The sequence below is a fragment of the Choloepus didactylus genome, chromosome 21, assembly GCF_015220235.1.
Source record: "Choloepus didactylus isolate mChoDid1 chromosome 21, mChoDid1.pri, whole genome shotgun sequence".
NCBI lineage: Eukaryota > Metazoa > Chordata > Mammalia > Pilosa > Megalonychidae > Choloepus > Choloepus didactylus.
Window position 1 is genome coordinate 53,012,069 of NC_051327.1, and position 72,089 is coordinate 53,084,157.

The 72,089-nt window shown below is 35.6% G+C and overlaps 1 protein-coding gene and 1 pseudogene across 1 annotated transcript; both read right to left on the reverse strand.

The window, feature by feature from the left end:
• Positions 1 to 7,540: 7,540 nt before the first annotated feature.
• On the reverse strand, positions 7,541 to 47,134 carry LOC119517335 (annotated as a pseudogene).
• Positions 47,135 to 69,101: 21,967 nt separating this feature from the next.
• LOC119517336 (olfactory receptor 8H1-like) lies at positions 69,102 to 70,046 on the reverse strand. The gene has a single exon (XM_037813839.1). It carries the CDS (start codon positions 70,044 to 70,046, stop codon positions 69,102 to 69,104), a length of 945 nt encoding a protein of 314 aa, XP_037669767.1.
• Between the last annotated feature and the right edge of the window lie 2,043 nt (positions 70,047 to 72,089).

A 72,089-nucleotide genomic window follows, 5' to 3' on the forward strand; every position in this document is an offset into this window, starting at 1 on the left:
ATCCAACATCCGTTTTTGATAAAAACACTTCAAATGGTAGGAATTTGAAAGGAAACCTCCTCAAAATGGTAAAGAGCATATATGAAAAACCCACAGCCAGCATAGTATTCAATGGTGAAAGACTGAAAGCCTTCCCTCTAAGATCAGGAATGAGACAAGGATGCCCGCATCTCACCACTGTTATTCAACATTGTGCTCGAAGTGCTAGCCAGGGCAATCTGGCAGACAAAGAAATAAAAGGCATCCAAATTGGAAGGAAGGGAGTAAAACTGTCATTGTTTGCAGATGATATGATCTATATCTGGAAAACCCTGAGAAATCGATGATACAAGCTACTAGAGCTAACAAAAAAATTTAGCAAAGTAGCGGGATACAAGATTAATGCACTTAAGTCAGTAATGTTTCTATATGCTAGAAAATGAACAAACTGAAGAGACACTCAAGAAAAAGATACCATTTTCAATAGCAACTAAGAAAATCAAGTACCTAGGAATAAACTTAACCAAAGATGTAAAACACCTATACAAAGAAAACTACATAACTCTACTAAAAGAAATAGAAGGGGACCTTAAAAGATGTCAAAATATTCCATGTTCATGGATAGGAAGGCTAAATGTCATTAAGATGTCAATTCTACCCAAACTCATCTACAGATTCAATGTAATCCCAATGAAAATTCCAACAACCTACTTTGCAGACTTGGAAAAGCTAGTAATCAAATTTTTTTTGCAAAGGGAAGATGCCTTGAATTGCTAGAGACACTCTGAAAAAGAAAAACAAAGTGGGAGGATTTACACTCCCTGACTTGGAAGCTTATTATTAAGCCACAGTTGTCAAAACAGCATGGTACTGGCACAAAGATAGACATATTGATCAATGGAATCGAATTGAGAATTTGGAGATAGACCCCCAGATCTATGGCCAACTGATCTTTGATAAGACCCAAAGTCACTGAACTGGGTTATAATGGTCTTTGCAACAAAAGGGGCTGGGAGATTTGATATCTATATCCAAAAGAATGAAAAAGGACCCCTACCTCATACCCTACACAAAAATTAACTCAAAATGGATCAAGTATCTCAAGGGAAAAGAAAGTACCATAAAACTAGAAGATAATGTAGGGAAACATCTTCAAGACCTTGTATTAGGCAGCCACTTCCCAGACTTTACACTTAAAGCACAAGCAACAGCAACAACAACAAAGAGATAAATGGGGGACACGTCAAGCTTAGAAGTTTCTGCACCTCAAAGGAATTTGTCAAAAAGGTAAAGAGGCAGCCAACTCAATGGGAAAAAATTTTTGGAAATCATGTATCTGACAAAAGACTGATATCTTGCATATATAAAGAAATCCTACAACTCAATGACAATACTACAGACAGGCGAATTATAAAATGGGCAAAAGATATGAAAAGACAGTTTCTCTGAAGAGGAAATACAAATGGTCAAAACACACATGAAAAAATGTTCAGCTTCACTAGCTATTAGAGAGATGCAAATTAAGACCACAATGAGATACCATCTCACACCGATTAGAACGGCTGCCATTAAACACACAGGAAACTACAAATGCTGGAGGGGATGTGGAGAAATTGGAACTCTTATTCATTGTTGGTGGGACTGTATAATGGTTCAGCCACTCTGGAAGTCAGTCTGGCAGTTCCTTAGAAAACTAGATATAGAGTACCATTCGATCCAGCGATTGCACTTCTCGGTATATACCCAGAAGATCGGAAAGCAGTGACAGGAACAGATATCTGCATGCCAATGTTCATAGCAGCATTATTCACAATTGCCAAGAGATGGAAATAACCCAAATGTCCCTCAACAGATGAGTGGATAAATAAAGTGTGGTATGTACACATGTTGGAATACTACACAGCAGTAAGAAGGAATGATGTCAGGAAACATATGACAACGTGGATGAACCTTGAAGACATAATGCTGAGTGAAATAAGCCAGGCACAAAAAGAGAAATAGTATATGCTACCACTAATGTGAACTTTGGTAAAAGGTAAAACAAATGGTTTATAATGTAGAATGTAGGGGAACTAGCAATACAGAGCAATTAAGGAAGGGGGAATGATAATCCAGTAAGAACAGATAAGCTATTGTGAGTAAATTTAACATTCTGAAAATGCCCAGGAATGACTATGGTCTGTTAATTTCTGGTGGGTATAGTAGAAGTTCATAGAAATGTTGCTATATTAGGTTACTTTCTTGGGGTAGAGTAGGAACATGTTGGAAGCAAATTAGTTATCATAGGTTAGTTGTCTTTTTCTTTCTCCCTTGTTATGATCTCTTTGAAATGTTCTTTTATTGTATGTTTTTTTAAATTATTTTTATTTTTTTATTTTCTATACAGTTGATTTAAAAAAAGTTTAAAAAAAAGCAAGGAAAAAAATATGCAGAGCCCCCTTGAGAAGCTGGTGGAGAATGCAGGGGTATTGGCCTGCCCCACCTCAATGGTTGCTAATGTGCTCACAGACATAGGGGACTGGTAGTTTGATCGGGTGAGCCCTCTACTAAAGGACTTGCCCTTGGGAAGACTGTTGCTGCAAAGGAGAGGCTAGGCCTGCCTATAATTGTGCCTAAGAGTCTCCTCCCAAATGCCTCTTTGTTGCTCAGATGTGGCCCTCTCTCTCTCTAGCTAAGCCAACTTGAAAGATGAAATCACTGCCTTCCCCCCTAAGTGGAATCAGACACCTGGGGGAGCGAATCTCCCTGGCAACGTGGAATATGACTCCTGAGGAGGAGTGTACCCCAGCATTGTGGGAGGGAGAACATCTTCTTGACCAAAAGGGGGAAATGAAAGGAAATGAAATAAGCTTCAGTGGCAGAGAGATTCCAAAACAAGCCAAGAGGTCACTCTGGTGGGCACTCTCATGCACAATATAGACAACCCTTTTTAGGTTCTAATGAATTGGGGTAGCTGGCAGGAGATACCTGAAACTATCAAACTACAACCCAGAACCCATGAATCTTGAAGACAATTGTATAAAAATGTAACTTATGAGGAGTGACAATGGGATTGGGAAAGCCATAAAGACAACACACCCCTTTGTCTAGTTTATGGATGGATGAATAGAAAAATGGGGGAAGAAAACAAACAGACAAAGGCAACCAGTGTTCTTTTTTACTTTAATTTTTCTTTTTCACTTTAATTATTATTCTTGTAATTTTTGTGTGTGTGGTAATGAAGGTGTCAGGGATTGATTTTTGTGATGAATGTACAACTATGTAATGGTACTGTGAACAATCGAATGTACGATTTGTTTTGTATGATTGCATGGTATGTGAATATATCTCAATAAAATGAATATAAAAGAAGATAAGAGATACAGATAGTATTAATACAGGAATGGACATGGGCATGTATTTCTGGCATGAAGTAGCAATGGTCAAAATTAAAATGATACAATTCTGATTACTAGTAATAGGCTCTGAGAAATGTCTACTCAGCTATGCAGAGCATTAAGCAAAGGTTAATCAGAGCTTTGTCCACCTCAATAACTCAACTTACTCCATAATCCTGGAATGAGAACAGGATTCAAGAGGTAGGTTAAGAACTTAATGTTTTATGTTATTAAGGATCACAACTCATTTTGAAATGATTCCTTTGAGAAGTCTTCTAGTTTTTGCATTCAAAAATTTCCATGTTTCCTTTAGAAAAGCTAAACTGTTTTTCATAATTCTTTGAAAAGTGCATTTTATGTCTTAACAAAATCAAATTATATGGACTATAGTTAATAGCATAATTATAATATTGTCTCATCAACTGTAAGAAAAGGTACCATTCTAATGCAAAGTGTTAATAAAAGCTGTGAGTGTGGGGGAGTATATGAAGAAACTTGTATTTTCTACATGATTTTCTGTAAACCTATAACTTCTCTAAAAAAGAAAAATAAAAGTAAGTAAAATTAAAAAAATATTGCAGGGAAACAATAAACAGATGGAAACAAATGCTGAAGAAAATGTGGAGAGCAGGATATACCTATTCACTTTTGGTGGGAAGTAGAATGTTTTTGCCTCTCTGGAGGACAGTGTAGCTGTTCCACAAGAAGCTAAGTATGTGTCTGCCATGAGGTCCTGCAAACTCACTATTGGGTATATACTTGAAAGATCTGAGAGCAGGGACAGGAATGGACATTAGCATACTGGTGTTTATGGCAGCACTGTTTGCATTTCACAATGGATGGAGGACACTTGGGGGTACATTGACTAATGAACAGACTGGTAAACTGTGGTGTATGCATACAATAGAAAATTGAGCAACTGAAATAAGGCATGAAGTTGTGAGACATGCAATTAGGTGAATGTATTTTGAGGACAGCATTTTGAGGGAATTATGCCAGAAATGAATTTAGAGATAACTATTACAACACAGGAATAGATGTGACTGCTGTGAGAATTTGCAATCCAGAGACCTTTACAATAGGTGTTCCCTTGATTACCTGTTCTCTAAGATTCAATTCTAAGAGTTTACAAATTATAGTTAGTCTGTTCATTGCCTCTAGCTATATTGCCTGGGGGGTGGGGTGGCAAATTCTGGGAAGAGGATCACCTCAGAAAGGATTTTCCAGAGTCAGTATTTCCCTGCTAAAACAGGGCCAAGGAACCATGAAGGGTGTGCAGACTGCCTCCACAGAGCCCTGGGAAGAGGGTCAGGAAAGATGTGAAAAGACTTTGTGATGACTACCCAAATGTTCACTTTCATGGCTTGCCCAGCAGATGACCACATTCAGAAAACTGTTCCTCACACCCTGAAAAAGGAACCCTGATTTATTTTTTTTTTAAAGAATGAATAGTTTTTATTAAGGGCTACATGAAGATGATTAAATGAAATCAAATTGTTCCAGAAGGTTTACAATGATAACAACAGTCTCCTGTTCTGTCTCCTTTGCCTCACTTTTCCTATTCATTCTCTTAGTTTTTCCTTCTGAGAGTTACCTTCATGTTTCCCCTACATTATTTTGTTAGTTTTTCAAATGAATACATTTATTAATAAATGAATGTTATGAATCTCTTAAGCTTATTAAAAAGCCATCAGATCCCTGTCCATCCCTTCCCACTCTCCAAAAATAGTTAATTCTCTTACAAATTCTTTAACAAAGCCTTAATTCTTTCAGCAGTTTCTTCTTCTTTTTTCCCTCAAAACAATTACTTACATTATTTATTGATTCATTATTTTATACATTATCTAGTGATTTCCTGATATACATGAGGATTTTGATCATACACCACCACTATCCAGTTTTCCTCCCCATATTGTCCCCCAATAGTTACCATATTTTGGGGCTAACCAGACATCATATCATTATGATTATGAACATATTACTTACTGTTGAAAAAAAATTATACTTTATTTTCTTTCCATAGAACTTTTTCTTTTTCCTAGAATTAATGATTGCCTCTTTCCTTTTTTTTTCTTCACTTGCTTTGTCTTCAATTAATTTACCTCTTTCCAAATGCCAGAGATCTATGACTTATTATTTTTTTTAAAAAAAGCAAGTAATCCACTGATTCATTTTTACATTTTGTTTTCTAAGTCAGCTGGAATATTACCTGCTGTTCACTCTCATTTTCTGGATCCCATGTCATACTCTTTTCTTCTACCCTTTGATTTTGTTGGAGCATTTCCTTTAGTAGCTTTCCAAGAAATTATGTATGGAGAAAACACCTTGAATCTTTGCTTGTTTAAAAATGTCTTTATTTTACCCTTATCCTTGATTGATCATATCTGGCTAATTATAGATTTCTCCATTGAAAAAAGTTTTCTCATAATTTTGAAGGCATGGTTCTTCTGCATTCAGTTTCTTTTATTCCTTCTCTCCTTCCTTCTTTCTTTTCTTAAGAGCATCTCAAATTCAGTGGGTAAGAACTGAAATCAATCTCCATCAGAAAATCCTACTACACCTACCTTTAAAATATGTCTTGATTAATAAAATTTTTCACTATAACCAGTCCCTCCCTTTGGTCCAATTTACCATTATCCTTCACCCGTACTTCTACTAGGTCTTTCTGTTTTACTTTAAAATTTTTCAAACAAACCAAGTGTGGTTTTATGCTTTTTTACTACAGCTTTGTTATAATAAATAATATATGGGATTTATTCCTTTGTCTGACTTTTTTTTTCCCCTTTATAGAAGATTTAATGAAATTCCTTTATACTCTGGATGTTGTGTATCCTTATTTTACTGATGAACATAAGGAGTGCAATTTCTTATCTTCAACAGTTTTTTTCATGAAAATATACATAATAAAGTTACACAAAATCTAATCATGATGGAAATAACCTAAAGAAAAAATAATACCACTACTCTTGATACACTCAACAGTCTGCAAAATACTTTTTTCATATACATATCAATATTTATTAAAATTTTTGGATAATATATACAATTTGCTTCTTTCACTTAGCAATCTTTGACATTTTTCAAATGTCAGTACCTCAATCCTTTTCAACATTGTAAAATGTTGCATTCTATAGATATATTGTTGGATATCTCTTTTTTGATCAATATTTGGCTGTTTCCAAGCTGTTATAAAAAAAGTCTTCAACAAATTCTCTTGGTTCTTTTTTAGTACAGAATTAATTTCTAGAAATGCAAGTTGTGGGTTGCAAGGATATGAAAATTTTGAATTTTAATTGATATTGCTAATTTACATTTAAAATAGCTGTGCCTATTAATAATGCAGAATTTTTTTTCCCCTGGATATCATATAACCTAAATCTTTGCTAACATGATAGATAAAAAAATATTGTATGCTTCATTTTTTAATGTTGTGAAGCTTATTTTCTAAAAAATTAATTTTTGTCTCTAGAAATATCCTTTCTTAATTCATTATCATTGAGTTTATTTTTACTCATTATGCTTATTATCAGATTGAGCTTTTTCCTGTATAGAGCAGCCTATTCTTTTCCACCATCTAATAACTTTCTAAATCTCACTGATGATGGAAAATAGAAATTTTAAAGATGTCAGAACTTTTCTCCTCTTTTAACTCTCAGAAAGTTAGTCTGTTACCTACCTCTACCTTCCATATTGAGTATAATGGAGCCCCCAATTCACTGATTTCGTATTTGAGTGAAAAGAATTTTTTTTTTCAGAAGGGTGAAATAATCAGAAAAATGTATGGTCCCTATTCTTATCCAATTTTCTTTTAAAATATGAGTCATAGTTCTCCTGTTTGTAATTCCTTTCTGCCCTTGGACTAATCTGTCTAGCTTCTTGGTTTCACCTCATGATACCAGGGACTCTCCAACTTTGGGCTGTCTTGAGACATATGTTACACTAGGCAGGTATTGGGGACCTAAACCTGACTGTTGATGGATAGACTTCAAAGCAGTTATAACAAGAAATATTTCACAAATATCTGATACAAACTATTTAAGATTAATGGAGAGCAAGTACACCATGCTGAGAAACAATTATCTATAGATTTAAAGTTATCAAAGGTCTTTTTTTATAATATGAAAAAATACTTTATTTTGGGAGGGGAAGGGAAACAAATTGATTTGTCAGAAGACATCTTCACATTAATTATCCTTTTCACACACTTCAAATTGTACTTAATGCCTTTCTCCTCCTGGATATGAGAAAGAACATCTGGACATTCTGGGAGAAGTTTATAGTTCTGTATATCAATTTCTGGAAAAACTGTAACATTTTCAAATTCCTGCATGATCCTTGTCATGAACATCTGGGGATGGCCTGGGTGATTCATGGTTTCCCTATAAGCAGAACTGCTTCCCACTATCCAAACCTTGTCTACTTTATTTGCTAATTTTGTTTCTTCAATAAGTTTTAAGGCATCATCTAGAATTTTGGCAAAAAAAAATGTGCTCCTTGTGGGGGTTCCTTGAGTTCTCTACTGAGAACTAAATTAATTCTGCCTTTTAAAGTCTGATTCCTCTCAGGGATGGAGAACCAGTACTCACCAAATTCTATTTACCTTCTACTGAAGAGGTTGTGGTCTTTATTTGGAAATATTTGAATTCATTCCTGAGTAGGGGTCAGGGCAGGTCTCTGTTCTTGCTGATGCCCATAATCTGAGACCAGCACCCTGTATTTAAACTTCTGCTGTGTCTACCTCTGTCAGGTGTGGGGTTGAAGGGTGGTTTCAGCTCACTTTGTCCAGTGTGGGTTGAAACAGTATCTCAGAGCCAAGACCCAGTGATCCAAATTCAATAATCAAAAGCTATAACCAGTGCTCAGCCAACTCACCCCAGTTTTTCGGGCAGAGGATTTTTATGTACCTTTCATTCTGCAGCTGGTTTTCAGGGGCTGGACCCCAAGAAACCTGCCTTAAGGAAGGGGGATGGGTACCAGAAGCTAAAGCAGAACAAGCTGCTCACAATTCTTTTCCATAGTTTCCCAAGCTCTTCCTCCAGGCCTTCCCTGAATGCTGCACAGTATTCTTCTGGCCTTCAGAGCCACATAACAGTTGTTTCAGACTGTTTTTTCCTGTTTTGTAGCTGTTCTGGAGGAAGGAGTGAGTTCTGCAGCCCCCTACTCTGTTGTCTTCCCCAGAAGCTTTTCCCCCTTCTCCTTTTAAGGTCTTCAACTAATTGGATGATCCTTCTTTCACTGTTGAAGACCATCTCCACAGTTGACTGTAGAAGTAATTAGTCAAAGATGCAATAAATTTACTGATAATTTAAATTCATGAAATATTCTTAGAGTAATATTCAGGCCAGTGCTTTCTTGACCAAGCAACTGGAAACCATAACCTGATCAAGGTGACAAATGAACTTAACCACCAGAGTCCATCCCTTGACAAGTTGGTACTCATACTCATATCCATAAGCCATACTTAACTTCTAAGTAAAAATAATAAGAAATATTTTTGCCTAACAATACTCAACTGTCATCCTAAAAACCTGAAATGCACTAACTTTCCAGAATAAGGTAGAAGTCTTTGGGTAATATTCACTCTTAAACTTGATATCCTTTAAGTTAAGTACTTTGACATGAAATTAATACTTGTGTCATATGGTATGTTGATATGATTGGGAAGAAAACAAAGATGTTTGCTTTATGTGTAATTATAAACATACTTATAACAAAACAAGGAAGAAATATAATACACATTAGAATTCTTATTTCTATAACTGGTCACATGATCATACCTCATTTTATAACTACCTTCCTCCACTACTGATTACATGTTCCCTTTATCCTCAGCAAGCACCTCTGCTGGCCATGTTCTTTTACTAGGTGTCTGACCCAAAACTTCATTCCTGAACTATCTGGGCCATTAGTAGTCTGGTCTCGATTGGATTGATGCAATTTTCTGTTGACTTTAGCTAGAGGGCATAGCATTACTTAGAGATGCCCTAAGTGATCTTCTGTATTCCAGGCAAACTCTTATTTACCTTTATTATATATTAGCAGCCCTATTTCCCTTGTTAACCAGTGTCAATCCCCCCAGGCATTGCATTAGTTCCTTCTTTACCTGTTGATTCAGAAGCATAAGAAGCCCAAAGTGACTGGATAGCAGTTGTAATTTCCAGTTCAATGGAATCATTGATGTGTCTCCTGGTAAACACTCCTCCTTTTGAAACTAAGATGTGTAGACCAGCAGAGCATAAGGTTGCAGAGAGAGGAAACAAATATTTTACTAGTGGAACATTAGGGGTAATAGTAAGTGCTGCCAGTCCCATTTCAACTACTTGATTCATGGACACTTGAATCCTGACTATCAGAGAAAGAGCACCATAGAGTGGACATGGATTTATAGCACATATAGCTTCCTGCGGAACATTGATTCATCACTTCAAGGCATTATTACCCAGTTGGTGCGATTATTGAGACTTCAAAGGCCGTTCTACTGTTCTATTAATCCAGCTGCTTCATGGTCAGTCCAGTAAATTTCAAGAGCATTTGCCAGTCCCACAATTCATTTCTCATGGTGTAGGTACATTGTTCAGAAGCAAATGTTGTGTGATATGCCATGACAGTGTATAAGGCATCCTGTAAGCCCACAGGATGCAGTTTTTGCAGAAGTATTCTAACTTTTCCAGTTAGAACAAAATGTTGCCCCATCCATGATGGAAGTGGTCTGATGTAATCATCTTCTCCAGTTAGCAGACTGATCACCTGGGGAAATAATGCTATATTGGGGACTAATTGTTGGTCTCTAATTTTGGCAGATTGGGCAATCAGCTGTGGCTGTAGCAAGGTCTGCTTTAGTGAATGGAAGTCCATGTTGCTGAACACATGCAAAATCTCCATTCCTACTTTATTCATGAGTTCATTGGACATTGACTGGAGTAGCTGGGGAAAAATGCAGATTGGTAGCCATAGAATGGGACATCCTAATCACTTGATTATTAAAATCTTTCTCTGCTGACTTCATCCTTTGTTGAGCATTCACATGAGACACAAATATCCCCATGTTTATTTCCTACTTAGAAAGATCTGTATACATACCTCTCCCCAGACCTCTTTTTCACCACGTCCCTGACAATACAGCCAAAATATTGGCAATTGACCATGAATTGGCATACAAATGCACCTTTGGCAATTATTTCTTCTGAGAAAAATGAACAAGCAGGTATTCTCCTTTAAGTTCTGCCCACTGGGAGGATATCACTTCACCATTTTCCTTATGGGATATCCCAGAAATGGCCATAGTGCTGCACCAGTATACCATGCAGAACTGTATGCAAACTAGGCTTGAGTTTTCTCTTCTTCAGTCAACTGATCATAAGCAATTCCCCAAGAGTCCATAGCTGTGGGCTAGTAAAAAGAAGGTAATATGGTGGGACTGAGGGTCATGGATATCTGAGCCACTTATTCATATAACTTACTTTTGCCTTCAGGGCCTGCTGGAAACTTATCTGGTATTACCACTTCTGTTTTATGTTGGAGTGCTGTTGTGCATACCCAATTTTATGGGTTGTTGGGTCAGACAACACCTAATTCATGATGAGCAACTCAGGTCTCATGGTAACTTGGTCCATTGTTAGGCATTTGGACTCTACTAAGGCCCAGTAAAAGGCTAAAACTGTTCCTCAAAAGAAGAGTCATCTGCCCAGGACTGCAGGGCTTTTTTCCAAAATCCTTAGGGTCTGCGCTGTGACTTTCCTCTAGGGACTGCAAAAAGCTCCAGACAGCACCCCTGTTTGCCACTGACACTTCCAACATCATTGGATATGGTGGATCATTTGGCACAAGTGACAGATCAGATTGCACAGCAGCCTGGACCTGTTGCAGAGCCTCCTATTTTTCTGGTCTCCATTCAGATCATTCAGTAAATGGACTGGATTAGCATACCCAACTGAGGACTATGTTATCTTCAAATGCAAATATGCCAAATATGGTTTGTGTTCCTTTTTTTTTCTTTTTATTGGTTTTCAGTGGGAACAAATGAAATAGCTTTTCTGTCACCTTAAAAAGGATACTCTGATATAACTCTACACCACTGGACACCTAGTAGATTTCACTGAGGTGGAATGACCATGAATTTTTGTTGGATTTATCCCCCACCCACTGGCATGCAAATGTCTTACCAGTAAGTCCATCATAGTTACTACTTCTTCCTCACTAGGTCCATTAAACATGATGCCATCAATAAAATGGACCAGTAGGATACCTTGTGGGAGGGAAAGTCGATCAAATCCCTGCAGATTAGATTATGACACATGTTTGAAGAGGGTATATACCAGAAGTAGGGCACTGAAGTTGTATTGCTTGCCTTGCCAGCTGAAAGCAAGCTCTTCCTGGTGGATTTTACGAATAGAAGTTGAGATAAAAATATTTTGAAGATCAATAGCTACATACTAGATAAACAAGGGGATGTGTTGATTTTCTCAAGCAATGATACGGAACTCATCTGGAACAGCAATGTAATTGGATCAGCACCTGGTGAAGTTTATGGTAATCAACTGTCACCTCCAAGATCCATTTTGTTTCCTGTAATGGTCAAGTAAGAATGTTGAATCAGGATGTGGTGGAGATCATGACCCTGCAGCTTTCAAGTACTTGACGGTGGCACTAACCTCTGCAATATCTCCAGAAAATGAGGTATTGCTTTTGATTTACTATTTTGCTAGGTAGAGGCAGTTATACTGATTTTTACACTACCTTTCCTATCATATTAGCCCTCACTCCACTAGTCAGGGAGCAATATGGGGATTCTGCCAGTTGTTGAGTATGTCTATTTTGCATTTTGGAACTGGGGATATAACCACAGAATATTACATCTGTCAGAAAGACCTGGGCAAAACTCCATTGATCACTTGATCTCCACTAGCCCCTACTATGACCAGTGGAACTCAGTGATATTTAGGGTCCCCTGGAATTAATTTCTCTTCTGAGCCATCATCTAATAATCCTCCAAATGTCAGACCATTTCTTTTTCCCCAAAGCACAGTTACTCTGTTAAAAAGCTGTAGGTTTGTGGGAAGGCTGGAAGGGACTTTAACATTATAAATTTTCAAACATCTAGTAGGGTCCTTCCAAAAGGGGCTCAGCCTTTCCTTTATTCAAGAGGTTCTGGGTCCATAAACTCGCTCAAGTCTGGAAATTGATTAAAGGACCATGAACCTCTGTTCTTATAGTTCAAGTTAGACATTTGTTCACTTGATCTGGAACTTTTCTGCTTACAGAGATTAACTAAGAATTTAATAGGCTGCCAATCAATTTTACTTCTATGTAGTCCATGACCCTGCAGCCAACACCCTAGGTCTGTGTGAAGCAGACTATTTTAATTACTGCTTTGAGCCTGTTGTCCAATATGGTAACCACATACACCTTGTCTTTGTCAATTAAGTGCTGCCACATGGCTTCCACAAAACCTGGTATTCAATCATCCCCATAGATATTAAGCACTCATATTCAGTAACAGTAGTTCTTACAGTGTTGTCTGACCTACAGAGAAGAGCAACCAGAGAGTTCTTGAGTGATGATGTAGTTATTCTCACAAATTTGTTCCTCACAGTCCTCGTGAAATGTGTTTTCTCTGGATATTCCTGGTGTGGGTGAGCAGTTATTATATAATAAATCCAGTCTAACACTCCAATCCCTCTAAGTCTTTTGATCCCCTCATCTACATTATACTTGGACAATTTTGCACCTCAGCCTCAGGCAATGCAGGCCACCTTTTTGTCCACTCATTCTTCGGGTAACCATAAGAATAATATGTTACAGCCCATTCTAACCTCTTGAGCTTCAACATTGAGACCAGATTCTCAGCTTAGTGGACCCATATCAATAAATTCAGCCAGATTCACCTTTATGTTCCACCCACCATTATCTCACACTGTCAATATCCATTTCCAATTTCCCCTGATTTCTGTCCATGCAAATTGAAAAAAATCATGCAGTTCTTTTGGAGTCATATCTACTTTTTTGTCACACTTTGTGTTTCACTTTTGGGCTCTGTTGGGACTTTAGTCTAATTATAGGTCTGGTAGAAAAAAAGGTTGGTGAGGTTGGGTCATAAGAACAAATTATAAGTGTGTTGCAAGCCCACTACCTCAGGGCATACCATTGCAGTTTTATCTGTGAAACAGAATAAATCTCTTCAGATAGAGGTGTGAGACCCATAGCCCCAAGAGAGGTGATTATAGTTTTTTTTTGTTTGTTTTTTTTTTTTTTTTTAGGCAGAGGTTTATAAGGGCAGATTGGAGATTGGGTTTGATTCCATAGGGAAGACCATTATAGTTTTATCTAGAAGAGATTCATCAGGATCTAGAGTTTCAATGTCCTCACCACTATTATTATCAACTCAGAGGTCCCTATTTCAACTTTCAGGATCCCATTCAATTCCAATCTATGCCTTCACTGTAATGGTAGATATCTTTCAAAGTTGAGAATTCAATTTATATTGCAATTCAGCCACTTGCACCATGAATCTCTGGGTCTGATTTTTCAGAAATCTCAAGTATGCAGCTATGCAAAATTAGATTTTCTTTCAAGGCATGCATAGCAACTTTCATTTCTTTCACCTGGCACTTTAGTTCAAAATTTGAAACTTTCAGCTCATCCCTTTGTTTTAAAATATCAAGTGTATCTAGGAACAACTATCCAACATTGTACATTTTACTCCACAAATCTCTGCTGAGGTGTCAAAAACACTCTCAGCCAGAGCCTTGCCCCTTACAAACATTTGATTATCCCTACTCATTGGTGTTAAACTTTGTATCTTCTCTTCCCAAACACACATCATGGCTATCAGTATCACTTTGATTCTTGGGAATAGAGTCATTAATGCCCTTGAATCTAATCAGGTTAAAGATCCAAATCCAAAAGTCCCAGGATAAATTCAGAAATCTCATCCTTATGATAATCTTTCTCAAGATTCACTCCCAGTATTTATCAGGGTTTCTGGGGAAACAGAACAAGCATTGTGTGTGTGTGTGTGTGTGTGTGTGTGTGTGTGTGTGTATATATATATATATATATATATATATATGTATGTATATAGCAGATATGCATATTCATATATTGTAGATATTGAGATTTGTTTTATAGGAATGGGCTCATGCAACTGTGGAGATATACAAGTCCAAATTCCATAGCACAGACTGCGTGCTGGGAAATGTGATGAAGGCTTTTTGATAATGTCCCTAGGAGAAGCTGGCTGGCTGAAGTAGAGATGGTCATTCTGTCTTCTAACTGCTAAAATCATGACTTCTATTAAGCCCTTCAAGTAATTGGATGAAACATTTCCCATTGTAGAAGACAATCTCTCAGGTGATCGTAGCTGTAATCAGCCATAGATGCAATGAATATATCAATGATTTAATTCCATGAAATATTCTTACAGTAAAAATCAGGTCAGTGCTTTCTTAACCAAAAAAACCTGCATATCCATAACTTGGCCAAATTGGCACATGCATTTAACCATCACAACCATCCAGGCTCAATGGCCACAAATTCGGCACATATCATCCAGTTTGATGATTTCACAAATCCAGTGGAAACCAATTTTCCAGTACTTTTTTACTTTCCTTTTTCTGTCTTGCTTCTACCGTTGATCAAACATAGACCTTTTCTGCTTCTTATGGCATTTTCTGGAGACCGGCAGGTAGTGAAATAGAAAGATCAGTTTGTTGTTTTGTTTTATGTACTAAAATGCTTAAAAACAGGTTTGCAGTAAAGTTGTTTAGATTTAAATCGTGGTGTCACTCTGAAGATCTCTGTGTACTTGTACACAATTCTTAGAATTTATGTGCTTCAAATTCCTTAACTGTGATTATAAGTAACAATAGAATCATGCCTTAGAGTTTTTATGAGGATAAATGATAGTATATTTAATACACGTATAATATGCAGTGAATACAATGCTAACAATTGCTACTATTACTTATTCCTCAACTAAGCCTTCATTCTGAAGACTTTTTTGAGTAAATGTATGTTTCTGTCATTATGCTATGCCCTGGGGATGCAATTGTGTGGACAATCAGATGTGATTCTTGTCTTCATGCAATTTACAGTGTCAGTGTGATGTTAGAACTAGATAGTAATCAAACATTCACAACAATAAATATTAAATGATGACAGTGCTATATGATATGAAATATAAATTCCATGGACACAGAGAAATATATTAATTCATACATGAGGGAAAATAATTGAGTTGAGATATAAACAATGAAAAGTTATTAATTTGAGAGTTAATAAGCCATTATACCATATTGACCTTTATGACAGAAAATCATGGGAGACTGGTAGTCTAATCATTTGGATTATAGTTTTGGAGAAAAGTGGGAATTTTCAGGCATGTTAACCTGACATTTAATTTTGTAATTTTGCTGAATGAATTATTGGTCAGACAATTTGAGGCATAAGGGACTGCATCTTTGTTTCTAATATTCATCAGTTTCTTTCCCACAGAAACATTATTGTGGTTAATTTAAAAGATACTGATAAACCAGGGGAGGAACTTGATTGAAACTTTACCTAAATTTGAAACTCAATAGAATGGTAGAAGCCTTAGAAATGATCCCAGAATCCTGCAAATTTTAATTATGATAAGCAAAGTATATTTAGAAATACTTTTAAAGTCGTTTTTTCCTTACAGAAAAATATCTCAAAATATCATAATCAGGAAGTTAAAATATGTTTTAACTTCAAGTAGCTTAATTTCTTTGCAAGACACATGCTATCCCTTTTATAGTCAGTGCTATGTCTCTGAAAATTTGTTTGTGGTTGTTTTTAGAGGAATTTTGAGTATATATTCAAACCACACTCTGTTATCAAAACATTTGTTTGTTCCAATAGAGATGTATGTATTCTCTATGCATAATTTATTAGAGAGTGAGGTTCTGAAAATTATTGCATTGTATCTCAGCTTCATATATGGGAATTAACCTGTTGATTACTTTGTTATGATGGGATTGATCTGTTGGACACATGGAAAAAGCATCCCTCCTGGAAATATAGTGAATTTTATATATTTTATATATTTCCACTCTTAGTTATTTCTTCATTCAACAAATCTTAGAACAAAAATAAACAAAGCAGAGTAAATAAGGCTTAAATAAATATATTTTCATTTGTTTAGACAGAGCCCTAATTATACACTCAATAAATATTACCACATCATTGCAATATATTTTGGGGGTGAGTCAGAATGTATCTAATCAATTTCTGTTACTGCACAGTGGGAAGGAAAGAACAGAATAAAATCTATGTTGTTGATCCAAACATTGCAAAAGGCAACTCCAGAGGATTGATCTTAAAGTCTAAGTACAAATAGAGTAAGAAAATAACATTTGTGAGGTCCTTCACAAGATTCAGGAAGAATGATTCACTTTATAATGAAAGCTGAGGACTTAATATAAACAATGTGGGGTTTTCTCAAGCAATCAAATCCTGAGGACAGAACCTCTAAATATAGACATCAAAAATCAAATTACACAAAGATGAACGAAAGCAATATGGTTTTATCAAAGAATATTTAATGTGAATCAGTTTGAACATAGTCATAGCATATGGCAGGCTGAATTTATCTAAATTTGTAAAATGCTGCATGGGAAGGCTGATTAATGCTTTATTTGGAAATATTCTAGGATATATAAACAGAATTATCTAAAAACAATATATTTTCTCCCCCAATTTCTGACCACACTTTTTTTAAGTTTTAAACAATGCTAAAAAAGCACTTGTCTTATGAACCAATACCTCTCAAACAATTTTTTCATTGCCTCTTTAGCATCTTTCTCCTGAAAGTGGAGATGATAGAATTCAGCATGGAAAACACAATAGTGTAAAATAGAGTTACTGTCTTAACATGGTCCAAAGTGTAGCTGGAATTTAGCCTCACAAACATGAAGAGGATTGTTTCATGGTAAATTGATACTCAAGTTAGATGAGAATTACAGGTAAAAAAGACTTTTCACCTCTCTTCAGTATAATACATATTCAGAATGGCCAACAGAATGAAAGCAAAGGAGACCTTGACTATCATTCCAGTAGTTATTTCAATATAGCCTACAAAATAGAAAAGTAGAAGCTGGTGTGATTTGAATGTCAGAAAAAGAAATAGAGAAGAGTAGAGGAATATCATAAAAGTCATATCTAATTGCATTAGATGTACAGAAGATAGGCAAAAATTGGTCACTGTTTGTAAAGTAGAGTGCAAAATTACCAACAAAGTAATGATGAGTGGCACACAGACACTGGGTGACATGTTAACTGAATGCACCAGTGGGTTGTAGATTTTTACATATCAACCATAAGACATTGTAGCCTAAAGAAAACATTCTGTGGTCCCCAAAGTGGCATAAAGATATATCTGCGTGACATAGCCAAGTAATTAAATGACTTTATTCACTGTCAGGAAGTTGACCAACATTTTGTGGTGACAACTGAAGAATAACAGTTATCCAAGAATGACAACACATTTAGTATATAGTACATGGGTTTTTGAAGCCAAGAATTCCCAGTGACCATTACAACCAGCCCCAATCCTACTGTCAGAATAAAATGACAGATTGCTAGAATAAGACAGCAGGTAGACTTTCAGTTCATTATTATCTGTGAAGCCCATCAATATAAACATGTTCACTTCAGTCACATTCTTCAATGGAATACTTTATGGCTCCAAATTGATGGCAATCCAGACATTTCATTATACATTTATAGGTGATCCAGACCATAATTCATAATACAAAGTTTACCCAATTATCACCATGTTTGTTTCTTAGAAAGGCATGATGATATGCTATACAGTGATGATATAGAAAATGATAATGACATTGGTCCCAAGCAGATGCAAATTTTTGTTTAAAATAAATGAAGAAATATTCATTCAATTTTGGCTAAGTAGGCCATGTAAAACAAGCAACAGAAAAAAAACACTGCCATTTATACAGTTAATTTTCCAGTTAATTTAATATTAAATTTTCTGTCATCTCTTTTTATTTTAAACCATATTAAAATTCAAAACAATGAATGAATTCTGTCATTTTTACGTTAAAAATGAGGTAATGGAAAACACATACTTCAGTACTAGTCCTAAATTTTCTATAATGTCCATGAAATGCTTTTCTTTAATATTCATATTTATGAAACAGGAACATTTCATTCACAAGATTATATTAAATGTAAATGAGAATTAATGCAAAAATATTTAATTTAAAATGTTTCCAGGTGACTTAATTATGGTTAAAGTTAGATTTGCATTTAACTTTTCTCATAGGGTTTTCTTTTCACACCAATCTATATTTTGCTCTTTCCTGGCAATGATCCCATTCCTATAATACATTGAGAACAGTGATGAACAGAGCAGCAGAAGGTATGCTGGAGGTAGACGCTGTTGTGTGTCATCAAAAGCAGTGCTGATGTGCAAAGGCTTGGAAAATGTGGGGCTGCTGCTCCATCAGGCTCTGAGGAAAAAACAGCAATTTGTAGATAACTCTCTGGCCTTGAAATCTAATGGAGTCTGTCTTGCCAGGTTTCAAAGTTGTATGGGAACCTTGACCCCTGTTTTCCTTCCAATTGCTCCCTATTGAAATGGGAATGTTCTTTCTATGTCTGTATCTCCATTGTATTTTTGAAGTAGATATCTTGAATGTCCTTTTGTGGTCCAAAGAGTAGGGTATGTTGTTTTGGAGCTGAATGTACACCAGAAGAACATCTTCTTAAACTTAATCCATTCCTGTGGATGTGAACCCATTTTAAGTAGAACTTTTTGATGAGGTTACTTCAGTTAAGGTCTGGCCCACCTCAATCAGGATGGGTCTTAATCCTATTACTGGAGTCCTTTAAAAGTGGAATGAAATTCAGACCAAGACAAAGCCACTGGAAACAAGAAACTGAAAGTCAACGGAACACAGAAGAGAAAGTAGAGGCCATCTATATCTATCTGCTATCTATATTGCCATGTGGCAGAATAGGCCAGGAACAAGGGTCACCAGCAGCCAATCCCAGAATGTCACAGGGAAGAAAGCATCACATTGATGACACCATGATTTTGACTTTTAACCAGCCTCAAAATGTGAGCTAATAAATTCCTATTGTTTAAGCTGGCCCATTATATGGTATTTCCTTGAATAGTAAGGGAAATTAAATATGCATATTCACAACCTAAAGTTTTCCATTTTAACCACATTCAAGGATTAAAAAATCAGTGGTTTTATATTCATAATATTGTGCAGCCGTCACCACCATCCATTGCCACAACTTTTACATCATCCCAAACAGAAATTCTGTACCAATTAAGCATTAACTCCCCATTTCTACCCCCCAACCAGTCCATGGTTACCTGTATTAAATTTTATGACTCCATGATAATTTGAATATTCTAATTATTTCACAGCAATGAGGTCATACATTTGTCTTTTTGGTTTTTGTTTAGATCACTTAGCATGGTGTCTTCATGGTTGATACTTGCAGAATTTATCAATAATTCATATTTCATTGTTTGAATATTATACAGCATATAAATATATATGTGTGTATATATATATCATATTTTGTTTATCCACTCATCTGATGATGGATATTTTGGTTGCTTCCATCTTTTGACTCTTGTGTATAAATATCTGTTTGAGTCCTCACTTTGAATTCTTTGTGTGTGTGTGTGTGTGTGTGTGTGTGTGTGTGTAGCAGTGAGATTGCCAGGTCATATGGTCAACATATACTTCACTTTCTGTGGAACGACAAAATTATTTTTCCACAACAGTTTAACCAGCCCCATTTTACATTTCCACCAATAATGAATAAGTGCTCCTGTAGTCCAAATAATCTCCAAAATTAGTTATTTTCTGTTTTATAATAGTAGGCCTTCTAGTGTGTGTGAAGTAGTTTCTCACTGTAGTTCCGAATTGAAATTCTATAATGGTTAATGATTTGTGGATGTTTTCATGTACTTATTGGCTATTTGTACTTCTATGGAGAAATATCTATTCAAGTCTTTGCTTATTTTTAATATTTTATTCTGTCTCTTTTGATTGAGTTGTAGGATTCCTTTCCATATCTGGGTAATAAAACCTTGTCTTATATGAGATTTTCACATATTTTATCCTATTGTGTAGGTTTTTTTTTTACTTTCATAATAAAGTTCTTTGATGCATAGAAGTTATGAATTTTGATGAAGTCCTATTTATCAATTTTTGTTTTCTTTTATTGCTTATGCTTTGGGTGTAAAGGTTAAGAAACCATTGCCTAACACAAAATACTGATGCCATTTCCCTATGTTTCCTATGTTTGTAGTAGTTTGTCTTAGTTTCCTGATTGCTAAAACAAATATCAAAATGTGGATTAGGTTACATAATGGGAATTTAATGGCTCAGAATTTTGAGACTGGGAAATGCCCAAAACTGAATCATCAGCAAGGTGATTCTTTCTCCCCTAAGACTGGCATTCTGCCAGTGGTCTTTGATCCCTGGCTTTTCTGTTACATGGGCAATGCACATGGCTATGCCTTCTACTTTCTCCTCCAGGTTCCACTGACTTTTAGCTTCTTCTGTCATTGTCTTTCTATAGCTGAATTTCATTCCATTTATAAAGAACTTCAGAAATAAGATTGCAACCCAAACTGATTCAGACAGCTACAATGCAACTAAAAATAACTTTTACAAAATCTTTTCTTAAAATGGGTTCACAGTCATAGAAATGCATTTATATGAAGCACATGATTTCTTTCAAACATAATGCACTCTCCAAAAGGGTTATATTGTTTTGATTATACTTTGCTATTTAATACTTTTTCAGTTAATTGTAGTATATAACGGGAGGCTGGGGTCCACATTCATTCCATTGCATGTAGATATCCAGACTACCCAATGCCATTTGTTAAATAAACTATTTTTTCTCAATTGAATGGTTTTGGCACCCTTTTCAAAATCAGTTGTCCATTGATATGAGATTTGATTTTTGAACTCCTATATCAATTCCATTGGTTTATATGACTGTCCTTGTGCCATATTTTGATGTTTTTGTTACTGTAGCTTTGTAATAAGTTTTAAAATTGGAAATTGTTAATCCTCCAACATCTGTCTTTTTCTCAAGAAAGTTTGGATAGTTGGGGCCCCTTATATAACTTCCTTATAAGTTTGATGATTGCTTTTCCATTTCCACATAGAAAGCTGTTGGAATTTTGATTGAGATTTCATTGAATCTGCAAATTGCTTTGGTAGAATTGACATCTCAACAATATTTGGTCTTCCAATCCATGAATATGGAATGCCCTTCCATGTATTTAAGTCTTCATTAATTAGTTTCAGCAATGTTTTGTAGTTTTCTATGTATAAGTCCTTTATACCTTTAGTTAAATTTAAACCTAGCATGCCAGTTTGAATGTATTATGTTCCCCCAAACACCATTATCTTTGATGTAATCTTGTGTGGGCAGACTATCAGTGTTAATTAGATTGTAATTCTTTGTGCCCTACCCAACTCCCACCCAACTGTGGGTGATGACTCTTATTGGATAATTTCCATGGATGCACTGGCCTGCCCATTCAGGGTGGGTCTAAATTAAATCACTGGAGCCATATAAATGAGCTGTAAACAGAAGGAACTCAGTGTAGTTGTGAGTGACATTTTGGAGAGCAACTGAGAGTGACATTTTGAAGAGCTACAGCCAAGAGGGATACTTTTAAGAATGCACAGAGGCTGAGAGAGTAGCTGCAGATGAGAGATAGTTTGAAGACTGCCTTTGAAAGCAGTCTCTTGCTCTGGAGAAGCTAAGAGAGGACAAATACCACAAAAGCAACCAAGAGTGACATTTTTGGGAACTGCAGCCTAGAGAGGAATGTCCTGGGAGAAAGCCATTTTGAAATGAGAACTCTGGAGCAGACACTGGCCATGTGCCTTCCCAGCTAACAGAGGTTTTCTGGACACCATTGGCCATCCTCCAGTGAAGGTACCTGATTGTTGATGCATTACCTTGGACACTTTATTGCCTTAAGACTGTAACTATGTAACCAAATAAACCCCCTTTTATAAAAGCCAATCCATTTCTGGTGTTTTGCACTCTGGCAGCATTAGCAAACTAGAACAACCATCCTCTGACTGCTTTCATAATTTACTACTTGTCTTTGTTGTTCAGCTCTGAGACAAAAGAGTCTAGATGTGTTTTATTGGTAAATATTTGCTATTTGTATTTAACCTTCCTGGTATCCTTAACATTCATGGACATTAAGTTTGATGTCTTTCCTTATTTTCAGAAAATTTTGGCCATTATCACCTTATGCAATTATTTTTAAGTGCTCCTTTTGTATTCTTGGTGTAGTACTCCAGCCATATGTATAATATACTGTTTGCTATTGAACCACAGCTCTTGGATACTTTTTTCCACACTATTTTTTTTTCTTTTGCATATTTTCCCTGTTTCGTTAATTCCCATTGGCTTATCATCACATTCACTGATTGTTTCCTCATCTTTATTGACCCTACAAATTGTACTACTGATGGAAATTTGTTGGTTATGCTGTGTATGTGCTTTGAAAAAGTTCTGTTTCTGACATTTCATTGGGCACTACCATATAGATTCCATCCCTATGATACAATTCCTCATGTGTGCATGCATTTGTCTATTCTTGCCACTACATAGTTTAACCTAGTAATAGTCAATGCTCTTTTGTCATAGAACACCAGAAATACCTGTGGTTGAACAATGTGATTTTATTTCTTTTTGTAGTGAGGAAGAACAAGTGCCAAGAGAAAATGTAAAGTTTCTAGTTAAGAGGGTTTTTTTTAATTCAGTTTGATTGAGATATATTCATATACCCTACAGTCATCCACAGTGTACAATCAGTTGTTCACAGTATCATCATATAGCTTTGCATTCATTATCACTATCAATTTTGAACATTTTCATTACTCCAAAATAAATAAAAATAAGGATTAAAATACAAGTAAAAAAAGAACACCCAAAACATCCCATCCCCCCAATTATTAATTTAATTTCTTGTTCACATTTTTATACTCATCTGTCCAGACACTGTATAGAGGGAGTGCAAGCCACAAGGTTTTCGCAATCACCCAGTCACACCATGTAAGCTATGTGGTTATACAATCCTCTTTAAGAATCAAGGATATTGGATTACAGTTCAATAGTTTCAGGTATTTCCTTCTAGCTATTCCAATACACTCACACTACAATGGGATAGCTACATAATGCATAAGAATAACCTCCAAAAAGACCTCTCAAATTCATTTGAAATCTTTAAGCCACTGAAACATTTTGTTTCATTTCTCTTCCCCCTTTTGGTCAAGAAAGTTTTCTCAATCCCACAATGCTGGGTTCAGGCTCATCCCTAGGAGTTATATCTCACATTGTCAGGGAGATTTATACCCCTGGGAGTCATGTCCCATGTAGGGGGAAAGGAAGTGAGTTTGTCTGCTGAGATGGCTTAGAGAGACAGGCCACACCTAAGCAACAAAAGAGGTTCTCTGGGGGAGACTCAGTTACAATTATAAGCAAGCTTAGCCTCTCCTTTGCTGTGTAACAAGCCTCATAAGGGAATGTGCAGATTCTAAGGAACAGGATTTTAAAAAGAGCCTATTACAGGATTTAGGCTCTGGTTGCATAATTAGGAAGTGGGCATAAGGAAGCCAAAGTTTGTTATTCAATTGGACGCTGTCATAAATCAGGAGCAATTCCATAATTAGGTATCTTAATAAATTTTATCTATCATTTGGCAGATTAAAGAATAAAGCTATAATTGATAAAGCAATAGAATTTCCTAACTTATTAAGAAAGAAGGAAGAGGAAACTTGGTGTTTTGTGGATTGCATAGTGACCTTGTCTGAAGTTCTTGCACCCTGTCCTGGTTTTTTTCTTGAGTATTTGGTGGAGACCTGCAGAGAAGATATTGAGAGTGAATGCAAAAACCTTGATTTTAGAGCTCAGTGTTTTTCCCAGTTGTCACTGTGACCACACTTGGCTTTAGCAATTCTATAAAATTTTCTGTATTCTCCCAATCTGCTTATTCAATAGCCACATATTTCTCCCATTTTCTGTCAAAAGAGAAACAGTTTGTCCCATCACCTCTTCTTTGAGGGGCTTGCCCCTCCTTGATATTTTATTTCTTAGATGTTTCCTACTTTATCTGTCTGGTGTGGGCTCATGAAAACATAAGGTTTTTAAGATTTTTGGTTTCTAGAATTGTCAGGTTTGAAGAAAACTCTTGGCAGATTTCTACATCCTAAGTCATAACATTAAAAAAAATCATATTTCTTTTTAATTTTATATTTGTCGTTTTGGCTTCAAATGTCTCCTTCCTAGATAATGCCACACTTGCCTGTAAAATATATTTCAGGGGTTGTGCTAAAGGGTCCTTGAAAATTTAATGGAACCTCAGAATCTTTGAGGAATAATCTCATCCACTTACATTTACAATCATCTTTTCCTCTCCTTCTTCCTCTGTATTAGTTTGCTAAAGCAGATGAAATGCAATATACCAGAAATGGGTTGGCCTTTACAATGAAGACTTAGCAGCTTACAAGTTTACAGTTTTGAGCCGATGAAAATGTTCAAATCAAGGCATCAACAAGATGAAACTTCTCTTCAAACACTAGCTTCTGGTGATCCTCAATTCCTCTGTCCTATGACCAGGTGCACGGCAACATCTCAGTCTCTCTCCTCTCTCCTGGGTTTTGTTGCTTCCAGATTCTGGCTTCAGTGGCTCCCTCATGAGCTGCTGTGTATGTCCTTTTATCTTAGCTTCTCTAGGACTTTTCTGTGTCTTCTCTGTGTCATTTATCCTCTTATCAAGGACTCAAGTAAGAGGATTAAGACTCACCCTGTGGAGGCGGGGCAAGATGGCAGACTGGTGAGCTGTATGTTTTAGTTACTCCTCCAGGAAAGTAGGTAAAAAGCCAGGAACTGCGTGGACTGGACACCACAGAGCAATCTGTCTTTGGGCATACTTCATACAACACTCATGAAAACGTGGAACTGCTGAGATCAGCGAAATCTGTAAGTTTTTGCGGCCAGGGGACCCGCGCCCCTCCCTGCCAGGCTCAGTCCCGGGGGAGGAGGGGCTGTCAGCTCCAGGAAGGAGAAGGGAGAATTGCAGTGGCTGCTCTTAACGGAAACTCATTCTACTGATTCAAACTCCAACCATAGATAGACTGAGGCCAGACACCAGAGACTCTGAGAGCAGCCAGCCCAGCAGAGAGGAGACAGGCATAGAAAAAAAACAACACGAAAAACTCCAAAATAAAAGCAGAGGATTTTTGGAGTTCTGGTGAACACAGAAAGGGGAAGGGCGGAGATCAGGCCTTGAGGCGCATATGCAAATCCCGAAGCAAGGCTGATCTCTCTGCCCTGGGCACTTTTCCTTAATGGCCCTGGTTGCTTTGTCTATTAGCATTTCAATAACCCATTAGATCTCTGAGGAGGGCCGTTTTTTTTTTTTTTTTTTTTTTTTTAAATCCTTTTTGCTTTTTCTAAAACAATTACTCTAAGAAGCTCAATACAGAAAGCTTCAAAGAATTGAAATTTGGGCACGTCAAGTCAAGAGCAGAACTAAGAGAGCTCTGAGACAAAAGGCAATAATCCAGTGGCTGAGAAAATTCACTAAACACCACAACTTCCCAAGAAAAGGGGGGTGTCCGCTCACAGCCACCATCCTGGTGGACAGGAAACACTCCTGCCCATCGCCAGCCCCATAGCCCAGAGCTGCCCCAGACAACCCAGTGTGACGGAAGTGCTTCAGATAACAGGCACACACCACAAAACTGGGCGTGGACATTAGCCTTCCCTGCAACCTCAGCTGAATGTCCCAGAGCTGGGAAGGGGGAGCAGTGTGAATTAACAGAGCCCCATTCAGCCATCATTTGAGCAGACTGGGAGCCTCCCAACACAGCCCAGCAGCCCAGAACTGCCCTGGGGGGACGGCACTCACCTGCGACATAGCACAGTCATCCCTCAACAGAGGACCCGGGGTGCACAGCCTGGAAGAGGGGCCCACTTGCAAGTCTCAGGAGCCATACGCCAATACCAAAGACTTGTGGGTCAGTGGCAGAGACAAACTGTGGCAGGACTGAACTGAAGGATTAGACTATTGCAGTAGCTTTAAAACTCTAGGATCATCAGGGAGATTTGATTGTTAGGGCCACCCCCCCTCCCCGACTGCCCAGAAACACGCCCCACATACAGGGCAGGCAACACCAACTACACACGCAAGCTTGGGACACCAATTGGGCCCCACAAGACTCACTCCCCCACTCACCAAAAAGGCTAAGCAGGGGAGATCTGGCTTGTGGAGAACAGGTGGCTCGTGGACGCCACCTGCTGGTTAGTTAGAGAAAGTGTACTCCACGAAGCTGTAGATCTGATAAATTAGAGATAAGGACTTCAACTGGTCTACAAACCCTAAAAGAACCCTATCAAGGTCAGCAAATGCCACGAGGCCAAAAACAACAGAAAATTATAAAGCATATGAAAAAACCAGACGATATGGATAACCCAAGCCCAAGCACCCAAATCAAAAGACCAGAAGAGACACACCTAGAGCAGCTACTCAAAGAACTAAAGATGAACAATGAGACCCTAGTACGGGATATGAAGGAAATCAAGAAGACCCTAGAAGAGCATAAAGAAGACATTGCAAGACTAAATAAAAAAATGGATGATCTTATGGAAATTAAAGAAACTGTTGACCAAATTAAAAAGATTCTGGACACTCATAGTACAAGACTAGAGGAAGTTGAACAACGAATCAGTGACCTGGAAGATGACAGAATGGAAAATGAAAACATAAAAGAAAGAATGGGGAAAAAAATTGAAAAAACTCGAAATGGACCTCAGGGATATGATAGATAATATGAAACGTCCGAATATAAGACTCATTGGTGTCCCAGAAGGGGAAGAAAAGGGTAAAGGTCTAGGAAGAGTATTCAAAGAAATTGTTGGGGGAAAACTTCCCAAATCTTCTAAACAACATAAATACACAAATCATAAATGCTCAGCGAACTCCAAATAGAATAAATCCAAAAAAACCCACTCCGAGACATATACTGATCACACTGTCAAACATAGAAGAGAAGGAGCAAGTTCTGAAAGCAGCAAGAGAAAAGCAATTCACCACATACAAAGGAAACAGCATAAGACTAAGTAGTGACTACTCAGCAGCCACCATGGAGGCAAGAAGGCAGTGGCACGATATATTTAAAATTCTGAGTGAGAGGAATTTCCAGCCAAGAATACTTTATCCAGCAAAGCTGTCCTTCAAATTTGAGGGAGAGCTTAAATTTTTCACAGACAAAGAAATGCTGAGAGAATTTGCTAACAAGAGACCTGCCCTACTGGAGATACTAAAGGGAGCCCTACAGACAGACAAACAAAGACAGGACAGAGAGACTTGGAGAAAGGTTCAGTACTAAAGAGATTCGGTATGGGTACAATAAAGGATATTAATAGAGAGAGGGAAAAATATGGCAAACATAATCCAAAGGATAAGATGGCCGATTCAAGAAATGCCTTCACGGTTTTAACGTTGAATGTAAATGGATTAAACTCCCCAATTAAAAGATATAGATTCGCAGAATGGATCAAAAAAAATGAACCATCAATATGTTGCATACAAGAGACTCATCTTAGACACAGGGACACAAAGAAACTGAAAGTGAAAGGATGGAAAAAAATATTTCATGCAAGCTACAGCCAAAAGAAAGCAGGTGTAGCAATATTAATCTCAGATAAAATAGACTTCAAATGCAGGGATGTTTTGAGAGACAAAGAAGGCCACTACATACTAATAAAAGGGGCAATTCAGCAAGAAGAAATAACAATCATAAATGTCTATGCACCCAATCAAGGTGCCACAAAATACATGAGAGAAACTTTGGCAAAACTAAAGGAAGCAATTGATGTTTCCACAATAATTGTGGGAGACTTCAACACATCACTCTCTCCTATAGATAGATCAACCAGACAGAAGACCAATAAGGAAATTGAAAACCTAAACAATCTGATAAATGAATTAGATTTAACAGACATCTACAGGACATTACATCCCAAATCAACAGGATACACATACTTTTCTAGTGCTCACGGAACTTTCTCCAGAATAGATCATATGCTGGGACATAAAACAAGCCTCAATAAATTTAAAAAGATTGAAATTATTCAAAGCACATTCTCTGACCACAATGGAATACAATTAGAAGTCAATAACCATCAGAGACTTAGAAAATTCACAAATACCTGGAGGTTAAACAACACACTCCTAAACAATCAGTGGGTTAAAGAAGAAATAGCAAGAGAAATTGCTAAATATATAGAAATGAATGAAAATGAGAACACAACATACCAAAACCTATGGGATGCAGCAAAAGCAGTGCTAAGGGGGAAATTTATAGCACTAAACGCATATATTAAAAAGGAAGAAAGAGCCAAAATCAAAGAACTAATGGATCAACTGAAGAAGCTAGAAAATGAACAGCAAACCAATCCTAAACCAAGTACAAGAAAAGAAATAACAAGGATTAAAGCAGAAATAAATGACATAGAGAACAAAAAAACAATAGAAAGGATAAATATCACCAAAAGTTGGTTCTTTGAGAAGATCAACAAGATTGACAAGCCCCTAGCTAGACTGACAAAATCAAAAAGAGAGAAGACCCATATAAACAAAATAATGAATGAAAAAGGTGACATAACTGCAGATCCTGAAGAAATTAAAAAAATTATAAGAGGATATTATGAACAACTGTATGGCAACAAACTGGATAATGTAGAAGAAATGGACAATTTCCTGGAAACATATGAACAACCTAGACTGACCAGAGAAGAAATAGAAGACCTCAACCAACCCATCACAAGCAAAGAGATCCAATCAGTCATCAAAAATCTTCCCACAAATAAATGCCCAGGGCCAGATGGCTTCACAGGGGAATTCTACCAAACTTTCCAGAAAGAACTGACACCAATCTTACTCAAACTCTTTCAAAACATTGAAAAAAATGGAACACTACCTAATTCATTTTATGAAGCTAACATCAATCTAATACCAAAACCAGGCAAAGATGCTACAAAAAAGGAAAACTACCGGCCAATCTCCCTAATGAATATAGATGCAAAAATCCTCAACAAAATACTTGCAAATCGAATCCAAAGACACATTAAAAAAATCATACACCATGACCAAGTGGGGTTCATTCCAGGCATGCAAGGATGGTTCAACATAAGAAAAACAATCAATGTATTACAACACATTAAAAACTCGAAAGGGAAAAATCAATTGATCATCTCAATAGATGCTGAAAAAGCATTTGACAAAATCCAACATCCCTTTTTGATAAAAACACTTCAAAAGGTAGGAATTGAAGGAAACTTCCTCAACATGATAAAGAGCATATATGAAAAACCCACAGCCAGCATAGTACTCAATGGTGAGAGACTGAAAGCCTTCCCTCTAAGATCAGGAACAAGACAAGGATGCCCGCTGTCACCACTGTTATTCAACATTGTGCTGGAAGTGCTAGCCAGGGCAATCCGGCAAGACAAAGAAATAAAAGGCATCCAAATTGGAAAAGAAGAAGTAAAACTGTCATTGTTTGCAGATGATATGATCTTATATCTAGAAAACCCTGAGAAATCAACGATACACCTACTAGAGCTAATAAACAAATTTAGCAAAGTAGCGGGATACAAGATTAATGCACATAAGTCAGTAATGTTTCTATATGCTAGAAATGAACAAACTGAAGAGACACTCAAGAAAAAGATACCATTTTCAATAGCAACTAAAAAAATCAAGTACCTAGGAATAAACTTAACCAAAGATGTAAAAGACCTATACAAAGAAAACTACATAAGTCTACTAAAAGAAATAGAAGGGGACCTTAAAAGATGGAAAAATATTCCATGTTCATGGATAGGAAGGCTAAATGTCATTAAGATGTCAATTCTACCCAAACTCATCTACAGATTCAATGCAATCCCAATCAAAATTCCAACAACCTACTTTGCAGACTTGGAAAAGCTAGTTATCAAATTTATTTGGAAAGGGAAGATGCCTCGAATTGCTAAAGACACTTTAAAAAAGAAAAACGAAGTGGGAGGACTTACACTCCCTGACTTTGAAGCTTATTATAAAGCCACAGTTGCCAAAACAGCATGGTACTGGCACAAAGATAGACATATAGATCAATGGAATCGAATTGAGAATTCAGAGATAGACCCTCAGATCTATGGCCGACTGATCTTTGATAAGGCCCCCAAAGTCACCGAACTGAGCCATAATGGTCTTTTCAACAAATGGGGCTGGGAGAGTTGGATATCCATATCCAAAAGAATGAAAGAGGACCCCTACCTCACCCCCTACACAAAAATTAACTCAAAATGGACCAAAGATCTCAATATAAAAGAAAGTACCATTAAACTCCTAGAAGATCATGTAGGAAAACATCTTCAAGACCTTGTATTAGGAGGCCACTTCCTCGACTTTACACCCAAAGCACAAGCAACAAAAGAGAAAATAGATAAATGGGAACTCCTCAAGCTTAGAAGTTTCTGCACCTCAAAGGAATTTCTCAAAAAGGTAAAGAGGCAGCCAACTCATTGGGAAAAAATTTTTGGAAACCATGTATCTGACAAAAGACTGATATCTTGCATATACAAAGAAATCCTACAACTCAATGACAATAGTACAGACAGCCCAATTATAAAATGGGCAAAAGATATGAAAAGACAGTTCTCTGAAGAGGAAATACAAATGGCCAAGAAACACATGAAAAAATGTTCAGCTTCACTAGCTATTAGAGAGATGCAAATTAAGACCACAATGAGATACCATCTAACACCGGTTAGAATGGCTGCCATTAAACAAACAGGAAACTACAAATGCTGGAGGGGATGTGGAGAAATTGGAACTCTTATTCATTGTTGGTGGGACTGTATAATGGTTCAGCCACTCTGGAAGTCAGTCTGGCAGTTCCTTAGAAAACTAGAGATAGAGCTACCATTCGATCCAGCGATTGCACTTCTCGGGATATACCCGGAAGATCGGAAAGCAGTGACACGAACAGATATCTGCACGCCAATGTTCATAGCAGCATTATTCACAATTGCCAAGAGATGGAAACAACCCAAATGTCCATCAACAGATGAGTGGATAAATAAAATGTGGTATATACACACGATGGAATACTACGCAGCAGTAAGAAGGAACGATCTGGTGAAACATATGACAACATGGATGAACCTTGAAGACATAATGCTGAGCGAAATAAGCCAGGCACAAAAAGAGAAATATTATATGCTACCACTAATGTGAACTTTGAAAAATGTAAAACAAATGGTTTATAATGTAGAATGTAGGGGATCTAGCAGTAGAGAGCAATTAAGGAAGGGGGAACAATAATCCAAGAAGAAGAGATAAGCTATTTAACGTTCTGGGGATGCCCAGAAATGACTATGGTCTGTTAATTTCTGATGGATGTAGTAGGAACAAGTTCACTGAAATGTTGCTATAGTATGTAACTTTCTTGGGGTAAAGTAGGAACATGTTGGAAGTTAAGCAGTTATCTTAGGTTAGTTGTCTTTTTCTTACTCCCTTGCTATGGTCTCTTTGAAATGTTCTTTTATTGTATGTTTGTTTTCTTTTTAACTTTTTTTTTCATACAGTTGATTTGAAAAAAGAAGGGAAAGTTAAAAAAAAAAAAAAGAAAAAAGACAAACAAGGAAAAAAAAAAAAAAAAAAAAAGATGTAGTGCCCCCTTGAGGAGCCTGTGGAGAATGCAGGGGTATTCGCCTACCCCACCTCCATGGTTGCTAACATGACCACAGACATAGGGGACTGGTGGTTTGATGGGTTGAGCCCTCTACCATAAGTTTCACCCTTGGGAAGACGGTTGCTGCAAAGGAGAGGCTAGGCCTCCCTGTATTTGTGCCTAAGAGTCTCCTCCTGAATGCCTCTTTGTTGCTCAGATGTGGCCCTCTCTCTCTGGCTAAGCCAACTTGAAAGGTGAAATCACTGCCCTCCCCCCTACGTGGGATCAGACACCCAGGGAAGTGAATCTCCCTGGCAACGTGGAATATGACTCCCGGGGAGGAATGTAGACCCGGCATCGTGGGATGGAGAACATCTTGACCAAAAGGGGGATGTGAAAGGAAATGAAATAAGCTTCAGTGGCAGAGAGATTCCAAAACGAGCCGAGAGATCACTCTGGTGGGCACTCTTACGCACACTTTAGACAACCTTTTTTAGGTTCTAAAGAATTGGGGTAGCTGGTGGTGGATACCTGAAACTATTAAACTACAACCCAGAACCCATGAATCTCGAAGACAGTTGTATAAAAATGTAGCTTATGAGGGGTGACAGTGGGATTGGGAATGCCATAAGGACCAAACTCCACTTTGTCTAGTTTATGGATCGATGTGTAGAAAAGTAGGGGAAGCAAACAAACAGACAAAGGTACCTAGTGTTCTTTTTTACTTCAATTGCTCTTTTTCACTCTAATTATTATTCTTGTTATTTTTGTGTGTGTGCTAATGAAGGTGTCAGGGATTGATTTAGGTGATGAATGTACAACTATGTAATGGTACTGTAAACAATCGAAAGTACAATTTGTTTTGTATGACTGCGTGGTATGTGAATATATCTCAATAAAATGATGATTAAAAAAAAAAAAAAAAAAAAAAAGACTCACCCTGTATGAGGTGGGTCACATCTCAACTTAAGGTCCTAGTCACTGAACGATCCTACTTACACTGGGCCCACACCTACAGGAATTGATTAGCTTTAAGAGTGATCTTTTCTGGAATACATACTTTAAACATAGCTTAAAGTGTATAGCTTTAAATCATCACAGATACACAAATGATGATTTTATTTTAGCCAATTAATGTAATATTCACAAGACATTTCCCTAGGTTATATAATGAGGACGTGAGGTTTAGCCGTTAAATTGATAATAAAATGTTTACTCAATGCAGATTGATTTTTAATTTCTTCTCTCATATTTCTTTAAATACAATAAAAAACAGTACACTAAAATAATGAAACAAGTTACACAAACATTGTCGTGGTTGAATACAACAATACATCTTCTGTGTAGATGAAATAGGTGACACTGCCATAAATGAATGGTGAAAATCCACCTTGCTTTCCTTTTTTTTTGCCTCAAAAATGCCCATTTATCAGCTGGTGCACACTCCTAGAAAGAAGTTTGTTATTCTTCACCAACCAATGCAAAATAAATGAAATTGTGAGTTTTTAAAAAGTCTCATAAAACATAGGTCAATGTGTATTATAAATATTTAATAATAAAATTTGAATACTGCTGAAAATACAGTGATCTAAAAATTATGTAAATACATAAGTAAACCTAATAAATAAGCATTATATGCCCAAAGAAAAATCATTGGAAGAAAATACATCTAAATATTAACATTTATGAACAAATTTCATTTTCCTCTTTGAATTTTGTTGTATTCCATTTTTTGTGCAATAAACAATGTTTTCTCCCGTGATGGTGTCACACTTTCAAATATAGAAAAGGTTTCATTCTGAAAAATGTGCTATTCCTTCCCTGGTGGGATGGATTAATTAAATATATCTCTAGAAATGCCTTACCCATTCACAAATTAGAGTATCAGAAAAAATAACAAAATATGATAGTCATCATTTTGGGTTTCTATGGGGAAGTTAGCACTCTGTTACATATTTAACAGGTATGAATATGTCTTTGAACTTTTTATCACTGAAATCCTACCAAGTAATCTGCCTTTGAAATTAGTCCCAGAGATTATCAAATGATGTATTATCAGCTCTATTCAATATAAGAAGTGCCATGGCATTATCAGGGGACCAGGCTTGGGATACTCTCCTTTGCTCTGTTCACAGTAGCTCCTTGGTAAACTAGTGACACAATTTCCAGGTGAACTTTCTATTTGTCCAGTACCTCAGAACAAATCAGAAATACATGCACAAAAATTTAAACATAAGATAACTCAAAGGATCACAATTTTTTTCACAGAAATATTAATCCTCTTAAATAGTTTACATATTTTATTTGTAAGAAAACTAGAGGTTGACATATTTCTAGACAGAAAATATTGGAAGAAGTTTTTTTTCAAAGTTTGGCTAATGGTAAGTATTATTCTAAATTTTAGAGTCTTTTATTTTATTTAAAAAAGGGAGATATTATTAGAAAAATATGCATATACATATGCATATCATGTATGCCTTACCTAAGTAATTCTAGGTTTTGTAGAAATGGGAATATAGAAATCATAGAATCAAAGCTATCAAGCAATGTACATATCATGAAAATATTTTTGAAGAAATATGATTTTAAATATCACTTAAATGACATATATCTGAAAATAGATAGTAAAGTGTGTTCTATAATATTAATCCTCCCCAGGAAAGTAACCTGAGGATTTAGTTTATGATCTGTTACTTTGTATTAAGTAATATTGGATACAAAAGAACAGTAAATGCTACAGTAAATCTCTTTATCATTATTTGATATATAGCTAGTACTTTTTATATCTCTCTGAAATTGATTTTAGAATAGGGATATAGTGTCATGAGCATGATCTCTGGAAAAAAGAGTTGCTGGAATCACAAAGGCAACAACATTGAATAGATGCTATTCTGTGCCCTTCTTATCTAAACATTTTGTAAACTAGTTCTCCCTTTGGTATAATATTTTCATCTGGACAATTGGCAAATAATAGGAAGCATTTATAACAGTTTCAAGTTCATTTTAATTATGTAATACATATGAAATTCTATTATATTAAATCAAATAATTTATACCTAATTTATACTTGGAAGTCATACTCAGATATCTTTCAGTTGTATTTTCTAAACTACTATTTATTTGAGTTTCTAAATCACTAATTTTTTAAATGCCAGATCATTCATAAAAACAAATAGTATTTTGAAGTTATTTTTACTAAATATCACCTTTGATTTTCAACAGTTTACAACAGTGAATATAGAAGAGAGCTGGTTCCAGGTAATTGAAATGAGTGATGCTGAATATTTAAATTCATCTTTTCTTTCTTTCTTATATTGGTATTTACTTGGTCTCTCTGTAAATACAATCACATTCTTTAATTTGCTTGAACTTCTTTTGAAGCATTTTCTACTTGACCACACATTATCTGGAACATTTCCATGAATATGTTTCCAGAATGCTACATAGTAATTGGTAGCCGTGAAATATGTGTTAAACCTTTGTTAAACATATCTCGTTTTTGGGGGAAGTACATCCCCCCCCAAAAAAAAATGTGGTTTTATTCTTTGAATTTTGTCATAGAAATCCCCATGCATGTTCCAATCACAAAGCATTTTATTATGGAGAGTATTTTCAGAAGTCATTTTATTCTGTAGAGAGGAATATAGCATAGTCATAAATGTTGTTTTAGGCTTGACAATCCAGGGTTTAGATTCTAGATCTCCAGGTTTTCAGCAGTATAACCCTTAGTAAGTCACTGCAATTTTAATTACATTTTCCTTAACTCTACAAAAATAGTAATAATTCTAAACCCATGTAAAGATTAAATCAGATGATGAAGAGAAAGTATCTAATGCCCTACAAATAAATGTTGATCTCTACCATCAGAATAGTTACAGTCTTATAAAATTTTGAATGCACAATAGATTTTGTTATGAAAATCTTTGCTGGTGTCTTATAATTACTCTTAGCTAATATTATTTATAAACAAATACCTAAAAAGCAAAAGAGTACTTCAATATTTGGTCTTAGGGCAAAGTAAAATCTTATGATAAAATCACATTTAGAAAAAAGGATATTTGAACACTGAAGAAAATTTGGAAAATAATTTAAGTTCTTAAGGGAAATAGAAATATTAACCATGTTTGTTAGTTTTTTCATGGTCATGTCTACAAATCTTACATATGTGTCTATATAGATATATAAAACCTAAATATACACAATTTTTGTCATTTTCTATTTCTCTTTTGCAGCTTTTGGTTTCCACTCATTACTATAAACTTTGGTAATTTCTATGTCATTTAACATTGAGAGATGAATGTTTTCATGTTTCATAAGGGAAATCAGGAATCTCATCTAGCAATGTTTTTAAGAGCTGAAGTTTTGTAAATTCATGTAGTTACTTGTCTGCATGCAGTGATCTCTCTCTTTTGTTTACCTGCCAATGATTTGAATACTCCATCATTCTGTGATGTGTCAACAAGCTTCAATAAATTTTCTTTGTTTAATTTCTGGACTATTAAAAATTGTTTCCTTTTCCTGATTTCTGTAAGTTTATGCTCCTAAAAAGAAATAAATTTTTCACTTAAATTCTTGGTTCAATTGTTTTAAAATGTAATTGAGAAAAGTTAAGAATTGATAATGAATCCAAATTTTATTTCATTACTTAAATATTTATAAGGTAAGTTGCTAAAAGTTCCTTTATAAGATTCTTCTACATTATCTGGAATTACAGTTTTAATTTTCTATGCTCTTTAGGGTATTTTTAAGAAAGTATGTTTTATCCATTTGTCAATAATTTGAATATTTTTTATTTAAACTCAAGTGATGGTTATTAAATATACATCTATTTATCTATCTATCTATACACATATATTCATTTAAGTGATTTGTCTTCTGTTACTTTATGTTAAGATTTTCTTCTTAGAATTATGTTTTTCTCATTTTTAAATGATTTTTGAAAGATTAAAATGAAGTTCAACTTCTGTTTTAGAAGTAAAATATTAACGAATTTTCACTAGCTGATCTCTGATGATTAGTTAATTGAAATGTTGAAATGTGCATTATTTTCCTTATTATCTGGAATTTATATTAAAGTTTTAACTTTTCCTGAATAATGTCCATACAAATTATGGTAGTATGACATATTTTTGCTTTTAACTCAATGTTGTCTAGAAGCTATATTTATTGTAATTCTTCTTTGATTTGTTTACAAATAGAGATGTCTTTGAAAACCATTTGTTTTTATTATACTTTTTAGATGAATATCATCTTGTGTATGTATTGTGTTTTTCCTTTTTTAGTGCATTGTTTCTTTTTACTTAAAAATCAGAAGCAAAATGACAAAAATTTTGCTTTGACTTATGACTGTCAATTAATCATGTTTTTATGTACACTAAATTTTACAATTTAAAAATTATTTATAATTTCAAAAAAGTTATGGAAACTTCCCCTACTAGATTTTTTTTTTAACATTTTTATTCTGTTACCATTTGTATAATCTAAATCAGAGTTAAGTTTTCTTGGGATGTTTGATAGAATTCTCCTGTGAATCAAGGTGGTCCTGGACAGTATTTTTTTTTTTTTTTTGCAAAGTTTTACTGATTCAATCCCTTACATTAATTGGTTTGTTGAACTCTTCTATTTCTCCTGAGTCAAAGTAGGGAGTTTGTGTGTTTATAAGTATTTGCCCATTTCATCTCGGTTATCTAATTTATTGGTGCATACTTGTTCATAATATCATATATTCTTTTTTATTTCAGCTGGGTTCTTAATAATGTCCCTTTTTCCATTTCTGACTTTCATTATTTGTATCCTTTCTCCTTTATTTTTATCAGACTAAAGATTCATCAAATTTGTCAATTTTACTGACCATTTCAAAGAATCAACCTTTGGTTTTGCTTATTCTTTCTATATTTTTTCTGTTCTGTTTCATTTATCTACATTCTAATTTTTGTTACTATTTTTTTGCCTTCTCACTGAGTTTTTAGTTTGCACTTCTTTTTCTAGTTCTTCCAGTTTGACATTATTTCTGATTTGAAGACTTTCTTCATTTTTAATGTAAGCATTTAGAGTTACAAGTTTCCCTCTCATCATGTCTTGCTACCATTTGTCTTATCATTTATTTATAGGCTCTTCACATTTTCAGTTTTTTTTAATGTACTTTGCTGACCTTGCTTTCATTTGTATACAGTCTATTATTTTGAATATGTATCCTGTTTGTTTCTGTTGGCAGCAATATTTTGCTACTTTGCTATCTCTATTCTCTTCTGCATCATTAAAGAGGTTTCATATAGCATTCTATCCAAATTCCAGTATGAAGCAAGGTTGATATTTTCACATTTGGAAAACAGTTTCCAAAACAGTTGATTACAACATTTTCTTACTATCCTTCTAATGTTTGTAAGTGAGTATTCTAGTTTGCTAATGATGCCAGAATGCAAAACACCAGAAACGGTTTGGCTTTTATAAAAGGGGGATTATTTGGTTACACAGTTAGAGTCTTAAGGCCATAAAGTGTCCATCAACAAAGGGTACCTTCACTGGAGGATGGCCAATGGTGTCCAGAAAACCTCTGTTAGCTGTAAGGCATGTGGATGGTGTCTGCTCCAGAGTTCTGGTTTCAAAATGGCTTTTTCTCAGGATGTTCCTCTCTAGGCTGCAGTTCCTCAAAAATGTCAATATTAGTTGCTCTTGGGGCATTTTTCCTCTCCTAGCTTCTCCAGAGCAAAAGTCTGCTTTCAATGACCATCTTCAAACTGTCTCTCATATGCAGCTCCTCTCTTCTCAGCTCCTGTGTGTTCTTCAAAGTGTCCCTCTTGGCTGTAGCAAGACTGCTCCTTCTATCTGAGCTTATATAGTGTTCCAGTAAACTAATCAAGGCCCGTGATGTATGGGCTGGGACATACCTCCATGGAAATTATCCAATCAGAGTTATCACCCACAGTTGGGTGGGGCACATTTCCATGGAAACAGCCTAATCCAAATGCTCCAACTTAATCCCCACTAATGTGTCTGCCCCAACAAGATTGCATCAAAGAGCATGGCTTTTTCTGGGGGACATAATATATACAATCTGGTACAGTGACTATACTGATATCTTTACTTTAATCACTTATGCTTGTATTTTTGTCTTCTCTCTTTTTAGTAATTTCCCCAGAGATTATTAAATGCATATTTGATTTTCATAGTCTACCTAAATAATATACTATATAACTTATAACATCAGAATGGTAAAGTGATTGGGATTAAATTCTTCTTTCCCATGGTGTTGTTTTAGCCACAAATATTTCTTTTCTATAAGGTTTAAACCCAAAATTCATCAACTTAGTTTTTCATTAGGTAATTATTTTAAAGTAATTAAAAATTAAAAAGCAAATAGTTTTAGTTCTCTAAGCTGATGAAGGCAGATACCATAAAATGGTTTGGCTTTTAACAATGGGAATTAATTAGTTTACAAGCTTACAGTTTTAATACCAAGAAAATATCCAAACAGGACATCATCAGTGCAATGCTTTCTTTCCAAATACCAGCTGCCAAAAATCCACAGGCCCTCTGCAATATTGGGTACCAATTCTCCCCTACTTCTTTAATACATTTCTTTCTCAGTCATTGGCATACTGAAAAACTTCACTACTTCATAAGGTATTGTCACAAGAACTGAAAATGTTTGGAAAAATTGAAAAGATCACTTTGTTCATTCAAACTATGTATTGAAGTGCTTAAAAGCAGGGTTTCTGTCATCAAGAAACTTAAATTTAAATGCTGGTATCATTCATAAAAGTTATGCGACCTTGAGCAAATTACTTAAATATATATGCCTCTGTTTTCTCATCTGTAATCTGTGGTGATAGGTTGTAGGAGACTCACCTCTTGGAGCTGATATGAGGATATAGTGAGTTAGTATATGTAAACATTATATATTGCCCAGTAACAGATGAGCTGCAAAGAAATGCTAACTATTGCTATTAATTACTACTTGTTTCTTGAGTCTTCACTCAAATATATGCATTTTCTGAGTAAACTACATGTTCAGGATCTACATTATATTCTGGGGATACAATTGTTTGGACAGACAAAATCCCATTTTTATGGGAGTTACAGGTTAGTGTTGTGGGAGATCTAGATGGTAATCACACTTTCACATCAACAAATATTAAATGAAGACTGTGTTAAATGTAAAGAAGAGAAGTCCAATGTGAGCAAAGGAACTTAAAGAATTTTTTTGATGGAAAGATCATTGAGCTGAGAATGAAGAGTGAAATACTATTAACTTGAGAGTTAAATGTACCATTTTTCTATATTGAACTGATGAACACACAATCATAGAACAGTTTTTTCTCAGCATTTGCTTTCTACTTTACTATGAGAAAAAAAGGGAAGAGTGCATTTTTCATGCACATTAATAATATGAATTTGTCTGATTTGTGGACTGAGTTATCAGTAAGATATTGATAGACATAGGTAGGGCATCCTGGGTCCTAATCCTAATCTCTTCCTTTCTAGAAACAATATTATTTTTGTTAATTTGAAAGAGCAATTCAGTGATATACAAGGGGACAATCATGACTAAAACTGATGTGCTGGTTTGAATGTATTGTGTCCCCCAAATGCCATTACCTTTGTGGTCTTGTGGGGCAGACGTTTTGGTGATGGTTAGATTTGCTTGGAATGTGCCCCACCCAGCTGTGGGTGGTGACTTCGGTGGGATACTCCCATGGAGGTGTGACCCCACCCATTCAGGGTGGGCCTTGATTAGTGGAGCCATATAAAACATGCTGACTCAAAGAGACTGAAGAGAGTGCAGCTGTGAGTGACGTTTTGAAGAAGAGCAAGCTTGCTAGAGAGGAATGTCCTGGGAGAAAGCCATTTTGAAACCAGAACTTTGAGCAGATGCCAGCCACGTGCCTTCCCAGCTAACAGAGGTTTTCCGGACGCCATCGGCCATCCTCCAGTGAAGGTACCCGATTACTGATGTGTTACTTTGGATACTTTATGGCCTTAAGACTGTAACTGTATAGCCAAATAAACCCCCTTTTTATAAAAGCCAGTCCATCTCTGGTGTTTTGCATTCCACAGCATTAGCAAACTAGAACAACTGATTTTGTCCCAGTTGGAAAACTTATATGAATGGCAGAAACCATAAAATGATACTGGGATGCTGCAAACACTAATTTTTGCAAGAAATAGACATTTAGAAACACTTTTGAACTAATTTATTCCTTTAGTACAGAAAAACCACCTCAGAAGATGATAATGAGGAAAATAAATTTTGAGATGCTGTGGTTCCAAATAGCTTACCATTTTAAATAAGACAGCATAATGTCCACATTACAGTTAGTGTTGTGTTAGTGCTTCTGAAAATTCATAATTTGAGGAATTTTGAGTATAGAGTTAAACCACAATCTGCTAGCAAACATGTATGTATTCCAATAGAGAAAGATTAGTTCTCTTTTCATAACTGATTAGAAATTTAGGTCCTGAAAATTATTGGTGTGGATCTCAAATGTAGTCATAGGAATTAATTCTTTGATAACCTTGTTTTCATGAGATTGTTATTGGTGGAGTCACAGGACAATCATCCCTGCTAGGAAAGAGTTAATTAATTGAAAGAAAAACTAAATGTTCACTCCTCAACATAAACAAATCTTAGGGGAAAAAAAAGAACAAAGCAGAATAAATAAGGTGGAAGCAGGTGGATGGTAATGGGAGATCATTTTGCAGGGCTTTGATAATTGGGTATAAACTCTGAGGAATGATGACAGATGAAAGTTCTTTTCTTAAAGATAGACAATAGGGGGAGAGCTCGAAAATGAGCAAGGATCTGAATCAAAGGAATTCACAGATGTAGGTAGGCTAGCTTTCCAGATCTTTGTCCACCTGTACATCCTAGCAAGTTGTAAGTTATTCTTTGAACTATATCTTGTTTTCATTGAACCTTCATTAAGGTTCAATAATGATTATTGCCATATAATCTCAGTAAGTTCTGGGAGATTCAGAGTGGGCCTAATAAATTTCTGTAATTGGACAATGGGAAGGAAATAATGGGATAAAAACTTATTTTGTTTAGCCAGAGAGTACCAAAGAGATGTCCAGAGGCCTGGATGGACCTTAGAATGTAAGGGAACATGGAGCAAGTGAGGTAACTGTAGGAAGGCCCTTTGCAGGGAATTCAGAAAGGGAATTAACTTCATAATGATAGCTGAGGATTTGATATAAACCATGAGAAGTTATATCAAGACATCAACTACTGAGGGCATCTCTTGTAATTTTATTAAATGAAAAAATTATTACAAACAATAAAAACAATATAAATCTTCAATCAATATTTGATCTGTATCAGTTTCAACATAGACAAAGGCATATAGTTTACACAATTTATATATGTAAAATGATGCCATGTTGGACAAAGTAATGCTTCCTTTGGAAATATTCCAAGACATGTAAAAACTATTTCATTTTACTAAGGCTGCTGGAATGAAATATACCAGAAGCAGGTTAGATTTTTACAATAGGGATTTATTAAGTTACAAGTTACAATTCAAAGCTGTGAAAATTTCCAAATTAAGCCATCAACAGGAGGATATCTTCCTTGAATAAAGGCTGCTGGCATCCAGGTTTACTCAGTCACATGGGAAGGCACATGATGATGTCTGCTAGTCATTTTCTCCTGGGTTCTGGTTTCAGTGGCTCTCTCCTTTAGCTCCTGTGGGTCCTTCTGGCTTCTCTGGGGGTTTCTCTCTCTGCTCTCTTTCCAAAATGTTTCTGCCTTTTATCCTCTCATAAAGGACTCCAGTAAAGTGTTAAGACCACTTTGAATGGGCTAGGTCATATCACAATTGAAACAACCCAATCAAAATTTCCAGCCCACAAAAGGTCTGAACCCACAAGAATGGATTAAAAGAACATGGTCTTTTCTGGAGTACATAACAGCTTCAAAACAGCACACTCCAACCTCTGGATCCCCCAAAAAATGTTCTTTCCACATGCAAAATACATTCTTTCCATCACAATATCCCAAAGTGTAAATCATTTCAGTAATAATAAATAAATACAAATTCTTATCAAAATTATTTACAGGTGAAGGAGGAAATAAGACGGTGAAATAGAGAGGAGTGGAATTTAGTTAGTCCCCTGAAGCAACTAATAAACAAACAGGAACAGCTAGTAAATAATTTGGAATAACTGCTGGGGGACAACTGTGACAGTCCACACATCATACACAAACCTGGATTTGGAGGAATGTCTGAGATTGTAGCATAAAATCTGTAAGTAAAAATTGTGGAAACAAGCTGGGAGTCCCCTCCTCCCATGGCAGGCTAACCTGAAAAACCTTACAGTGGTAGAAAGCAGCACTCTCTGAGAAAGCTTAGCCCAACTCCAACTGGGGATTTAATTAACAAATGTGGACTGCTGAATACAAGCTAAAAACATCTAACAAGCAGACAGGGCCTTTCAGCAATGACTGACTTTAGATAGTCAGAGGATTCTGCTGTCCCAGGAGGAGGCACCCAGAGGACCAGGTGTTGCTTCTGGCTGACAAGTGAAGCTGAGGATGGTGTGCACTGGCTCTGAAAGGGGACTTTCAGTCCCTTTCTCTCTCTCCCAACCTGAGGGGCTCAGTGGAGAGAGTCTTGGCAATTTTCAATTCACAGCAATCTGACCCAGAAGGGGGTGGAGATAACAGAGCCAAAGAGACAAAGAAGCTATTCAAATGCAGATGGTAACTCCCTAAGGGGTGTATCATCCCTAAATGGAAGGACATGGGGCCCAGCTCTACCATAGGTCTTCCCCTGAGAACCAAACCCCAGAGCCTGGGGGAAAACAGCCAAAACAGAAATTAAGAGGGGCACACCTCCTTACACTAATCAGAGTGACAGGCTGACAGGCAACACCTGCTGGGCAGGCTAGGCAAAGCACAGCAGCTAAAGACCTCACAGGAAAGTCTGTCAATCTCAAAGCACACCCTCAGGAATACTTGAAACTGAATATAACCCCATTCTGAAATCTGAACCCATTCTGGTCTAGAAAATTCTGATTAGGGTAATCAAGGAAACCAGATGCCTAGACAAGCGAAAACTGCAATCTACACTAGGAAAAATGAAGAGATGGCCCAGCCAAAGGAAAAAACTTACACCACAATCAAAATACAGCTCAGATATTGTTTCACTTTAATGAAACAATCTATTAAAGATTTTCAAAGAAATATGCTAAATCAAATCAAAAATCAAATCAGTGAGTTCTGGAAAGATATAGCCAAAGAGATGAAGGCTGTAAAGAAAACATTGGGCAAAATTAGGTAGAAATCAAGTTTGAAAAAACAACTGGAAGAATCTATAGAAATTAAAGGCACAACACAAGAGATGAAAAAACACAATAGATACATAAAACAGCAGATTTCAAGAGGCAGAAAAAAGCACACAGGAACTGGAGAATAAGACACTTGAAATTCTACACACAAAAGAACAGATAGGGAATAGAACAGAATATGAGCAATGTATCAGGGAATTGAATGACCAAATGAAGTGCATGAATGTACATGTCATGGGTGTCACAGAAGGAGAAGAAAAAGGAAAGGGGGCAGAAGCAATAACAGAAGAAATAATCAATGAAAATTTCCCATCTCTTATGAAAGACATAAAATTACAGATCAAAGTTCAGCATACCCAAAGCAGAATAGATCTGAATAGGCCTATGCCAAGACACTTAATAAGATTATCAAACATCAAAGACAAAGAGAGAATCCTGAAAGCAGCAAGAGAAAATTCATCCATTACAAGCAAAGGGAGCTTGATAAGTCTATGTGCAGATTTTGCAGTAGAAACCATGGAGGTAAAAAGGAAGTGGTGTGATATATTTAAGACACTGAAAGAGAAAAACTGCCAGCCAAGAATCCTATATCTAGCAAAAGTGTCCTTCAAATATGAGGGAGAGTTTAAATTATTCTCTGACAAAAAAATCAATGACAGACTTTGTGAACAATGTACATGTTCTACAGGAAATACTAAAGGGAGCACTACAGAGAAATAGGAAAAGACAGGAGAGAGAGGTCTGGAACACAATTTTGGGTGATGGTAGCACATCAATGTAAGTTCACTGAACAAAGATGACTGTGAGTATGGTTGTAACTGGAAGATTAGGAGCATGTGGGACACCAGAAGGAAAGAGGAAAAATAAAGACTGGGGCTGTATAACTCAGTGAAACCTAGAGTGCTCAAGAATTTTGATAAAATGTACAAATATGTTTTTACATGAGGGAGAACAAATGATTGTCAACCTTGCAAGATGTTAAAAATATGGTGGTATTGGGTAAAAAATATAATCAATGCAAACTAGAGGCTATAGTTAACAAAAACATTATATTATGCTTCCCTTAATGCAGCAAAGGCAATATACAAAAGCTGAATGCCTATAAGAGGGGGGCATGAGGGAGGGGTATGGGACTCTTGGCATTGGTGATATTTTCTGACTCTTCTATTCTACTTTAATTTAATTCTATCTTTCCTTTTGTTCTTTAGATGTCATATTTTTTTCTTTCTTTTTCTTTTCTCTCTCTACCTCCTTTGACTCTTCCTCCTTCTTTGTGGAAGATTTGGAGATGTCTGTATATAGATAGTGGTGATGGTGGTGAATACATAAATATGTGACTATACTGGGAACCATTGATTGTTTTCTTAGGACAAAAAGTATAGTGGGTGAACAAAATTGTCTTAAAAAAATAAATGGGTTGATGAAGAAACCTTGAGGGCACTATATTTACTGAAATAAGTCAGACATATAAGACATATAAGGACTAATATTTCATGATCTCACTGATAATATAAACTGATACTGTTTATAATGTATCAACTCATAGACATGAAATATAAGTTACCAGGATATAGAATGAGTCTAAAAAATGGGGGGCAGTTGCTTATGAGCAGAATGTTCAACTAGGTTGAACTTAAGTGTTTGGAAATGGACAGAGGTGATGGTAGCATGTTATTGTGAGAATAATGAACAGTGCTGAATGGTGTGTGTCTGTGGAGGAAAGGGGAAGCTTAGAGTCATGTATGTCACCAGAAGGAAAGTTAGAGGTTAAAAGATGGGTGTGTATAAAAAAGTGAATCTTATGGTGGACAATGTCTGTGATTAACTGTACAAATATTAGAAATCTCTTTCATGAACTAGAACAAATGCAAAACTAGAAGTTAATAATAGAGGGGTATGTAGGGAAAATATAAACCTATTGCAAACTATGTACTACAGTTAGTAGTATTTTAACATTCTTTAATCAACTATAACTAATGTACTATACCAATACTATGAGTCAATAATGGAAGGAGGGTGGTTAGGGGTATGGGAGGATTTGAGTTTTCTTTTTTTGTCTTTATTTCTTTTCTGGAGTAATGGAAATTTTCTAAAAATTGAAAAAAAAATTAGTGGTGATGGATGCGCAGTTGTATGATGGTACCATGGACAATTGATTGTGCACTTTGGATCTTTCGATAATTGTATGATATGTCAACAATCTTAATGAAATTAAATTTTAAAAAGGACTTTAATGGGACAATTGAGGAAAACTGAATTTGGACAAAATAATAGATAATGACATTTAACCAAAAAATATTATTTGCAGATGTGGTCCATCCTAAGGCAAAATTCCACTCTGACTGTAGACCTGTGAAACTTAGAAAAAGTTATCTGCTTCTAATATACAGAGGAGGAACAGTCATAGGGCAAACCTTCCCATTTCCATAGGGAGAACTTGGAAGGGAAACAGGGGTCAAAGTTCCCAAATAGTTCCAAAAACCTGCAGGGCAAACTCCATTAGATTTCAAGGTCTGAGAGTCATGTTTAGAATGCTGTTTTATAATTGGAGTTTGAGAGATTGGCAGGCCCCCACCCTTTCTGAGGGCTTACACAGCAGCCCTGCTGTCTACAAACACTTAAGGTGAGGACTTCAACATCTCCAAACATTGGGGAGACCCCATTGCTCTCTGTTACACCCTCTTCAAGCATCTTGGTGGCACCTGGAATATCTGCCATATCCAGGTTATACTCTCAATGTCCTCACAAGAGTGGAGTGGCGGCCATGCTCTTTCCAATCCCTAGGGAATGTGCTCCACCCTCTCTGAGACCTGAACAACAGGACATCCAATCTCACCTTAATCCCTCAGGTATCTGAAAGCACTGGGATGGTAACAGTCTTCCTGAAAAATGGGGAAGAAGGCCCACTCTTAAACTCCAGGGCAAACTCATCCTGTCCATGTACATGGGTGTGTCTGCTCTTCTGAACCAAGGTTTCTTGACTCTAGACTGCAGCTTCCAGGGATCTTTGAAGCAATTTTTCCTTCAATATATCCCATTCCTGTCCTTTTTTGTTCAAGCTAGTAGTGGTTCCATTTATACATACTCTGCAACAAACTTGTCAGTTTAGCATGCAGGACACAAGGGTTCCAACCAACAGACAGTAGGATTTTCCATAAATCCTTTCTGGATATCTCTATATCCAATCCTGATTTCCACTGAAATTGTTGACTGGTTAAATCCTCCTATGGGGCTCTATTCTCTGGGGACTACTTTTCAGAAACTCAGAATTTTCCAAATCATCAGTTTCCTGCTTCATTTTATGAAAGAGTTCAGTTCTCAGCTTATCCCTTTCCTCTCATATTTTACTATAAACTGCAAGGAGAAGCCAAGCCACACTTTCTATATTTAATTTGGAAATCTCTTTGGCCAAATATTTGAGCCCATCCCTTTCAAATTCTGCCTTCCATCTGACATCAGGACTCAGTTTTGCTAAATTATCTGCCACTTTAAGAGAAGGATCAACTTCCTTATAGTTGGAAATGACACATTCATCATTTCTAAGGCCACAATGGAAATGCTTTTAACATTCATATTTCTACCAACCATCTCTTCAAAGCAATCTAGGGCTTTTCTATCAAGCATCTCACAACTCTTTGATAATCTCCCCTTTACCAATTTATAACAGTGTACTGGCATTTTTGGTTTATGCTTCTGGCAGCACCCCACTTCTCAGGTACCAAAATCTGTAACAGTCTTGTAAAGCTGCCAGAATGCAATATACCAGAAATGGGTTGACTTTTAACAATGTGTACTTATTGTTTCCAGTTATAATTTAAGGCCATGAAAATGTCTGAATTATGGCATCAAGAGGATACCTTCTCTGAAGAAAGGTTGCTTGCATCCAGAGTTCCTCTGTCACATGGGAAGACACATGGTGATATCTACTCGTCTTTCTTTCCTCAGCTCTGGTTTCAGTGGCTCTCTTCCTCAGCTCCTGTGGGTCCTTCTGGCTTTTCTGTGGGGTTCTTTCTCTGCTTTCTCTTCAAATGTCTCTGTCTTTTACGCTCTCATAAAGGACTCCAGTAAAGGATTAAGACCCAACTTGGATGGGCTGAGTCACATCTCAATAGGAATGACCTATTCAAAAGGTCTCACCCACAAAAGGTCTGCACCCACAAGAATGGATCAAAAGAACATGGTCTTTTCTGGGTTATATCGCAGCTCCAAACCAATACAACTCCTAACTAAAATCAAGACAGGTTCTTCTCTAGTTTCTAATCATAGAGATATGGATTGATATCTAACATTCTTTCAAGATTTTCTCAATACAATAATTGTACTTTATTTATAAAGTAATATCTATATATTTCACTGCATCTTTAACATGTTTGTTCGTTAAAGTGTAGATGATGGGATTCGGCATGGGAATCACAATGGTGTAAAAAATAAGCACTATCATATCATAGTCCAAAGTGTAGCTGGAACTTGGCCTCATGTACATGAAGAGAATTGTCCCATGATAAATTGACAAACCAGTTAGGAGAGAGCCACATGAGGAAAAAACTTTCTGCCTCTCTGCAGCATCTTCACAACAGCCAACAGAATGATCCTTAGGTTATCAAAACAATCAGTATGTGGTTATCTCAATAAAGGCCAAAAAGCAGAAGAGTAGAAGCTGGTTGATGTGTCAGAACAAAAAAAAAAAAATAGCTAGGAGAGGAGAGATGTCAAAAAAGACATATGTAATTTCATTGGATGCAAGAAGACCTATTAAAATTGGTCACTGAGTGTAATGTACCATGCACAATACTATGAAGAAAGAAAGCAATGATGAGTGGCACACAGAGTCAGGGTGACATGTTAACTGATTACAGAAGTTGGTGTAGATTGCTAGATAACAACAATATGCCATTGCAGCCAAGAGAAATTATTCTACAAAGCATGTATGTGCACACCCAAGAAATTAAATGCTTTATTCTCTGCCAAGAAATTGATTAATACTTTTGTGGTGACCACTGAAGAATAGCAGGCATTGAATAATAACAACACACTCAGAAAATAGTACATGGGTTTGTGAAGCTAGGAATCCCCAATGACCAATACAACCAGTCCCAAATTTCCTATCAGAGTGAAGAGATAAGTTGTTAGAAACCAGAAATTATGTAGACTTTCAGTTCAATATTTTTTCATGAATCCCATAAATATAAACATGGTGACTTCTGTCACTTCTCTAACTGAGCACTGTTTGGCTTCAAACTGATGGCAATCTTGGCATTCCAATTTATAGTTCACAGGGCAATATCCCTATAAAGAGAGTCCATTCAATGTTATCCTCAGTTGGTTTTTGGAATGGAAAATGATAGCCTGGGTAGTGATGAGAGAGGCAATGAGAAAGAAATTTGGCACAAATGGATGAATTTCCCTGTGTAAATTGAAGGAAGAAATTTTATCATTCACATTTTGATAAATGAACATTAAAATTTTTTTAAATAAAAACCCATGAATTTAAGTATTTATTTTCTAGTTTATTCCTGATACATTTACTACATCCTGTTCTCATAGTACATTATTTAAAAAATTTATGAATGCAAATGAGCATTGGGTTTTGGGTTTTTTTTAATCCAAAATTGTTATAATGGAGAACACCCACCTGACAATTAGTCTGTTTGCTATAGCATGTATGAAATGCCTTTTTAAAATAACTGTAATTATAAAAGGGCTGGAACCATATCCATATCACAAGGTTTTATTATTTAAATAAGAAACAATTGTGAAAATAGTAGAATTTTAAAATGTTTACAGATGATTACAAATGGAGGTACGTTAGGTTCGCATTTCTACTTTTCCTACAGAAAAGCACTTCAACCAAATGACTTTGTACATTTTCCTGGCAGTGATGTTTCCTTAATCCTTCAGGAATAGTGGTTAACAGGGCAGCAGAAAGGATTATGGAGGAAGATTCATCTTTTTTTTTTTTTTGGAAAACAAAAGCAGTGAAATGTCTATTTTTTTTCTTTTTCAGATTTTCTTGAAATTTGTATCATTGAATCACCCATTTTGGACTTTGCATCATGTTTTGCTATTGTTACTGTTCAAATTTTAACTACATTACAATATTCAGTGTTTCTCTATTCATATGCTCACTAATCTTCAAAAATCCTTGGATGGATTTTGAGACATATTTCTGTCAATATGAAATCATGGCCACTTCATTAATATATTTTAGTTTTTTGTGTCATCTCTAAAAGAGCTATGAAATAACTAGTACCAATGAATAACAATAAAATTGTTTATAAAAGCTGTTGCTGAAAGAATTAAATCATGACATTTCCACAAGTAATATTTTATTTCTGGTATTCTTCCTTATGCTACTGAAGCCAGAAGCATGAAAGCAACAAAATCCGGGAGAGAACGATCAGCAGACACTGGCCATGTGCCTTCTCAGGTAATAGAAGTGCTCCAGTTTCTGTGGCCTTTCTTCAGGGAAGGTCTCATCCCATTGATGCCTGAATTTGGACATTTTCATGTCTTAGAATTGTAAATTCATAAGCTAATAAATCTCCCTTGTGAAAGCTAACCCATTTCTGGTATATGGGTTATTTCCAGCAGCTTTAGCAACCAAAAGCACCATCAGACAAAAATAAGTTCCCATAAATCCTTCCTAGACAAATTTATTTCCAATCCTGAGTAGAAGACAGGATAAGGGAGACTTCTGGAGTGGCAATAGTATTTTTCTTCCTAGTCTTGATCCTGTTTACAGAAATATTTTCAGTTTGTGAAAATTCATTTCCACCCTTAAGATATATGTACATATCTATATGCATATTATGTTTGTTAAAAATTTAAAAGAAAGCAAAATCTTACTTTGTTGTGTCTTTTAAAATAAGATGCATAAATTATCTTTTTTAACTAAATTCACTTTTATTGAGATATATTCATGTGCCATACAATCATCTATAATGTACAATCAACTGTTCACAGTACCATCTTATAGTTGTGCATTCATCACCACACTCTATTTTTGAACATTTTCCTTACACCAGAAAGAATCAGAATAAGAATAAAAAATAAAACTGAAAAACAACACCAAAATCATTCCCCCATCCCACCCTATTTTTCATTTAGTTTTTGTCCCCATTTTTCTACTCATCCATCCATACACTGGATAAAGGGAGTGTGAATCACAAGTTTTTCACAATCACACTCCCACCCCTTGTAAGCTACATTGTTATACAATTGTCTTCAAGAGTCAAGGCTACTGGGTTGGAGCTTGATAGTTTCAGGTATTTCCTTCTAGTTATTCCAATGCATTAAAACCTAAAAAGTGTTTATATGGTGCATAAGAATGTCCACCAGAGTGACCTCTTGACTCCATTTGAAATTTCTCAGACACTGAAGCTTTATCATTTCATTTTGCATCCCCCTTTTGGTCAAGAAGATGTTCTCAGTCCCATGCTGCTGGGTCCAGATTCATCCATGGGTGTCATATCTTGTGTTACCAGGGAGATTTACACCCCTGGAAGTCAGGTCCCATGTAGGGGAGAGAGCAGTGAGATCACCTGCCAAGGTGGCTTACTTAGAGAGGGCCACAATTGGGTAACAAAGAGGCACTCAGGGGGAGATTCTTAGGCACAAAATTATAAGCAGATTTGGTCATTCCTTTGCAGCAACAGACTCCATAAGGGTAGGCCCCAAGATAGAGGGCTCAGCATACGAAGCTGTCAGTCCTCAGTGTTTGTGAGAACATCAGCAACAATCCAGGTACGGAAGTCCAACACTTCCGCATTTTCCCCCAGCTCCTTGGGGGTGGGGGGGGGGATGTGTTGCTATTTCTCTCTAACCTATACAAACTTACCATATCTCTCTTCCTATTCAAAGTTCCATGTAATTGTGGTGTTTGAACAAATTGACTGTAGCACTGTTATTGTTTAGAAAATATAGGTCCTACACCAAATAAACATTTCTTCCCTTGGTCTCACACAGAACTTGAAGTTTTATCACACAGCCAGTTTCAAACCTTACCTTTTGCCCAATTTGCCCTAGTCTTAACCATTCATAACTCTAATTGAATTCTGGGCTCTTTTTCAGCTTTTTTTTTTTTTTTTTAAACAGGTGCTTGTATGCATTAATACTGACATTCATATCTGCTGAGCTCTAGCTCTGAGTTTCAGGTGTCACACAGATACCCAATATTCCAGAGACCAATCAGGTTATACACAAAGGGATCAGCATCTCAATCTTTGGAGATAGCCATTGCAATTCAGGAATAGGTTTGACTGCTGTAAGAGCTTACAATCTAGGGACCATTACAATAATCATTTCCGTGATGGGCTGTGTTCTAAGATTCAATTCTGAGTTTACACATTGTAGTGTGTCTATTTTGGTGAGGCATTATTGTGTTTGCCTTTGTTTCTGCTGTATTTCACTCGAAGTACTGTCTACAGGATCCATTCACCTCATTGCTTGTCTCTCAGCTTCACTCCTTCTCCTAGTTGCTGAATATTCCATTGTATGCATACACCACAGTTCACTGTTTTGTTCCTCAGTCAATGTACCCTTTCATCACCTCCACCCATTGCAAATCATGAATACCACCTCCATAAACACCAATATGCAATATCCATTCATTCCTCTGCTCTCAGATCTTCCAAGTACATATCTCATAATGAGGTTTCAGGAACTGATAGCCCCCACAATAAATTATCTTTTAATCAATCTTCTCACCTTACAAATTCTCCTCTAAATGAAATAGCAAATACATTTTTCCATGTATTCATTTTATATTTGTATGAGTCAAGTTTTTAAAATTTTGATAATTATAAACTAGTGCTTAGTTCTGCCTGCTTTTCTCAACTTATTCTCTTCCACATTTCAAATAGTTTTTCTTTTTTTTTTTATGTGTCCATTTCATTTTTTCTTTCCTTAGCTGTGCTTTTGATGGTGGATAATCACTCTCATATTTCACTAAATTTTTCCGTATTTCTTTTTTCTTTCATTTATAGTTTACTTCTCTGTTCTGTGACTTATGTTTTCATATCTTGCTTATGTTTATCCATCTAATTCCTGACACATTTAATTTTGTTGAAGCTTTACCTTTTTTTCTTGTTTTCTTTTACATAATTATAAACTTTAAATTATTGATTTGCTTGCTATATTGCATTTTTATTGACTTTTTAACATTAGTTGCTTTCATTTATCCTTTTGTACTCTAATTACCACTATATTGAGTTTAATTGTAATTTTTTGTCCCCCATGTTTAAATATGATGAGCATTCTCTCAGAAGGTTTAAAATAGGTCAAGGTAGTGTTTCCAGTTTCATGCTCAAAGAATCTCTCTCATGTTTTTATGATGGCCCTAAAATATTTTCTTAGCATGGAGCTCTTTAACTTTTATAAGTAAGCCCAATTCATGAAATTTTCAATCTGGAATTTCTTGAGTTCCACAGCTATACAAGTCTACCTTCCAATATTTACTCCACACTTAGATTTTATATGTTACTGAAACAGTATTTCCTGAGACCTATGTCTTCTAGAACCTCCTCCTTTATTTGAAACTTTCCTTTGAGTGTTTCTGCCCTACTTAATTTACTTCTGCCCAGCTTTTCTTAATTTTATTCAATTTTCATTTACGAATATGTTTCTTTTATTCTCTCTTTCTTGGAGTGTTTACTTAAATGTCTACTTATCTTTAAAAATGGATTATTGGAAGGAAATCCTAGTGTTACATAGCATTCCTTCTTTCAGATTTTGGTTCTGAATCACCTCACATGAAGGATCCCCAGCAACTCCCTATAATATGTCAGACTCCAGCAATAACAAATACTGTATCCCTTTTATCAGTCTTGCTACTCTTAATGTTGTTTATAAGGTCTGACTTTATTTGCTGTTCTCCCTAAATGGTAGGCCCTCAAAAGTATTTCTGAATCAATTAACTTGTGAATGTTTATGCAAATCACTTCACTACTCTATACATTATTTTGCTTATCTGTGCAATGAGGAATTTTACCAGATCTGTTGTTTCCAACCTGGCTGCTTCTCAGGAGCACCTGGAAAATTGGAAAAAAAAAAAAACGGAAAATTCCTACTGACATTTCCTTGTCTACCAATGTTAATTTCTCTACTTGGGCTCTAGACATGCATATGTTTTCATAAACATTTGTGTAATACTACTTCATCAAAGTATAAATTAGTATTCATAATTCACATAATTATACCACTTACAAAAACCTCCAGAGCTTTACAATTTTGATGTCTCCATCTCTACATTTTTGTTAATTTCGTCTCATTTTTAAAAATAATTCTTTGAATAAGCTCAAAATGTATACCTTATTCAGTCCAAATATTTAAGAACACAATTTAAACACAGCAGATGTATAATGAAATTTAGGTGACTATAAACACATTTATTAGATTTGGGAGGTCAAATATTGTGGCCTTAGATTATAATGGTTCACAATACAAAATGATTTGTTGTAATATGTAGTGGTTATGTTGCCAGAGTGAGGAAACCAGATCTCAGAGAAATTAAGTACTAAAACATGTCAAACCTATGATATAAGTTTTGATATCATATCTTAAGATTTGAGAGACTGAATATAGAAATGACAGTTACCAAGAAATTCTGACCCACTATCAGCAGTAAACAGACCACAAAACTCTGACCCATAGCTTACAACAATTGATAAAGTAGCTGGCCACTATATGTAATAAATATCCTGGGAAGTCAAACCAAAATCCCTGTAACAATAGAACCCAAAGACTTTAATGAATTCTTTTTGCCTTCACTTCTAACTTGGGACTAATAGAAGAAAGAAACTATGCTCCCATAATCCTTCAATGGGATGTCCCACACCTAGTTAACCTGCTCCCAGCCTCCCCATGCCCATAGCTTCCAATCAGGTCATACCTGAAGTCTTTCCCCTTTTCTTTATAATGCCTCCCCATTTCCCTGCCTGCCTTTGGGTCTCTGCTAAATACAAGTTATGGTGGCTGACTCCCTTGCTATATCAAGTTCCAAATAAATAGGCTTTGTTCACATTTGAGCATTTTTTCCTTTTATTTCCACAGTTATTTTTGGATGTCCCACTGAGAACTGCTCTGCAGTGTCCATTGTCATGGACATCAGTCTTCCACCAAATGCAGTACTCAGAGAAGTTCCTCATGCTGATGTAGGCTGACTACCCAGCACCATGTCTGAACTCTGCTGTTGGATGGAGTTCTCAGCTATTTACTCTAAATTTGGGACCTTGGTTTTTGTTCACATTTGTTTACATCCTTGGTGGAATTAAGCCATTCTTTTTCTTCCCTCTTTGACATACTTTATGTTACTGATTCATATGGTGCTCTCACAGGGAAGAACACAGGAAGAGGCCCTAGAAGCCTGCTGTTCCAATGAGCCTCAAAGACTGACAGTTTTGTGGTTATCACCAGGCCAGCATCCACTTTAACAAACTTCACTGTGGGTCACAAATGAAACCAGACAAGGTTCTCATTCTGTCATGATTTTGTCTCTAGAACTTGACTTTAATCCAGAGAGAGCACTCTTTCTGGTTTTCCATGTGCTGGGGGCACAGATTGTCAGAACTGCCATTGGAGGTGGCCACCTCTCAGATTAGGGGTCTGAGACACGAGATGTACAAGCAATACATTTTGAAAGACTGTTGCTAGCTATCCTGGGGTTGATTAACCCTAAATTCTCTCCTCTTCCAGAAAAAAGTCCTGATTCTAATGAGTACTCTCATTACAATCCTTATTCTTGCATCTCTTTCTCTAAATGGCATAACCTTATCAAGGATGATTTGTACCTTTGGTGACCACTTTGGAGAACAGTTTACTTGAGCAAAATTGTTGATTTGTAAATTGATTAGAGGCCTCCAAATGATTTGATGAATAAAAAGTTATTTCAGCAAAGATTATTTTGCCAAATTAATGAGCAATTTGGCAAACTTAACCAACTGGACTCATTGCCCCAGTAAATCCATCTCCTTTTTTCCTGCTGTTGCTTCCCAGTTTCCAAATCACTCTCTTTTTTCTTATTTTTCTATTCTTCTAGTCTCTCTGCTTTTGGACCTCAGTCAACTCCTTCTGTCTTTTTTTCTTGTTGAGACCCTCTAACTTTTCACAAAGTCTCTCCTAAAGCCCCAAAATGTTCATTGCCTCTAAAGATCCATCACTCCCATGAGCTAGTTATGCTGCAAACTCTAGCATTTAAGCCATAAACCCAAACTGAATTAAAAGATATAATCAAAGCTGTCTCTAAACCCAAACAAGACAGAAAATATTTGTAGAAGCATTTAGAATTTTTATAGGGTAACATTACCTATTTCAACTTGTATATGTGTTGCTTAGAGCCTCAGATACTAAATTTTGGATGATAAAACTGATTTCACTGGCCCAGAAAGGGAATTACAGGACTGCTCTTTCCAGAATAACCTGATAGTCACAAAATGGCACCCAAAAATAAGGCAAAGTCTCTTGAAAGCCATAACTGAAACATTTACAATAAAAACTGATTGGACCAAAATTCACTCACACAAACAGAAAAAACAAAAGGAGAATTTTGTGATAGATTACAAAAAACCCTTCATACCACATTCAGGAGTTAAAGAAGGTAAATTAATTTAATGGTAAATTAAATAAAACCTGATATCAGAGACCCAATTCAAGAACAGAAATCAGAACTACAATGCTTGACAGAATATTTTGAAAGGGCTTTAGAACAGAAATAAGAAAGAGACCAAAGTGAAATCATTGCCCTGCAGATCAAGCAACAAGACATCCAACTTCCTAACCAACAACCTACTCACAAGGACAATTGTAGAAAGTGTGAACAGAAAGAAGGTTGGGAAAAAAGGTAATCTCATCTTATAAAAAGATAAGTAAATAATAAATAAATGAATAAACAAGATGAAGAAAAACCCTTAAATTAGGATCAATGAGGGTGCCTTAAAGAAGGAAAAAGTGCCCAATATCCTGTCATACTCTTTAACATTCAGAAGAATTAACTATAAATGTCAATGTTCATCTCTTCAATTCTTGATACATACAGGTTTCACTTTTTCTACATTGAAACTTACCCCCTGTTCCTTGGTGTTATGTATTTCAAAAAACCCACAGATTTTTACCTATTTTCCAGCTCTTAACTGTAACCCTTGGGACCCTGCCTAAAATGCATACCAGCCCTGATTTGTGATACCAGCCCTACAAATTTAATCAGAAGAGACTTACTGTGCAAATGGAATTGAAACATAGAATACACACCAGATGGTCTATTTCTTGAGGTTCCACAGGACTCTTCTAATCATAATCAAATTGGTTCTACTATGCATATGCTTTTGTTTTCTCCATTAAATTTGATGAATATTTTAGACAAGGATCTTGAGACTGTACCTGACAGTCTATGGGTGAAAAATTCCACTGACATAGACAAAATACCTGAAGCAGAATCTATAAAAATTCAGCTAGATTCTATTCCAAAGTTTTATACAAACTTCCACTGTATACCCTGAAGACAGAAGCAAATGAAAGGCTCAAACCTATAGTTGAAAACATCTCTGCTCAAGTCCTGTAACACTCCCATCTTGCTTAGAAAGAAATCAAATAGATGACGATATGGATTTGTTCAAGATTTCAGGGTCATTAACCAAATTGGCATAATTTACTTCCCAGTAGTATCTAATCCAAACACCATCCTCTCAATCCCTCCTGAATTACTTGCTTCACTGTAGCAGAACTTTGCTCTGCATTTTCCTGTGTACCTTTAGACTAGAACAGTCAATGCCTTTTTGTCTTCACCTGGGGAGGACAACAATGTAGACACTCATGTCTCAGGGTTTCATTGAAGCTTTCTTACTTTATCCAGGTCTTCAATCAAAACATAAAACATCTAAATTTCCTTTGGGATTCAGCTCTGAACAATGAACAGATATCTATTATCTTGTCCAGTGATCAAGGAAGCCTCATTTACTTGTCCAAATGGTCCAAAGAAGTCCATTTACTTGTTCTCAACCTAAGCAGAAAAGAGATATAAAGTTTCCAAAGATAAATTACAATGTTGCCAGGACACTCCATTATTTAGGACATGACCATTCTTGGGAGGGAAAATCCCTCCCTCCTCATACACTGAAAACTATCCATAATTGTCCTAGACCCCTCAACAAAATGGAAATTAAGAGGCTTTCTAGGTTTAACTGGATATTGCAAACAATGGGTGCCACATTTTATTCTGAGATTGCAAGACCTCTTTATGAGCTGACTGTGTTTTCAGAAGAAACTCTCAAATCTAGGAGTCCAAACATGAACAAGCTTTCTGTAATATGAAGATGGTTCTTCCATTGCCTCTTTCCCTTGATATCCTCAACTATCAAGAGCCATTTCATGTATTTGTGCATGAGTGATCTGGATAAGCCCTTGGGGTTTTAACTAAACTTTGTGGAAACCATCAAAGTCTCATCACTTACTGTAGCCTTACCACTGAAGTAGTTGCAAAGTCTTATCCCTCTTAACTTGGGGGAACAGCTGCCACTGCAAAATTTGATACTTCTGCTGGACTTGTTATTGGCTCCCCACCTGACCTCATGGCTCTTCATACAGTGCAAACATTTACTGAAGGAGAACACATAACACTTGTCAGCCTGTTGGTTAACCTTTTATGAAAATGTATTAGATAGGTCTCCCTCTTGCCTTACTGTTCACTGGTGCAACACCCTGAATACTGCCACTCTTCTGCCACCTCTAGAGGAAATGAAACTTCATAATTTTCTTACCACAGTCACAAAACTATCTGTATCTCATTCTGGTTTATTACAATTTTTCATTGAGAGCCTTGTATTAGTAATGTTTCTTGATACACTGTATCTTAAAACTGAATGTGGAAGTTATCAAGCATGATGTACTGTCATTAATTTAAGCCCTCCTTTACAAAATAGTCCTTCACTGAGGTAAAATCAGTGCAGATGGCAGAAATTAGAGCTTGTCAACTAGCTGAAGACCCAAGAGCAAACATATATGTTTGCTTTTGGAATGGTACATGACCTTGGGATGCTTTGCAACAAATGGGGCTTCTCACCTCTGCTGGGGCCCATCAAGAATGGACAAGTCGGGGAATTTTTGGATGCACTCTTAATTTATATAGAGGTAGATATTATAAAATTTGATGACCGTGTAAAAAGAGAGAATAGGAGGCTAAAGGAAATGCTTTAATAGATTATTATGCCAAACAAGCTGCCTTAACCAAGGTTATGCTCTTATCTGAACTCTAGGAGGATAAATCCCCAGAGGGATTCAAAGATACCATTATGAATTATCACTGTTTAGCCCCTGACTTTGGAAAAGAAGAATGGAAAAAAATCTGGTTGTACCTTTTTGTTCAGATGATCTCTGGTGGTCCCCAAGACAGAAGCTTGGTAGCATTTCAAATGAATATTAGCAAAATGTTTCCATGAATTTACTTATGATGGAATGAAGAAATTAGTTACTATATTACATCAACATTGAAGATTTTCAATAAGATGGCTGAGGATATTTTCCAGTCAAGCATCACCTGTCAACCAGGTGATCCTGGAAAAACTGTAAAGGTAAGACATGGCCAAGAACCAAAGCCTCAAGATTCTTTGAATCCCTCAGATGTATTTTATCCAGTTTGTACCCTCCATGGGATCTCACAATTACTAAAATATTTCAGTAATTGTGAGTGCATTTTCAGAGTTGGTTGAAACATTTCCTTGCTGAAAAGGTACAGTCTTCACAGTCATTAAAAAATTACTTGATTTTGTGTTTCCAACATGGGATACCCCAACTTTTATATCAAGTGATCTAGGCACACACTTTATAGGAATTATTAAAAAAGAACTCTGTAGGCATCACCATTCACTCAAAAACTACACTGTCCTTACAACCAAAAATACTCCATAAAGGTTGAAAGGACAAATGTCATCCTTAAATCAAAATTAGAAAATCTTTCAGAACCCCTTGGGCTTCCTTGATGGAAGCTACTTCCACTGGCCCTTATGGCCATATGGTCACTCAGGGACACATCGTTTATCACCTTGTGAACTGGTAGCTGGAAGTCTTGTGTATTTAGGGATTTCATTTCTAAAACTAGACTTTGCCCTAATGCATGCAGTCCTGGCAATATATTGCAAGTGACTCATGTATTATATCCAATCCGATCACCAACAGTTTAAGGCAATCTTCTCAAAACATCTTCCTAAATAGACTCTTCATGACCTAAAAACAGGATATTTTGTTTCTTGGAGGAGATGTCAGAGAAAAATTGCCCTTGATCCTCATTGGAAGGGACCTTACCAGGTACTCTTAACAAAAATACATCAGCAAAATGTAAGGAAAATGTTCAGAGATAGATTGTGGTGATGAACGCGTAACTATGTTATCATACTGTGGACAGTGGATTGTATATCATGAATGATTGTATGGTGTGTGAATGTATTTCAATAAAACTGAATTTAATAAAAAAAAATACATCAGCAAAATCCTACATAGTCATTCCATAGGTCATGTTTAGCAACTAGAGTAGCAATTCAAAATTCTATGCTATTGGAAAACTACCTCAATAGGGGACGTCAAACTGAGGATTTCAAGAGATGACTTGAAACAGATGCTCTTGGGAAGCACACAACTATACCAAGATTTTTGGACCAACTATGTGACAACAGATAACAGCTTCTGACCAAGACATTGGACCAAAATCCTTATTTAATTCCTGCTTCATTTTTTTGGATCAGCTTTTTAAATAATCAGTCCTCTCAATTTTTATAACCCATTGTCATCCACACATAATGTCCCTTTTCTTCCCTCATCATTAAAATTGTTATGTCAGAATGTACTTATTCTAAAGCCATTCTTAGATTTCCTTGAATAGTTGTCACTGTCCTCAATCTTACTGATTGCTGGATATGCAATACATTACTAGGCACCATGATAAATTCTTCTGGGCAATTTTGATTTCATCAAATGAGATTACTTATACCTACATGGATAACTCACCTTAAACAATTCAAACTGACTGCTAGCATCTCTCTTTTCCAGAAAAAGATATATTATGATATATTTGCTGGACCTTAGATAATTTTTAATTTGAATTTAACAATTTTCATAGGGCAATGGACCAAATACTTGTCATCTGGGACATACCATAAACATCTAAACATGTAACACAGTTAATGTGAGGCATTGGATGAGGGCTCTGAGCAACTTCTTTGCTCCTGGATCTCCATGTGACCCTACTGGATGATGTTCTGGTTTGCTGAAGCTACTAAAATGTAAAATACCAGAAGTGTATTGGATTTTACAATGGGGGCTTATTTCACAAATTACATTTCTAAGGCTATGAAAATGTCCAAATTAAGGCATCAAGAGGTAGAAAATTTCTCTGAGGGAAGACCATTGGCATCCAGGTTTCCTCTTTCACATGGAAAGGCATATCATGACATCTGCTGGCCCATCTATCTTCAAAATGTCTCTGGGCTTCTGTGTATCCTGACTTGTTCCACCCAAGACATTTCTGTCTCTGAACTCTCTCCAAAATGTCTCTGACTTTTATCATCTCATAGAAGATGCCAGTAAAGGGGATTAAGAACCATCTTGAATGGGTGGGGTCACATCTCCATGGAAATAACCTAATCAAAAGATCCACCCACAATAAGTCTGCACCCACAAGACTGGATTAAAAGAACATAACTTTCTTGGGTACATAAGAGATTCAAACCAGCACAGATGAGCACCTGCTGAACTTTAGGAATAGAGTGTTCTGTGATTTGCCTATACTTCTGTTAAAAACAAACAAACAAAAAAAAAAAAAAAAAAAAAAAAACAGAAAATAATCAAACCATAATTCTTTAAATTATCAAGGCTGGAAATTCCAACTCAGAAATGAGCTACAAAATGAGGCCACTCAATTACTCAGACACACAAACTGGGGGAATTTGTGACTCATTGTTTATTCTAAAAATCAGAGTAATGCTCCCATTCATGGGAATAATAAAGATAGAAAACACTGTAAGAAAAATAACACTTACTCTGGCAGAAATAATTAATGATACCAACTCTGCTCTGAGTGGAATGAAAATCAGTCTCAATTGATACATGTAGTGATGGACAATCACATTGATCTAGATTTCTTGTTGGCCTGTCTTGTTGGTGTCTGTACCATTGCTTAACTTAAACTAATGAAACAGGCAAAGTGGAGCAGGCTATGCATTGCCTTAAATAAAAATCTATTTGGCTTTCCAAGGTTGATCTTAATGTTCTATGGGATTGTTATCTTGGCTTGGTTTGGTCAATTGGTGTTCCATGTTCTGAAGCCTTTACAAGGTTTAATAATTATTCTTGTTTCTATCATAGAGGTCATGATGCTGCTCTGTTACATTCTGTCCAGAGTCATAAGTTCTTCTATGATACTGTTCTTTCATCAGATGATCATAATTATGATACAACCACAACACATCAGGAAATTAGGTCAGTTGACTATGAAGATGACTCAATAATCTCTGAGCACTGAAGACCTTGATTCTTGCTTTTCTCTGAATGGTCACCCTATCACAAGCCAGAGGATGACCAAAAGGGAGAATTGTGAGACTGTATATACAAATGAGCAATGACCAGGAAATTCTAACTCACTAACAGCACTAACGAGGTCAGAAAATTCTGGCACAAAACCTAAAATAATAGGTTCAGGGGTTGGCCAATATCTACAGTAAATATTCCTGAAGTCAAACCACAATCCCTGTAATGATGGACTCACAATAACCAGGACTTAATCAATAACTGGCAGCTTTCCTAAGACTTGACCCCACTTCCACCTTAGGACCAACTGAAGAAAGCAAAATACGCTCCCATAAACAATCTAATAGGATGTCCTGCTTCTAATAAGCCAACTTCCAGCCTCCCAGGCCAACAGCCTCCAATCAAAGCATATCTGTAGTATTACCTTTATCCCACTATAAAGTGTTCCCATTTCCCTGCCTGTCTGTGAATCTGTACCAAATGCAATTGATGGTGGTTGTAGTAGTTAGGGTTCTCTAGGGAAACAGAACTAACAGGAGATATATGTAATTTAGCAATTGTTTTCTTCTATTATGTAAGGTGTAGTTTCATTTTCCTGATACTATTTTTTGATGTACTTATGGAGTAGTAAAGGTCTTTATTAAGATAATGATAGAAATAAGAGAGAAAAGAATGTTTTTAAGAAGTAGGGGAGAATTGGTTTCCACTAGATTTGATAAATCATTCAGTTTTTCTGATACATGTAGAATTGCAGGGTATTTTCCTGGGTAATATATAAGATGAAAACATAAAAAATAGAAGTAAAAGTAAAAAAAAAAAAAGGCGGAGGAGGAGGAAGAGGAAGAGGAAGAGAGGGAAAAGGAGAGTGCAAAGAAGAAATAGAAGTAGAGGGAAATGTAGAGGTAGAAGGAGGAGGAGTAGAAGGATGAGGAAAAGGAGGAAGATGAGGAGAGAAGTTGAAGTAGAAGAAGGAAAAAATGAGAAGGAAACAGAGGAAGAGGATGAAGAAGGAGAATATTGGAAAAGCAATGTGGATGAGATCAGTTATAATTATAATGATTTTGAGGTTTCATTCCTTTTTCAAGGTACAGACTATAACCCCAGAGAGATATTATACAGGTAAGTGTGGTGTTATTAAGAAAGGAGATATTTGAAGCAAACACACTTGATTTGAGTTAAAAGAGAATATAGAATTTCCGTTTCTACCTAGGATGTAGAAATCTGCAAAAAAAAAAAAAAAAAAAAAAAAAAAAAAAAAAAAAAAAAAAAAAACACGTTTCAACAGCATAATTTTGAAAAAGCCAAATAATCTTTAAAAAATCACAGCTTTCCTTGAGGCCACAAGAAGGTTGAATTTGCATGCATCCAAGTAATCTGAATTCTAAGTAGGGACAATAAACTCAGAGGAGATGATAATTGAACTATTTCAGCTTTGCCAGTAGATGGGAGAAAGTTGTGGCCATAGTAAAAGCTAGTATGTAGAAATCAACTAATTTATAAAGAATTGTTAAAGTCAAGTGTGAGCTTGAGTATTAGTAAGGAAAAGCAGAGAAACCTAGAATCAAGGGGATTGCCTTCATTCTAACTGTCTTATTTGCAGGTCTCTACCAAGTGATCATTAGAAAGATTGGGGAGAAGTTAGTGGAGATCTCCTGACATCATCAACTTGCAAACCAAAAAATATGAAACATCTTCTTGTGTTACCAAATGAGGGACTTCTAGTATTTTCTGAGTACAACTTTAATCTTAAGTTAGACTGCTCTAAAAAAAATAAGATTTATTGAGATACCTAATCATAGAATTGCTCCTGCTTTCTGAAAGCATGCAATCAATCCAGACTTTGCTTTCTTATAGCCTCCCAGATTATTTAACCAAAGCCTTAATCCTGTCAGAGTTTTTTTCTCACACGCTATTACTTGGAAACTGCACATTTCTGCATGGCTTATGTTCTTCCTCACTGCATTGAGTAAAAAGCCAAGTTGTTGAACCACAGGCATTCTTGGTGGTATTTAGCTAAAAAGCATTGAAAATTACTAGTTTAAAATATAGTGGTGAGGGTAAACAACATGCACATGTGCATGAGAAATTTCATCAATGTGCACACACAAACACAATACCAGAAGCAAAGAATTCCTTCAATAGGTTTATCCATAGAATCAATACATCTGAGAAAATAATGTGTAAAATTGAAGACAAGTCAATAGGAATGAACCAAAGAGAAAGTTAAAGAAAAATACAAGAGTGGGGAAAATTTTTTTGAGACTTGTGGGGCAATGCCAAACATTTTAATATACATGTAGTTAGAAAGGGAATGGAGCAGAAGAAATATTTTAAGAGATAATTGTCAAGATTTTTCCAAAGATAAGGAAAGACATTAAATCCTAGGGCCACAAATGTCAGCAACCCCCTGGAAGGATAAAAACAAAAAGCTAATTGACTGATCATAAAACACATATAGATTTATCAGACTTATTGCTGACAAACAAAGGTAAGTGTATGGTTATGAAGGCAGTCAGAGGGAAATAAATGTCACATACATAAGAAAAAACATAGCTATTATAAAAGACTTGCCATCTATAAGTCAGAAGAGAATGATACATTTAAAATACTGAAAGATAAACACTCATTCCTGAATTCAATGCCTACTGAAAATAACTTTCAAATATAAGAACAAAAACAGACTTTCTTAGGAAAATTAACAAACACACACACATAGACACGGACACACACACAGAAATACTATTTTGCCCACAGACTTATCCTTTAAATATGATCCAGACACGTCTGTGATAACAGAAGGACTTGTCCTTTAAATATGATTCAGGCAGGTATGATAACAGAAGATAGATATAAATGACACCGAAAATATAAAATTGAAGGGAAATATAATAAATACATGATTTTTAAATTTTTAATTGTTTTAAAAATAATTGTCTAAAGCAAAACTAGTTTGATATATTTTTAGGGTTAAACCATATAGAAAAGTGAAATTTATGACAAAAATAACAATGGGAATGTACAATAGAATCTCTACTAAATTATGGAACTAATTTTATAAGTTACATAGTATATTATATTAGGTAGACCATGATAAATTGAACATGCATATAATATTCCCTGGGGTAAGTGAGCATGACAGATACAACGAAAAAGGATAAGTTCATAAAAATGAGTAGGGCAAGATCATATTGTATCTGCAGGCTCTTGTAAAATTTTTATTTTTACTCCTAATATGATTGAAGTCTTGTAGGTTTCTGAAGAAAGTGACTTGATAAAATATACATTTTAACAGCAACACTCTGGCCTCTACAATGAGATTAAACCCAAGGGGGAAAAGGCAGAGAACAGGGAGACAATGTAGAAGGCTTCAGCAATAATTTAAAGAGTGAGATGATGGTTCTTTGAGACAGTAAGATAACAAAGAAGGTATTGAGAAATAGTCACAATCCAAATATGATTTGCCAACAGACTTGATGTGAGCAGTGTGACATAGAGAATATGCTAAGATGATGCTTATGTCTTTGTCTGAACAAGTAGCAGGATAGCTTTCCATTACCTGAGATCAGATTTTAGATATTGCAAGAACCTACTGAGAACTATCTTGTGAAGATAAACTATGTTCAATGTATACCTAAAGTTCTTTGAATATTGCCTAGCACACAGTAGGGACTTCATAAATATAATCTGTTTTATACCATTATTATATAAAATTGATTATTTGCAAACAAAATCTATTGTTCATATTTTGTCATGATCTATTCCAGTCTTATTTACTTTATCATTATTAAAAGAGTTCAAATTTTACAATACATAGAATTCTGTCATAACACCATGAACAAAAATATCTTTTCTTAAAAATATCTCATACCATGTCCTACATAAAATATGATATGCATTGAAATAAATAGGGACAATAGAAGGAAAAAGCAAATAGTCTAGTGTTTTCACATTGCCCAAAGATTATATTATATTTATTCAGTAACATCATAAATGCCTTATAGAACATATTGTAAGAGGATAGGTAGTCTGAACTTAATGAAAACATAAGCATTTCCTGGACTTACAACTGTCTGAAAAAATTGAGAAACTGATGACCATCACTGCCAACAAAAACCAACAGTATCCATTTCTTAGGTCATAGAAATGTACATAAATAAGAGCAAGGCATGCACAGTTCATGAGAAAGATGAGAAAATGTAAAGATCTTATAAATATAAGAAAGGCCACAATGTATGTACAAGATGAGTGATTAGTCCAAAAAGTATATAATTAAAAAATAAGTGTTTATTAAGGACATCTCTAAGTGCAAACAAATAAGCATGAATTGCAATAAATACAGATGTTAGACAACATAGAATTCAGAGTAAAAATAAAGCATAATATATTAACTAATGTGGATATTATATATGATAAGTTAAAATTTTCATGTAAATTCAAGATGTGGAGGATAATAAGGCACATTTTAATTATTTGAATGAATTAACTAACAGTGATGAAATAGGAAAAAGTCATTAATAGTTTACTTCTAAAACAGATATAAATTTATTTTAGTTTCTCAAAAATCATTTAAGAAATTGAACAACTACAATTCTAAAGAGGAACTCAATATAAGTAAAAAGAACACAAATCACTTGAAAGCAACAGAAGTATCTAATAACCATTGCTGAAGTTTAAAATAAAATGTCAAATATAGGTTAAAGAAGGAAACATACATTCTTAAATATTCATTGAAGAGTAAAAAATAATTAAAATTGCCATTCCAGATTTTGTAGAGGATTTTTTAAAAGGAAATTTTAGCAACTTAAGCAACTGCAATTTATGGGATATCACAAAATTGTATTCATTACCAATTCTTGGCTTTGCAACTTTTTGTATGAAAATTTTCAAAACAAATGAGCCAATAATTTAACTCAATAATTTATTTCTTTTTAAAGAATATGAACTTGTAGAAATCAAGAAAAAATGATTATTTTCATCATAAAATATTAAATGAAGTAATATCATTTACTGAAGCTTATTGAAACATCACAGTTTACTAGGGTTTCCACATGGTTAGCATAACCTCATAAATTATAAATTATATAACTTAAGGTCTTAAAGCATTGCTAAATGAGATTCTTAATTTCACTCATGTAGCAAAAACATTAATTTCTTAAGTTTAAACAACAAAGGGATTACCAATGTAAAGATGAGTGAAAACCAAACCTATAAAATGGAAATAGAGAATGACAAAAATTTTGTATACGTACATACTACAGACATATGCGCACATAAGAATTGTATAGAATAGAACTATCAAAAATGTTAGGCTGTTTCTATTTTCTTTAATAATTCAAAATAGTTTTCAATTTTCCTCAATGTTAACATATAAACATACACTTTTCCATAACTTAATTCTCTCATAATATTTTACTTTGCTCTAAGACCAAATATCTAAGTGCTCTTTTTCATTTTTAGCTGTTTGTTTGTTTATGAATAAGACTAGGTTAAAGTATTTAGAAAAACACCTGAGAACATTTTCATAACAAAAGCTATTGTGTATTCAAAATTTTGCAAAGATGTAAGTATTCTGGTGATCTGGCCATAATCAATTATAATTGCATTAAATTCTTTCCATGTATCATCTGATTCAATCTTTAACATGACTCTCTCTCTTTAGAGTTATGTTTCTTGTACAGTTGAGGAAACAAGATTTAAAGTTTCAGTGACTTACTAATTGAGTTACCATAGGGCTAAAAAGCTGGTAGCTCTAGAAACTAATCTTTGGACTGTCCAGTCCAAAGAAGAAATCTTTCCAAATTGCTATATTTATTCTTCAGAGAATAAATGGAATGACTTCTGAAAATGTTCTTCATAATGGAATTCTCTGAAATTGGAACATGCAGGGGGATTTCTGTGATGCAATCTGAAAGGTAACATCACATGTCTTTTTACACAATAGTTGCCCTAAAAAAAGCACATATATTAAATCACAGTTTTAACACATTATCATGGATTCTACTTCCTATGTAGATTTTTAAAACATATGCTTGGAAATGTTCCAGATCATGCATGGTCTAACATAAGATGGCTCAACAAAATTGTAAACTAATTAAAGGATGCTAGGATATGTAGAGAGTGATGAAGTAAACATATAAATATTACAGAAAGAAAAGATGAGGTTAAATATTCAGCATCACTGTCATTTCAATTGCCTGGAACCCTCTCTCTTCTGCAGAACTCTAATGAAAGCATTTTTCACTTCTTTATTCCTAAGGCTATAAATGAGTGGATTCAGCATGGGGATCACCATAGTATAAAACACAGAGGCCACCTGATTCCTTCCCAAAGAGTAGGACTTTGGTTTTAAATATGTAAAAATTGTAGTGCCATAAAAGATGGAGACTCCCAGGAGGTGGGAGGCACAAGTAGAGAATGCTTTGCATTTTCCTGAAGTGGAATTAATTTTCAGGATAGTAGACAGAATGGACCCATAGGACACAGAGACTGTGGTAAAAGATACTAATTCATTAAAACCAGCAAGAATTAATGACATGATTTCAATACCTCGAGTATCAGTGCAGGACAGGGCTAATATTGGGGGAAAGTCACAGAAAAAATGATAGATTACATTGGATTTGCAGAAATGCAAAGTGTTCATCCAAAGAATATTGGCTAAGGATTCAGTGAAGCCAATCACAAAGGACCCAGTGATGAGGGCACAGCAGAGGCTCTTGGACATAACCACCTGGTAGTTAAGAGGATTGCAGATAGCTACATAGCGGTCATAGGCCATTGAAGAGAGAAGGAAAAATTCAGTGACACCGAGGGAGACAAAAAAATACATCTGAGTGAAGCAGCCCATGAATGAAACATACTTGTTTGAAGTCAGTAAGTTCTCTAAGGTTTTAGGTGTAATGACCGTTGAGTAACAGAGGTCAAGGAATGACAGGTGACTGAGGAAGAAATACATGGGGGTGTGAAGCTGGAGATCCAGGTGAATTATCAGTATCATCCCTGCATTCCCCAGCAGGGTAATCAGGTAAATCAGAAGAAGCAACATAAAGAGAACCTGCTGTATGACTTCAGAGTTGGTCAATCCCATAAGGATGAAGTCAGGCATATTTGTGTTATTCCTGTTTCCCATAATAGCATTACAGTATTGTGAACTGTTGAAAAATCAAAGGTGATACTTAGTGGAATGTCCTCAAAACAAGTTTTGATTATAGGAATGATATAGGATTTTTAAATTAATGTTTTTGTGATTCTAGATATTCATGATAAAGAATTTTCTGCAAAATATGACTGAAACAAGACTTAGTTTGTCAAAAAGTAGATATATAACAAGCAATGATAGAATCATGCATTATTTACTGTTCCTTTGTATCCAATATTATTTAATACAAGTGATAGATCATAAATTAAACCTTAGACAACTTTAATTGGGTGATTTAATATTATAGTCCACTCATTACTGTTACTTTTCAGAAGATATGTTAACAGATTATTTAAACAAATAGCCTCCAAAATACATTTCCAATATATGTACATTGATTGATGGTTTTGATTCCATCAATCCTTTATTTCCATTTCTACAAATCCTAGAAATACTTAAGTAAAGCATATGATATGTGTGTATTTATATGCACACTATTTTAACAATATCTCCATTTTTTGAGTAAACTAAAACAGTCTAACTTTGAGATTAATACTTACCATGAGCCACAGTTTATGAAAAACTTCTTACAGTTTATCTGTCTAGAAATTTGTCAACCTCAAGGTTGTCTCACAAATAGAATATATAAACCATTTAAGTGACTGAAGATTGAAATTATTTCCATGATACAATATTTGCTTCCATTCAGATAACTTTTGTTTCATTTTTTTTGAGCAATGCATTTTTGGTTTGAGGTGTTTTGTTTTGTTTTGTTTTGTTTTGTTTTCCTTGAGGTAAAATAAATTAACCTACAAAATTTGTTCAGATCCTGTCAAATAGAGAGTTAGCCTGGAAATTATGTCTCAAAAGTATCCCAGGAGCTACTGTGAACACAGGCAGAGGAGAGTATTCCTTGTCTTTCACCCTGATAAGGCCAGGGCATCCCTTATATTGAGAATTGCTGATAATGCAACATTGAATCACCTTTGGGACCATTTTCCAAAGAAAATTAGTTGGCATGATTCCAAGGGTCAAAGTTTAAAGACTAATGCATCTCTGTTAGGTTTGTTACAGACAATTGTCTTCCCTTTAGTAGCCATGTAATTTTGAGTAGCTTTTTTTTTTTTTTTTTTTGGTATTCCTTTGTGATACTCTAATTTATGAATAGGTTAAGGAAAGATGTTTTTAGAAAAATTATTAATCTGTGGCAGAAAGGACAAATCATTAACCACCAGGGAATGAATAGCACATTTTTCAAAATGAAATATTTTTATAAAGTGTGACATTATCATAGGAATGAACATTGCTTATTACACAAAGGTAAGAATACAACTAAATTCAGAGAATTAAATGAAACTCATTTATAAATGTGGTAAATCTTTAGATATATTTTGGTCCAATTATTTTCCTTTATGTGTATAAAGCTTGTTCATATGTATACTTTTGTGTATATAATTTTAATACACTATTTTCAGCAATATCTTTATTTTACTATCAAATATTTATATTTATGTTATACTAGACTTTTGTAAAACCTATAATTTCATGTATTTTTTTCAATGGCTGGTGCAGCAAAACTTACTCCTTTCTAGGAGTGTGCACCAGCTGATGAATGGGCATTTTTGAGGCATTCTAAGGAAAACATGTTGGAGTTTCTCCAGTCAGGTTTGTCAGTGTCACCCAATTTATCTTCACAGTGGCTGCATTGTTGTATTCAGTCATAGCAATGTTTGTGCAACTTGTTTATTATTATAATGTTGTAGTTTTTATTATATTAGAAGAAACATGAGAAAAGAAAGTATAATTCTATGCTGAAAGAGTAAATACTTTTAAATTAATTTACTGATCAAAAGCTCACTTCCTCTATGTAAGACCAGGAGAAATGCTTTCTTGTGAATCTTGCATTAATTAATGAGAATGAAATCAACTTCTATGTAGATTTAGAAGCAAGCCATTCAAGAAAAATGACTGCATTACAGAACTTCAGGAAAGAATGTGATGGTCTGGAAAAAGAATTTTAAAAATATTCTATCA

Excerpts from the sequence above, each read along its gene's own strand:
- LOC119517336 (XM_037813839.1), bottom strand. The coding sequence starts at position 70,046 with ATGGGAAACAGGAATAACACAAATATGCCTGACTTCATCCTTATGGGA.